The 72,089-nt window shown below is 45.7% G+C and overlaps 1 protein-coding gene and 1 pseudogene across 1 annotated transcript; both read left to right on the forward strand.

Moving 5' to 3' along the window:
- Positions 1-26,446: 26,446 nt before the first annotated feature.
- On the forward strand, positions 26,447-50,726 carry LOC149337348 (uncharacterized; annotated as a pseudogene).
- Positions 31,527-48,334, forward strand: LOC149337349 (uncharacterized). The gene is made up of 6 exons (XM_089554867.1): positions 31,527-31,735; positions 32,641-32,719; positions 33,292-33,366; positions 37,596-37,726; positions 43,973-44,078; positions 48,262-48,334. The coding sequence occupies exons 1-6, from the start codon at positions 31,720-31,722 to the stop codon at positions 48,269-48,271; spliced, it is 417 nt and encodes a 138-aa protein (XP_089410993.1). The 5' UTR covers positions 31,527-31,719; the 3' UTR covers positions 48,272-48,334.
- Positions 50,727-72,089: the final 21,363 nt, after the last annotated feature.

Genomic DNA, 72,089 nt, shown 5'->3' on the forward strand with positions numbered 1-72,089 from the left:
CGTCTAAATGGGGAATGTTAGTATAAAGCGACGCAACATCAAGGGTTACAAGCAAAGCACCATGGGGGATGCTGATGTCGGCTATCTCGGCTAAGAAGTGTGTTGTGTCCTTTATGAAGGACTGAAATGTTGCAGGAATTTTGTTGATAAGGGTGTCAACGTAGCTTGACAGTCTTTCAGTCACGGTTCCTATTCCGGAAATGATCGGTCGGCCAGGGTTGTTCGGTTTGTGAATTTTGGGCAATAAGTAAAACCTGCCTGGTACAGGGCTTAGTGGAATTATTGAATTTACTGTACTTTTATCAAATTTGTTGCTGAGAATGAGATCGGACAAAGCTTTTTCCAAATCAGTTTTAAACTGAACAGTTGGATCGCTGTCTAGGAGACGGTAAAATGAAGTATCAGCAAGCTGCCTTTCGGCTTCAGCGACATAATCGGTTTTGTTCATCACCACGATGGCACCACCCTTGTCAGCCGGCTTGATAACAATGTCAGTTTGAGAAGCTAGTCTTTTTATTGCTGCGGTTTCTTTTCCGGAAAGGTTGCGACGGAAATTCTTTTTAGTGTTGTATGCCTCTAGCACATCCTTTTGAACTGCCTTAATGTAGATGTCAAGGCAGTTTTCTCTCTGAGTAGGGGGGTCCAGTGATTTTGCGACGGCAAATTTTCATCTCGTTTCGGATCTTGGGGACGGTCATGGAAGTATTCTTTAAGTCTCATATTGCGGGCAAAATTTTCTAAGTCTTTGAACAGTTGAAACTTATTAAACCCACCGGACGCGGGGCAGAAATTTAGACCATGTGACAGGGAACTCTCGTCATCAGGAGTCAAGATGAAGTTTGATAGTTTGATAACTGAGTTTTGCAAGAGATATGGCAGTGGCAGCAGAGGCTGGCACTGCGTGGAGGGAAATATTTTGTCGCGCGAAAGCTTTTTTGATTTGATGGCATTTATCTCGGCCCACTTCTTGTCTTTGTAGACTACAAGGCGGTTAGTTCTTCGGAAGACAGATTAGAGTGGTTGAGCAATTGCTTCTCTGTATTTGTTAGTGAATTTAGGGTTGAACGGTGGTGATCGAGAACAACACGCGTAAATCCCAAAGCAGCCGTTGCTGAAATGTTTTCCCACTTTGCAGCGTTGCTGACGGACAGTTTGGACGTTGCTGGATTGACATTTACGCGGAGACCACGCGGAGCAGTTGAGGATGCTACATAACTTTCTAAAGTGTTAACATGAAGTTGCGAACGAATACGTTTTTCAACAACTTTTCTAATGCGTAGGAATTTGTCTCAGTATAAGGGACAAAAACTGGCGTCAGGAAGCGAATTTCTTAGTCAACAGGCGGGTTTTCTCACGGTGTTTGGGCGTTTCTTTCGTAGGTTGTAGCTGTCCTCGGTCGAGGCATGGTCGGCTGGAGTTGGAACGGACGTAGCGTTGGTCCTGGAAGCTTTTGCTCTAGAAGTGGAGGCTCCAGAGCCCAGAGTGTTGCGATCCTGAGGGTTGGAACATGGCGTAGTTTTATCCCGAGGGCCACGATGTCGGGGTTTGGAAACACTGGCACCACAGTCCCGAGAGCCGGAGCTTTGGGCGTCGAAAACTCCAAGGTTTGAAGTATGAGGGTCACTAGCTGATATTCTGGGAGCAGTCTCCGCTTCCACCATGCGCCGACACTGCGCTGCGCCTGACGACGACGAAGTTATGCGCCGACACTACGCTGCGCCTGACGACGACGAAGTTCCCCCGCTCTCTTGGTGCTGGCTACGCCCGTCTACGCTGCCAGACCCTGCACAGCGGTTCGGTCTCTTGAGGACGCCTAATAAACGCACCCCTACAATATATATATATATATATACAGGGTGTCCCAGCTAAATGTAACCAAGCTTTTAAAAAACACGGGGTGTCCTAGCCGTGTGAACCCAAATGAGGGTTGTTTAGAGTCGCGTAACCTAGTCTGCAGTATTTTTTTCGTTCTTCAAGGTTGAATAATTAGTGAAGCTTAATTAACTAACTTTTTAATTATTGACTTGAAGAACAAAGTGTCAATCGAAAAGTTGTAGATCGCTTTGAGAAACAGCTTACTGAGACATTTGCAGCAATGTAATACTTACGTATACTAGTTTTTTTAAAGGCCTTTAACCATAACCCGCACAATAAGAAAATGCTTCCACATGACAACTGTGCCACTTCAACGTCCCAAGACGCGCCTTAAACAATAAAATCCATTTTTCTGAAGTCCTCTCCTCGATGAGACTTTGGGTGCACATCGGGGCAGAGAAGTGAGCGAGCAGCTGGTCACGTGACAACTTTCTTCTAAGGCCAATAAATGAAGCTACGTAAATCGTAACTTGACGGAAATAGCACTACTAGCGGTTTTTTGAGGTGATCTAAAACTTTTGCATTGACACTGTCTTCCTGAAGTGAATAATTAAAAAGTTAGCTAATTAAACTTAACTAATTAATTAACTTTGAACAGCGAAAAAAATACTCAAGACTAGGCCACGCGACTATGAACAACTCTGAGTTGGTTTTACTGGACTAGGACACTTCGTATGTTTTAAAAGTTTGGTTACATTTAGCTGGGACACCCTGTATATATATATATATATATATATATATATATATATATATATATATATATATATATATATATATATATATATATATGTGTGTATGTATATATATATGTATATGTGTGTGTGTGCGCGTGTGTGCTGAGTCAGCGGGACTAGAGGTGCTAGAAGCATGGTCGTCATCAGCATGAATGCCGGTTGCTGAAACATCAGGAGCAGGAGAGCACGAAGCAGGTGCGTCGGGAACGATGGTGTCGAGAGCGCAATCGTCAAGGGCAAGAGCAAAAGTTGTTGTTTTTCTGCCGTGTGTCAACCGAATTACGTTTATATATATATATATACACTATATATATAACTATATATATATATATATATATATATATATATATATATTGTAGTGTGCCAAGTGTGACAGGTTCCGCTACCACCATGCGCCGACACTGCGCTGCGCCTGACGACGGACGAAGTTATGCGCCGACACTACGCTGCGCCTGACGACGACGAAGTTCCCCCGCTCTGTTCTCTCTTCGTGCTGGCTACGCCCGTCTACGCTGCCAGACCCTGCACAGCGGTTCGCTCTCTTGAGGACGCCTAATAAACGCACCCCTACAATATATATATATATATATATATATATATATATATATATATATATATATATATATATATATGTATGTATATGTATGTGTGTGTGCGTGTGTGTGTGTGTGTACATACGAAAAAAAACTATTTACAGCGAACCTTGGTAGACGCTATGTGGCACAAGCATTTTCTGCCACGAAGGCTCCGGGTATTAGCATGACTAAAGGCACATCTAGTGAATGCATGGGCTTCATGAATTAAATAAAAGGAATAAAAATAAAAAAGAAATAGAAATACGAAATGAACAAAAATAAAAAAATATGAAAAATAAAAAAGAAAACAGTACGCCAGGGAAGGCTTTCTCCTTGCAGCACTTTAGAGAGGAAAGTTCCGGGCTGAATATTTCCACACATATCTTCGGGAGGGAGTATATTTTGTACATACGACACGTATTACAGCCCGAATCGCATTCATCCTTGCTCCACCATTATTCGTTCAGCATCTCTCTCCTCTGCCTGCAAGTGGAGAGGAGGGAAGGTCCAGGGAAGAGGGCGATGGCGGACAAGTGGCAGGTGCAGAGAGGACAATTCCCCTAAACCCCACCTGGCAGGTGTAGGTTGCACACGGACGCCGGCGGACAGATTTTCGCCTTCAGGCCTTTCTATGTTATTGCACTAAAAAACCTCTACGCAGTTAGGATTAGTGCCAGCGCGGCGACAGTCGGAAAATAGAGAGTTTTAGTATAGCGTCACCCTATCGCTTTGGGCCATAGGGGAATAGCGGGACGCTACTGCGCATGCGCAGAACGCTATTGGCCCTTGGGTCTTTGGGTGAGCGGGCGACGCTAAATCGGCTAAATAGCGTGCGCCCCAAAGCCGCTTTACGTTGGGTCAACATGGCGGCGCCTCTCGAAGCGTGCCCCTCTCGCTTCATCACCGATTCGTCGTTGCCGCTACTCTGTGGCTCACGCTCACAGCAAACTAAAGGCGCACGAGGCTTTCGCTTTGGCTGAAGTTGCCTGAACCACAAAATTTTAACGATAAAACACGCCAAATTTTCAGATTGCTTCCTTGTTTACAGAGCTGCTAGGCTTAGCGAGTACTCGACGACTGACGTCAGAGAGCGCGGGAGGTTCGAACTACTGATCTCCACAAACAGGTTTGCAATTTGGTCTTCCTGTGTGGATAGTCTTGGCTCAGATTGAGCATGTCCGCATTATAAAAAAATATTTGCATCATTTTTTCCATTTCCTAAGTGTAAATTGGTAATTGCAACAGTTTGCATGTCGTTTTATTTACACAATGAAAAAATACAGCCTATATATATACTTATTTGTTCTCGAAGCTTCTCTTTCCCGCCGTTATGGCGCTGCCTTCAAACAACGCAAAGCGACCATCCACGACCCTATTCTAGAAACAGAAAACGTGAACCCGTTCCCCTAACGCTAAGCGCATGCGGATAGGGTCACCCTATTCGCCACGACGCTATTCTAAAACTCTCTAATGTTCGCCTCACAATTGCAACCATTTGCTTAATCAGACCGCATGCTACGAAATTGTGGGCAAAGAGCAGATGTTCCAACAAAATGCAAAGAATTGGATTAGCAAAAAGGTGTCGTTAAAGCAGTGACCACGATTATGAACAATTGAGTCGACACCAACCTCCACAAGGTCACTTAGTGTCCGGTCCGAGCCGTAAAAATAGAAATAATTAGGAAGACCACTATGATCAGTCATAGTGGGCGTGGGAACAGCGTCATCATGAGGCTGCTTCACGGCATGCGTTTCTTCATGCAGATAACGGCAATCCTTCAACTCAGCGCGGGACCTACGGCACCGGCTGATGCCATTGCGGCTACGCCTGTGACTGTCGACATTCAAGTTGGCAGCGTGCTAAATGGAGAGCTCTGGCAACCCTACTACACTATGGCTCCATCGTACAAGTCCTGCGCATCGTCCACGACATCACCTTTCCACCTGGATAAAAACGGACTGCAGCGGCCTGCGCCTTTCAGTGGGCGTGGGAACAGCGTCATCATGAGGCTGCTTCACGGCATGTGTTTCTTCATGCAGGTTGGTAATAACTATTCCATGTTTGCTAAGAAATCGAACAACATGTGCCTGCTCCTGTTCCCACGCCCGGGAGTGCTGTTGATTTTGCTCGTCCAGTGCTTCGATGTTTCTAGTCAACTGCGGTGTTCCAGGAAACGTGGGGTGTTCCAGGAAAGAACCAACCCGAAAATGATAAAACTTGACCCAAAGGTGTTCAGGTGTATCACACACTTTACCACCGAGCCACAGGCGTTTTACGCTTCTTACACCCCTACACCCTTCAGGAAAAAAGCAAGCAATGGGTTCATAATTTGTCCCACTTATATTACTTTTCTTAAGCGTTCTTTAAATTTACCATTATAATGCCTAAGAAATGCAATATACCTGTATTACTGGAGCTCTTCAGAGCAGTAAACGGGCTGTGTGCCCCTAAGAAAAACGTTTATTGACAAACAAATTACAAAACTGCAGAAATGTGGAAAATTTTTATTAGAACAAAACATCCATAAAACAAGGCACAAGAAGCTTCTCCAATGAATTCCTTACTGCCATCCAAAGAACTAAAAATGTTAAGGTACAACAGCCCCATACCTGCTTTTATTGGGTTTATGGTGCTACATGAATAAGGTTCCATAGAACTTACTCTACCTCCCAATTTTTTCAGAGCAAACAGAATGAAAAATTCATGCTAGTGCAGCCGGGTGTTTCACCTAAGACTTTCTGCAATTTTTAAAAATAAGCTGTTTGAATTAGATGCGCGCTTTTTCTGGCATAGCATTGTCAGTGGTGAAGTTCATCATATTACAGCTAAGACGTGCTAACTATCAGGCTTGTTAACCAATATTTAATAGTTAACTTTTAAACTATTACCGTTGGGCTTCTTAATTATCGAGAGGCATGTAGCCCACCGTAAGTGATGTCCATATCCGTTTTTAGAATTTCGAGAACGGGATTATCCTCGGCGCTGTGGCCCAACAAATTTTGGCTATTTCGACGAGTTACGTGCACTGGAGAGGTTGCTTTGCCTGCAAGCTTCTCAAACCGCATGTATTTTGGAGCGATGTAGGCGAAATTTGTTGGGCCACAGCGCCGAGGATAATCGCGTTCTCGAAATTCTAAAAACGGATATGGACATTACTTACAGGTGGGCTGCATGCCTCTCAATAATTAAGGAGCCCAACGGTAATAGTTTAAAAGTTAACTATTAAATATTGGTTAACAAGCCTGCTAATTAGCACATCTTAGCTGCATTATGGTGTACTACGCCATTGACAATGCTATGCCAGAAAAAGCGCGCATCTAATTCAAATAGCTTATTTTTAAAAATTGCAGAAAGTCTTAGGTGAAACACCCTGTATACCTGCCTGAAGAAGGCTTGGACTGTGACGCTAACTCCCAGGAATAAGTAAAAAGCAAATTTAAGGCGACTTATGCTGAACACCCATATTCCTGACATTATGGCAGTTGTGGAGTGAGCCGCAGTGGTAAATAGTCATCCTTCCTCGACGAACAGGCTCTCAGCCACCTCAGGATTGTCTTCGGTGAACAGCATACATGGCGCGAGTCTGCATTTTAGACAAAAACAGTAAAATATTTCATACCAGTTTACACTGTTCAATGTTGCTTATAAATTCCAACATATTGCTCATTAACAATGTGTTTTATTATGCGTGCTGGCACTAACAGAAAGAAGAAAATCTGCCCATGTGGCGAGCAAGCGCCAGCTGTTATTTTTTCAAACATTCCAAAGAGGACACTGCGGTTTAGAAAAAATAGCTCTAAACGGCATTATACAAACAATGTTTTAGCTAAAAAGCTAGATGTTATGAAATGGAAGGAAGGTGGTCAGGTTATGTAATTAATTCTGCACGAACTTCTGCAAGCTAGTGCAAACCACTGGCCTGTCTGGCGGGTAAACTGACTATAAAAGGGACAAAACACCATGACAACAAAGACGAAAATAGCGCAATAAAATGCTTTACAATAAACCGAACAACAAGTAATGTGCAAAATTCACTGTAAAAACAGAAAGCACAGTATCTGATCAAAGTCAGCAGCACAACCCCTTCCATCAGAGTGGTCGGCTGCAACTAATGCAAAGCATGCATTCATTATTATATCAAGCAAGTGACATCTTGAAAGGCAGGCAACAGTGCTAAGTTAGCATATCTCCCATGTCTGCAGCCAGTAAACTCAAAAATCCATCAAGAAAAATTTGCACAAGGCCACTAAACTACTACAAGAAAAGGAGCTGGGCCAGTTGGTGCATGAATCTTTGCAAAACCACGCTGGATAACAGGACACAGACAAGACAGGTGCAGTGATAACTGAGGAATTTATTGTTTAGTTTGCAATGAATACAGGAAGCATCATCCAAATTACAAAGAAGGAAAGTCATGGAATCGTCATTTTGTCAAATCTGTCGTGATTATTTATCCAGGTAGTCAATTTTTTTTTTCGTTAGAATTAGTGATGATGTGCTTAAACAGATTGAACAATTCTTATGTACCATGGACATCTCTTACATTTCCTCAGAATTTTACATTGTCGAAAGTGTGATATACACTCACAGTCCGATATGCGTCTTGGTAGCTTGCTGCCATATCCATTCTCAGTATTGCCGACATGTTGCATTAGATAAATGTTAACACGCTGACCTTATTTCCCAACACAGGACTTTCCGTGTGGCGGAGGGATCTTGTAAACTAAGCCACTGTCGCATGCCGTGAATTTTTCTCTGTGTTTCTTCTTACGCTGGGCTGTTTTTGAAGCACCTTTGCTAGAAGCATTGCATACTACATTCAGCTACTTTCTGTGAAAAAGCAAATGAAGCCACTGCAAAGAACTTCCACAAGCTGCAAAAGAAGGTCAAGCCAACAACTTGACCGAACTAGGGCCTGTTGTGAAGAAGAGTGAGGGCCTATGCCTGAATGCCTTCTTAATGGCAAAAACACGGAACGATAACTGGCCTTTCAGAGTAATTGTCTCTGAACAAGGATCGTCTCAGCAACCCTTATGGCAGTATCTGCAAGAATTGCTCTCCTTGTTCACCAGGGAAGACCTTTTCCTGGTAAAGAAGCCAGAAGTGTCCGCATTCCTCTTGAACAGCCGTCCAGAAGGAGTGTCTTCTCATTGTCATCAAGGACTAACATTACACGCTGCCACATACCACCTTGTTTGAGACGGTAAGAGAAGGTATTGATTCAATGGGAGCAGCATGATTCCAGAGCCAATGCAGAATTAATGCTGATAGATTCCTCGAGTTGCTAACCATCACTTATTTTAGTTTAATGATCTGCACATATAGTGGCAAGGAGTACGCACCAGTTCCTGAGTTGCACTAATTCTCATTGTCCTGCTAGCCTGTCAAGATAGCGAACTATTAAAAAGCTTTCCATGCCACCAATTTGATAATGACCTCCTGATTTTTGGACGACTTCCTAGTAATCCACAAGCTTCATAAACAAGGGCAACAGAACGGCATTGTTCACATATTCAAGACCTTCTCCGAAGTCCTTGCTGGAGGTACAGCTTCTCGATTTATGGCTGCACATCAGAGAGGCCCATATGGGCTGGTGTTATGTCCCATAGTCGAAAAAAAGACTTTCTACTGGCACACTAAAAAATGTCTCAAACAGATTGTGTATTGACTGTCAGCAGGAAAGCGTTCAGGCCCAACTAACATAGTGACCTGAAGCTGGTTTCCCGGATGACTTCGTCTGCAGCCTTGGCTTGAACGTGATGAAAGAAATTTGCTGATCCACCCCAACGACGCTCCAGAAAAAAGAATGGAAGTTAGCTGTGACGGCATATGTGCATGGTATCAGCCACGCGCAAGAGAAAGTGGTCAGGCGAGCTGGTGTGAACTTAGTAAACAAAGTGCCTAAGTCACTGTCGCATGCTGTGGATTTCACAGCCTTCTTTTATACCAGGCTATCTTTGAAGCACCCTAGCTGGGCGTGTTGCATACTAAGTTTACACCAGCCTGCCTGACTACTTTCTTTAGTGCGTGGCTGATACCATCCACCTATGACCTTAATCACCGTGTTGCCCACTACCCTCCCGGCTTCCACGTACTCCTCTGGCTCCCTGCGCACCATGTGGGCCTGGGTGAGAAGCTGCTGCCTCGTTGCGTGGGTCCTTACCGCGTCTTCTCTTCAGGCAACTGAGCAATGTGACCTATGAAATCACGTCCCTGCACTCCTGTATTCCTCCCGCGGCCCCCTCCACAAAGCTCGTGCACGTCACCTGTCTTAAGCCCTACCATTTACACCACCAGGGCGCCCAGGGGCTGTGCTTCCTTCCGCGAGGCGGAGGGGGTAGTGCTACAGTGCAAGTTGCAAGGCGAAGAGGACGTTGTTTTGACACTGGGCAGTTGACGACAACAGGGACGCTGCAGCTAGCGCTCGGGGTGACTTGGTTTGGGGTGCCTTCTGAGTGCAACCTGTCGCGCCTGCTGCTGAGCTAAACTCCATAATAATAAGCTATGACAGGTACGTTCCGTTCTTTCTGAAGCCTTTTAGAGGTAGATAGGCAAATTTCTTTATCCTGAAGCCAAGGGTGCAGATGAGGTCATCTGGGAAATCAGCTTCAGGTAGCCATGTCAGATGGGCCTCAAGGCATTCTTGCTGATGGTCAATACACGAGCTATTTAGGATATTTTTCAGTTTGCCAGTAGCAACAGCCTTTTTTTCGACCTTGGGAAGTAACGCCAGCACATATGGGTCTCTACAAAGTACAGCCATAGATCGGGAAGCTGTACCTCCAGTGGCATTTCTTTGGTCAGCTCAAAGTTAGCAAGAACCTCAGAGAAGGTCTTGAAGATGTCAACAATGACTTTGTGTTACCCTTGGTAATGAAGCTTGTGTATTACTAAGAAGTCGCCCACAAATCGGAAGGTCGTTATCAAACTGGTGCCATGCACAGCTTTTTAATAGTTGCCTATTTTGACAGGCTAGCAGCACAATGAGAATTAGTGCAACGCTGGAACTGGTGCATACTGCCTGCCACTGCATGCACACATCATTAAACTTTACATAGGTAGAACGGAAGTAGATGGTTAGCAACTCGAGGAATCTATCCGCATTAATTCTGCACAGGTTCTGGAATTGTACTGCTCCCATTGAATTAATGCCTTCTCTTATCGTCTCAAACAAGGCAGCATTTAGCAGCGTGCAATGTAAGTCCTTGATCAGAATGAGATGACAATTCTTTTGTACAGCTGATCGAGAGGAATGCGGACACTTCTGGCTTCTTTACCAGGAAGAGGTCTCCCACGGTGAACAAGGAGAGCAATTCTTGCAGATACTGCCCTAAGGGTTGCTGCCTTGATCCTTGTTCAGTGACAATTACTCTGAAAGGAACAGTTATTGTTGAGTGTTTTCGCAATAGCGAAGGCATTCAGGCAAGGGAATCACTTTTCTTCATAGCCAGCACTAATTTGGACAAGTTGTTGGCCTGACAAAAGTTTTTAGGTTTCGTTCTTCACTGTTGGGCGCTTGACCTTCTTTTGCAGCTTGCGGAAGTTCTTTGCGATGGATTCATTTGCTTTTTTGCAGAAAGTAGCTGAACGTAGTATGCAACGCGCCCAGCAAAGGTGCTTCAAGAACAGCCCAACACAAGATGAAGCACCGAAACAAATTCACAGCATGCGACTGTGGCTTAGTTTACGAGATCCCTCTCTCATGCGGAGAGTCGTATGTTGGAAAATAAGGTCAGCGTGTCAACATTTGCCTAATAGAACAAGGCGGCAATACTGAGACAGGATATAGTAGCAAACTAGCAAGACATGTGTCGAACTTTGAGTGCACCGCACATTTTCGACGATGTAAAATTCTTAGGAAATATAATTAACAGCTCATGCCAAGATATAAGTGACGTGCATGACACATAAGAATTGTTGAACCTATGGAAGCACATCATCACTTAACGCCAACGAAAACAGAAATTGACTATCTGGATAAATAATCCCGACAGATGTGACCAAATGATGATTCCATGACTTTCCTTCTTTTGTAATTTTGATGATAATTCCTGTGTTTATAGTGAGCAAAGGAATAAATTCCGCAATTTTTAGTCAGCGCAGTACCTGTGTCTTCCTGTCAGTGCCCTGTTACCCTGCACGCTGCTTTGCCTAGACTAATATACATTCACACATTAAGAGATGAAGTCTACATCTGAAAAAAGACCACAAGGGGTTCCGAGCTGTTTCCTTTCTGGTTCGCGTTCCCTTTCTAGAGGCATACATGCACCATGTAGTGAACAAAAGTACAATGTAGATAAATAGAATGCATCATCTTGCAAATATCACTACTGTAAAATGGTGTTAACAAATGGCCATATTCATCCTTAGGACAGATCTGCATTTCATCTGTCATTACATATGAAACATGAAACTACCAAGCAGCGAGGTGAATAAATACATTTTTCCCAGAAATTTACCAAAGGTACACACAGTGATACCATTCCAGTGGATCAGTTGAGTATGCTGCTCAGGAGCAGCAATATCCATATGGGGTGAATGCTAGCAGCAAAAAATATTGGCAATTCAATACAAGTTTGCATACAAGATGCGAAATAAACGGCATGATATGGAACCATTCCAATTATGCAAGCAGAAAAAATTGCATTCAACCTACACTGCAATATTAATCAAGCTACAAAAATATTAGAAAGGCTTCTTCAAATCAGTGCACAGTTGGCATTTATATGACATTGGGTCATTCCATGCCAACTGTTCCAGGCTTATCACTGAATCTTCGATTTCTTTAAAAAAATTCATGGCTTATTGCATTACTTAGGAAAACATTATCCCAGCTTGTTTTAGGCGGAGTAATTTTTTCCCGTCGTGGCCGCCATCTCATGTTTGAAAGTGATAGCCAAACCTAACCTTGCAAAAAAAATTTGTAAAAAGAAACATTCTTATGCAGAACTATGAAGTTCCTGTTATATAAATTAAAGGTATTTCATATCCAATGCAGTAAATTGAACTTATTTTGTTTTAAATAAAACATGTAATAAGTACAAAATATAAAGATTTGAAATCTTTTATCAAATTTTATGTTCTCACAGTAGTTATTCTATTTTCTAAGCTGTCAAGAAGGCAAAGGCGATAAAAATGTTTCAGAGAGCAAAACACGTAAGGCAAGTCAGCGAAAGGATTCTAATGTCGAGAAAATTTGCTTTTTGTGATATATTCAGTAGTCTACTACATAATGAGGTGATCTTAACTAAATTATGAAAGATAGAGAGTTAAACAGTACCATTTAATGGCATTTATTTTTAGTTTATTTGGAGCTCTTTTTTTGTTTTAAGCGAGAAAACAATCTTACAAGTTGAGTCCCTGCGTTCAACATCGATACTACTCAGTGGTTCCTTTTCACTCCAGCACACTTTGCCACCAGCTGTAAATTACACAAAACCAGCACTCCGCTGCAGGAGTACAACGGTGTGCTGGTCTTCGATACCACCAGCTTTGGCAATAAAGAAATCTGTCGAAGGATGGATATACAAAAAGTAAAAATGAAGTGGCCACATGGAAGAACGCTCTCGTTACTCGACACAGGGAAGCACTGTTTGCGGTCTCACCAATCAGAGTTAAAACCTCTACTACCATGAAAATTACTTAAACTTTTCAGTGGATTGTACTTTTTCACCCCATCACATGGGAGCAGTGCTTGTGATGGCATTGGTGGAAGTGTGAGGCCCTCTTCAGCAACAGAAAGCATTCAGAGGCCATAGAAAGGTCAAATACTGATCCTCTATAAGCTGTTTACACGGGCGGAGAAAACCATTAAGAGTGTCGTAGCCCTCTGGGTGCTCCAACAAATAATTCAAGAAAACAAAGGTGAACTCACTAGGCGGTTTACAAGAGTGCTACCATTAAAAGGAATACGCATTTTTCACCACATCAAGCCTTTTTTATCTCTCTCAATGGTGCACGCTGGACTTAAGTCATGCTCGAGTTTAAACTGACAAAATGTGAGCGAACATGCCAGCAGACATGTCAAAACCAAAATTTGAGAGCATCCACATGGAGCACCGTGCAGCGAAGCTTTGTGTTTCCTAGAGCCGGCTCTAGGGTGCACCGCAGTGCCGAGCAAGCAGCCAGCAATGCTGGGGTTTAAGGTAGAGACTCAAATTGTGAAATTATTTCCTCGCCTAAAACGAAAATTGCTCCAATTAAAACTTTAGAAATGTCACAGCCATTAGAAAATAAACGAGGCCAGCCTCACTGTGCCACTGGTGGCTGAATATGCCACAAAAATATTTTTTTTTAGCTGACTGAAACACTTTTATCACATTCTTTGCCTTTTGAGTAACCCAGAAAAATAGTTGAAATGACTGTTATGAGAACATAAATTGAATAAAAAATATCAATTTCCAAACTTTTTGTACCTTCTTTCATGATTTATACACGATTCCAATTTATTGCCTTCCAATTTATTGCCAATTTATCCAGTTTCCACACCCGGCGCCCTCTGTTATGACGTACAGCGAGGCACTACGAAGTCCTTGGCCAGCGATGCAAGCCTTTTCCCCCGTCGTTCCCATGCCAGTGCCATCTCTGCAGTACCCGAGCGCAGCAGTATCACCTGTGCCGCAGGAGTACAGGCCCCGCATGAGCAAAGCGCACGTGTGGCGTACGCCAAACAATCGGCCGCTCTTTTACCACTGCGGGGAGCCCGGCCACATCCTCCGCCACTGCCCCTACCGCAGAATGGGTTTAAGAGGGTTTTCACCTGACGCACCTCGACCGCGCTACGGTGAAAGACCACGGGACATCGAGCTGTACCTGGCTGATAACGTGCAGTCCTCGACCACGCAGCGGCGCCAGTCCAGATCGCCATCCCCAAAGCGGTTCTCTTCGCCCGGCCGCCCATCGACCTCTGGCCAGTTCAGAGGTGCGTCCCCTCGTCGGGAAAACTGAAGACGGCGTCCTCCGGGGGTAGGGCCGCCGCTACTGGACCGTGTCAAGAGCCTCCATTCGAAGATTCGCCGCGACGCTCCGACCGACGACGACCTGACCCGACGACCTCAACGACGCGCTGCGACCGACTGGTTTCTGCCGAAATTCCGGTATCCGCTGACAACCATGACGTTACTGCACTGGTGGATACCGGCGCCGATTTTTCTGTAATGAGCAGTCGGTTAGCCACGGCCCTGAGGAAGGTACTGACCCCTTGGTCTGGGTCGCAGATCCGGACAGCTGGTGGCCACGTCGTAACTCCGATCGGTGTCTGCACTTCGCGAATCCAGATCCGCGGAGTTACTTTCCCTGGTTGCTTTGCTGTGTTACCCGAGTAGTCCAAGGACCTCATACTCGGTTTGGATTTTCTTCAAGAGTACGGTGCCGTTATCAATCTACAGGAGCTCATCGTGTCGTTTTCCACCCAAGGCCCTGTCGACGACGATACCGAGCCATGCAGGGCTAAGCTATGCGTCTGTGCCGACCAGGTAGTAATCCCGTCAAGAGCCAGCATGTTTGTTACCGTAGAGTCCAATAAAAGCCCCAGCACTCGTGGCATCGCTGAAACCAACATCTCGCTGCTCCTTGGTCGGCACGTCTGTGTTGCTCGCGGTATTATTGAATTCAACAGTGGGCGAACCGAACTTCTGGTGACCAATTTTGGTTCTGAACCTCAGTGTTTGCTTGGCAAAAGAGCTATTGCGTATTTCGAAGAACTTTGTGAATTCGCGGGACAGCACGCGTTGTCCGAAATCACGGCATCAGTGGAGACACCGACCACTCCTATAAAGATCGACGTCAACCCGAACCTCCCGTCTCATCAGAAACGCTGCCTGGAGAGCATTGTCGACTCTTTCCGCGACTGTTTTGCCTCGACCTCTAAAGTTAGGCAGACTCCGCTCACAAAGCATCGCATTATTGTTGACGCAAACCAGCGACCGTTATACCAGCCGCCTTATCGGGTCTCTTCGAAGGAACGTGACGCTATTCGCCGACAAGTTCAAGAAATGCTCCAGGACGACGTGATACAGCCGTCGACGAGCCCGTGGGCATCGCCTGTTGTTCTTGTGGCGAAGAAGGATGGCACGCTACGGTTCTGTGTTGATTACAGGCGTCTAAACAAAGTCAACAAAAAGGACGTTTATCCTCTGCCGCAGATTGATGACTCCCTGGACAGGCTACGCCACGCCACGTATTTCTCGTCACTAGATTTACGTAGTGGCTATTGGCAGATCGAGGTGGACGAGCGCGACCGGGAAAAGACTGCCTTTATTACAACGGACGGTCTGTACGAATTTCGGGTGCTCCCTTTCGGACTGTGCTCGGCTCCTGCCACCTTCCAGAGAATGATGGACACCGTGCTTGCCGACCTAAAATGGCAGTCCTGCCTCGTCTACCTGGATGACGTTGTCATCTTCTCCGCTACGTTCGAAGAGCACCTGAGGCGCCTGCGCGCCGTGTTCGCCGCAATTCGTTCGGCCGGTCTTTCCCTCAAGCCCGAAAAGTGTCACTTCGCTTTCCAGGAGTTGAAGTTTCTGGGCCACATCGTGAGAGCTAAGCGAGTAAGCCCTGATCCCGATAAGACAGCCGCCGTCCCTGCTTTTCCCATGCCAACCGATAAGCGAAGTGTGCGCCGCTTTCTGGGCCTCTGCGCCTATTATCGGCGTTTTGTGCGGAACTTCTCCCAGATTGCTGAGCCCCTCATCCGCCTCACGAAAGATGCCGAACCGTTCTTCTGGGGCCAGGAGCAACAACAGGCCTTCGAAGACCTCCGCAGTCGTCTGCAAAGTACGCCCATCCTTGGCCACTTCGACGAGTCAGCCGACACTGAACTGCACACAGACGCCAGCAACATCGGCCTCGGTGCGGTCCTTGTGCAGTGGCAGGATGGTCTCGAACGCGTAATCGCATACGCAAGCCGCACCTTGTCACGCTCGGAGGCGAACTATTCCACTACTGAAAAAGAATGCCTGGCAATTGTGTGCGCAGTGACCAAATTTCGCCCATATTTATACGGCCGCCCGTTTCGAGTTGTCAGTGATCACCATTCGCTGTGTTGGCTAGCGAACCTGAAAGATCCCTCGGGGCGGCTTGCACGCTGGAGCCTTCGTCTTCAAGAGTTCGATGTCACCATCGTTTATAAGTCCGGTAGGAAGCACAGTGATGCCGACTGTCTGTCTCGTGCCCCTGTTGAGGACAACCGAGCTGATCCCGACGACGATTCTGTGTTTCTCGGCGCCATCTCCACGTCCGTCCTCACTCAACACCAAAGAGACGACAGTGAACTCCGGCCTCTCATTGAGTATCTTGAAGGAAGCGCAGAGTCGCCCCCGCGACTCTTCTCACGTGGTCTGTCGTCATTCTGTTTGCGCGATGGCGTTCTGTATAACAAAAACTACCGCCCGACGGAAGCTGTCTATCTGCTCGTCGTACCTGCGGCTTTGGGCGAAGAAGTCCTGCAGGCGTGCCATGATGACCCATCTTCTGGTCACCTCGGTTTTTCTCGCACTTTGGCGCGGATACGCCAAAAGTACTACTGGCCCAGGGTTGCGGCAGTTGTACAGCGTTACGTCCGAACTTGCCGCGAGTGCCAACTTCGCAAGACGCCACCGACTAAGCCAGCCGGACTACTACAGCCCATTGGTCCGCCACAAGTCCCCTTCCACCAAGTCGGCATGGACTTACTCGGCCCCTTTCCGCAGTCCTCGCTGGGTAACCGCTACATTGTGGTGGCCACCGACTACCTCAGCCGGTACTGTGAAACTAAAGCTCTTCCACGTGGTACCGCTGACGAAATTGCGAACTTTTTCGTTCAAAACATTGTGCTTCGTCATGGTGCCCCTCGCCGTTATAACTGACAGGGGAACGGCGTTAACCTCGGCCCTCACACAGGAGGTTATGCGCCTTAGCGGCACGAGTCACCGAAAAACAACCGCTTACCACCCTCAAACGAACGGACTCACCGAACGGCTCAACAAGACGATCGCCGACATGATCTCCATGTATGTTGACGCAGACCACCGGAACTTGGATGCCATACTCCCTTACGTCACTTTCGCCTATAACACGGCACTACAAGAAACTACGCGTTTCACTCCATTTCGTTTAGTGCATGGTCGCGAAGCCACCACCATGCTGGACGCAATGTTGCTTCCAACTAGTGCTACCTCAACTGTTGTGGGTGCTGACCACTTCGTTCGTCACGCCGAGGCCGCCCGCCAAGTCGCTCGACTGCGCATCCGGCACCAGCAAACCAACGACGCTCGCCGCTATAACCTCCGCCACAGAGATGTTAGTTACCAGCCAGGCGAACAAGTCTGGGTTTGGAGCCCAGTCCGCATGCGTGGACGCTCCTAAATGCTTCTGCGCCGATATTTCGGCCCCTACGAGGTACTCCACCAAGTAAGTGAAGTGAACTATGAAGTCCTTCCCCAAGGAACAGTTCGCTCCTCCAGACGGCCGACCTCCGAAGTTGTCCATGTCGCACGGATGAAGCCATACCACGCCCGCTAGCGCTTCAGGCATGTCTACACCTGCCGCCGGACACATGCAGCGTCCCTTCTCTTCGTGCTGCCCATTGCTGCGGCACCGAGTCGGTGCCCTTCAGAGAGGGGGAGCAATGCCACCGTCCGACCAATCAGTGGCGCCGTACCGCGGCCCAACTGTTTAAGCAGGGACTTGCCAAGCCTTGGGCATTCAAGGTGATCGAAGATCGTCTTCTTCCTCGCTCGAGCTGCCTGCTGGCTGGCACGCCCACCTCGTCTAATTAGAACCTGGGCTATTTCTTCACCCGTTTGTCGGTGATAATATAAAAGCACGTCCGTTATTTATATGAAAAAGTTTCAGCCATGCATAAAGGAGTTTATTTTTAACAAGTTTTTTGTAAGACTTAGCTTTGCTATTGCTTGTAAACATATGACTGTGGCCACGACACGAAACTTCTTTTTTTCTGCCAAGAACATGCTTTAAAAATCTTTGTCATGGTAATAAAATAAGCCATGATTTTTTTATGTTTCTGTAGGAAATCAAGTGCAGTCGAGTGCAAAAGTCTGGATAACGTGGCGTGGAATCACCTTATTCAGTATTGCACCGCAACAAAATACACAGCCTACTTATCATCAGGCATATAGCAGCTTCCATATAGGTCGACATATTGGCTGCACTGTAAGAGGCTTCTGTAACAATACAAAAATTACAATTACAAGTTACAAAGAAGACACCAACCTGAATCTTTACATTGCACAGATGTATAACCGTGACACTGAGAACTCCCACTCCCCTACGCACTTGGATGGTGGCATTGTTCCTGCCACTCTACCAAATATAGTCCCCGCAATATCATAATGAGTCGAGTATTTAGCCCTCTGTAGACGTGAGCAGCAAAGGAGACTTAATGCTGGTAATAACAAACATAAGCATCCTAAGAGTTTGGTAAGCTTGCAAAATTTAAGTTGTTCGGTTCCAAAAATATGCAATAGCAACCTGAATGGTAATTCATTCAAACCATACGAATGCAATGGGTAAAATGGCTCCACAATGTAAGAGGTTACATTCTTGAGCTAGTCGGTACATGTTTGTCAGCATGAAGGGCAAAGCATGACTATAATAGGATGAAAGAACTGGACAGACTCGGCGCTGACTCAAGACTGACGATCTTAATTGCTACCACACAATAAATAGGTGAAAAAAGAGCACAACAAACACTTTTTTTCGTGACAGTTTGCCTGCTTGCAAAACATGTGGCACTGCATTAAAGATTGACTGCGAAAGGCAAAAATGCTGGCGAATAAAAGCAAAAAAATGTTTAAAGATGTAGAAAAAACTATTACCCTGCCTTCTAGGCTGCTGGGGTAGCCTACTTCTTTGCATGTGAGTACAACAGAATGTTTGCTGATGCATTTGTCTTGCTCCTGACGGATAAAACACATCAACAACAATCTCCCGCGTGTGCTGGTCCTTATGCGTGTACTATCGCGCTCAATATGAGTTGCAACGCGCGGTCATCGACCGGGGCTCGTTCCGTGGTGTGCCCCCTCCAAACAGTCGCTCGGAATTCTGGGAGAAACTGCTGTTCCAGGAAACAACATCACCCCCGCTCAGGAAAAAGTTTCTCCCAGAATTCCGAGCGACTGTTTGGAGGAGGCACACCACGGAACGAGCCCCGGTCGATGACCGCGCGTTGCAACTCATATTGAGCGCGATAGTACAGTATGGTTGTACGGCTGAAAGCACAGGTGCAGTTTTCAGACGACAGCCAATATATGACCATATTGCTTTCAGGAGGTGGTTTTAAGGGACTCTTGTGTTCGCTCAGACAGTCGTTTAGGCATGTCCTGTTTGACTGATAGAGCACGTTCCGCGGGATAGCTCACTTCTGTGCGCCACATTTTGGGGGCACTTGTACATAAGAGAATTCTCGGTTCTTTTCGCATTCTGCAGGTGGCAACCCTTCACGGTTGACACTCTTGCAGAGACGTTGCAATTTCCTTGGAGCAGAGAATACAACTCGCACACCAGCCCTAGCTCATATTCTTTCAAGTTGTGAGACACTCGTGGAAAGGACGCGTTCACAAGCCGGAGCAGTACACAGGACTGTGTACTTCTCCTGCTTGTGAACACATCCTTTCCGAGAGGAGGAGATTAAGACATTATGCGGTAGCGCACTTTTTCTCACCAAATGCTAGTACCAAGTTCGCAGGGATATGGTAGCCGCAGCTGGCAAAAGACTGCCTTTACCCTGCAGTGGGTGTAATCAGGATGATGATGATGACGAGAAAACTACGTTTAACGACACTCCAACTGGTTTGCAATAACCCCATGCTGACAACGAACTAGCAAGGATGTGCAAATAAATGAGGGCATGGTTAGGCCATGTACCCTGTTTCATGAAGCAGCCTGATGAAGGAAAAAAGGGAAAATGGCCCAAAAAAACCTAGCATACAACATAAAAAGAAGCTTGCAGCAAGAACTAAAACACACCTTTGCTTCCATACTGCTCGTGAATATTTCCCAGTGGCAACAAGGTGCAAACTGTGGCTGTGAACTCCCATGTGGATGTAGATGTTTCCCCTGCAGACATCCATTTAATACCATCACGATTACAGACCGCCAAAATTCAGATATTAGGTCACTATGGCCAAACAATGTAGCTTTTAAAAACTTGAAAAAGCAAGCTAAATATACCTATAATATATATATATATATATTGCCGCAACGCATTACTGGCGCCGCCTAGTAGTCGCGCTCAGGAGGCTGGCGCGCGCTCTTCTTCGCCCGTGAGCTCGCTCGCTAGTCGGTTAGCCGGCCGGGCCGTTTCCGCTGGCGCTTGGACGTTGTGGCAAATACAAACCTGCCTACCTGCTTCTGTGACATTTTGGTGGAGGTACTGGGTATCGATCCCAGTACCTCAAAATGTCACAGAAGCGAGTGAACCAATATTGTTCTCGCCGCTGTATGTATGTTCTCGGGTGCGAAAGATGTAAACCATGCCTCAAAGTGCAATCCTCAAAAGCGCATACTATAGCCCCCGTCAGAGCGTTTGTACTGCCTTCAAAATTGGTTAAGTTGGGATCGCCATGTGGAATGTTGGCTTAACAATCGCGTCGATGCATAAGTGAAACGTGGATAAAATGCCAAAAACGCGTGTTACTGCTTCACACGTGCACGTGTTGTTGTCACAGGAACCACGCCAACATATTTTGTCCCGTAAAACACACGAGCTACAGCTATATTTTGTTTTTTTTTACGTTTCCCTTCCCCAATTAGTCCGGCATGCATAACTGAGGTGAAGCCAGCTTTACATTTTTTAAAGGAACACCCTTGCCTGCACTGGCGGGTATTTTGACCACATGCACCCGCCCCTAGAATGCTAGGTTGCAGGACGGGTGCAGGACGGGTGCAGGACGGGTGCACGAGTAACAGAAACTCCTATTTTGTCGGGTGCGAGGGTGTGTTAGTAAGTGTGTTCCCTTTAAAGGTGTGAAATTTTTTACAGTGTACCGATGAAGGCGAAACGCACAAGGCGCCCGTCTGCTGTGCTATGTCAGTGCGCGTTAAAAATCCCCAGATGGTCGAAATTGTGCCGAAGCTCTCCACTACGTCACCTCTTCCTTCCATTCTGTCAATCTCTCCTTTATCCCTTCGCTCACGGCGCGGTTCAGGTGTCCGCCGAAGACAGATACTACGCAATTTCTTTTCCACAAAAACCATTCTTTTTATAATCTGCGGCCCTCATGTTATAATGTCCTAACCAAAGTGCTACTGAATAACATTCAACTGCTTAGAAGTGAATAACGTGCCTTTCCATTCCTGTTGAACTCGGTCGGGACTCTTTCCGTTGGTGTTGGTCGGTTGGAGGCGCGCGGAGCTGCCCTCCTCGCCTTTGGTGCCATCGTTCTTCGCAGTACTGTCTAGTGCGCCCTCTTCAGAGTCTCCGTAACGCAGCGACGAGCACTTTCGATATAGGCGCCATAGCATAAAGTGTTTCCGGATTCCGAGGTCTCGGCGGCTCTTCTGCATCTTTTCAAATTTCGCCTCTGCGGCTGACAAAATGTGGTCCACATTAACCTCCATGGCGAAATGGACCAGAATACGCTCCGCAATGTCACAATAAACGGCACAGACTGTAGCAACTGCGACCAAACTCGTTCCGCTACGACACATCAAGTGACACTTACTTTCAAGTCTTGAAGCTCTTCCCGCGTGTCGGAAGGAATCGCTGGTGACGAGAATAAATTGTGTCGCCACCAATCAGCGTTAGCTTCAGCGATGGTATGGGGAGTGGCATATGGGAACGGTAACGAGGCACATATATGCTACTTTCCTAGCGACGTTTCGAAGAAAAAACCAGAGGGATTAAGGCGTGCCGGTTCTCTTATCTCTTTGCGGAAGCAGCAGGAGTAATCTGTTTGTCGTCTGCTTGGGGTTTGAAAGCTATTATCGTAGATGAAGTGATGTCACCTTACAGCCTCGATCAAAAGCTGGCAGCTGAAACCTGATTTCATGGCAGTTTTCATGGCCATGAAACGCTATATAGGTGACTAGAAAAACAGTAAAGTAAGTTGAAAATGAGGGCAGCACAGGAGGCAAGTGGGCATGGCAGGATTTACCTTCATCTACGTGCATTAAATGTGGTTTCTTTTGTATGGTTGTAAATTGTGGCATTTATTGTCCCGGAGAAACTCATTGGCTTTGATAGACGATGTAGCAGTGGCTCCGGATACATTTAGACCCCCTGGGATTAATTACGTGCGCAGACATCGCTCAAGAAACAGGCGCTTTTTTACGTCACCTCCATCGATGTACGGTCGATGCATCCTGGATGGAAATCGTGATCTGTCAGCAGCAGAACGCCAAACCCACTCGAGCACTATCGAGCTCCACTTCTCAGGCGTTCCGTGAGTTTATTTATCGGGTCCTTGGCAATAAGGCTCCTCACCACAGCCACCATTAGCGTGAAAGAACGATTGTATTAACGCAAGATGTATTAATATTTTCTTGTGGCCTAGTCGGTAATTCACCCAGAAGCAGTAAGCAACCCTAAAAAAGAGCGATGAAAAAACAGATGATAGGAGCAGTGCTGACAATGATGTCTGGCTTATTGGAGCAAACAGACCGGAAACTATACAAGGTAAGAACATCACGTGACCAGACGCGGGTACGCAAAACGCGGCCGCGCATCCTCCAACAGCATGAAAAATGGCGTCGTCAAAGGAAACCACGTGATACGTACGCGCATATGCCACAATAGCAGACGCACATGAAGCCGATACCAAGCCGCCACAGTCGGGATGTATTTTGCTCAAGATAGAGATCGTATCAAAAGCAGAGTCAAACGCACGTAGCAAAAGCACGGTCAGAACTGAAACGTAACATTAAAAACAAAACACAAAAATTTTTAAAGCATAACAGGAAAAACCAGCATCAGGCGGAAAAAAGATGCTGTCACATTGGTTAGAATAACGAAATAAAGAGGCTCAATTTATAAAAGCATATAAAAAAGGCTATTTCCTTCTCTGATAGCGTAATTCATGGCGAGCTGATACCCCGGTAACCGGTCTTTGAAGCGATAACGATGCAAAACGCTCAGCGGGCAACCTGTGCGCAGCGACTTCGCTCTGCATTTCGCAGAACCAAAAGCAACAAGAGCATATGCTGCAGTCATCCCCCCATAGTCCGCGGAAACCCGCACATTGACTCACAGCCGTAGGCTGTCCGTCGACAAGCTTCCTTTCCTCCCAACCGAGCATTTCAACTTAGGCTGCAAACCAAACTGCCCTCTGTCAGCCATGAAGAAGCAGCGGAGCCAGGATCGAACTAGGGGATAGTGCACGCGCGACCTTCAAGCATGGCCTCGCAACCGCCCGCCAAGCGATTCAAGTGTCAGCATTGGAACGAAGATGAGAAAATGGACTTTGTACATATTATAAAGGAAAAATCGAAGGCATTACTCAGCAAGTTCAATTCGTCTGTGACAAGGAAAAAGCGAGATCAAGCCTGTGCAGAAGTTGTCATAAAACTAAATCCACACCACACTAGGAGGAGAGAAGTGAAAGAAATAAAAAAGCAATGGCAAAACTTAAAGCAGCAGCTGAAGGCGGCCATTCAGCGCGTACGCCAGCACGAAAGACAAACCGGTAAGTGATCTACTACCCCTTCTCTTTGTAGTAAAACTTTCCCTGTGGCACTGATCGCTACGGTTCAATTTGTATAACTGAAACGTCTTACGAGTCTTTGGCGATGTTTATCATTTTTCTGATCCTCTCAAGGGCAATCATGAAAGGAAGATAAAAAAATGGCACCACCGTGGCAATCTCAAGTTCGATTCCGTGAACCCCGAGGAGGCATGTTCTGCTGTTATCGGTAATTAATTAGATATCATCATCATGTAGAAGTGCAATTATGTTGTCCTGTTATAATAATAAAACAATAGGAGTGGGAATATATTGTGAAAAAAAACGCAAGAACAACATCAGCAATAAATAATTCTGGCTAGTTGCTTGATCGTGAACAACACATCAGGTAGAATAAGGAATATAGAAAACTAAAGCGTAACATATTAAACGATGGCCGCCCCAATAAGGAAAAGAAAATTAAATAACAAAGAATTATCGGACAGTATGTTTAATACAAGTTCAAAGTGGGAGGGAATACACGTGATTGAGACAAAGGGGGACAAGGACGATGAATTGCGAAACTTCATACATGGCCTTCTTAGTGGAAATACCTCCCAGCATCCTCATTCAACAAAGGGAGGCAATAAAACAGGAAAATTAAAACAACTAGTTATTCGAATTAACTGAAAAGTAGATAAAGGGCGTACTATAGGAACAGAACTTTTGAGTTGTGTTTTCCAGACGGAGACAGCAAGAGAGTCAAGAACTGAATGGGTAACCAGGCACCATAAAGCAAGACAAGCAAAGAAGAAAAAGGATGGAGAGGATGGCACAAGTGAAGACCCGACATGAAGAAATGTGTACCACTAACACAGCAAAATATACCATTGTACGTCAAGAAAAGAAAATGTCATGTGAGTCAAGACAACTATATAACAAAATATAATAAACGCCTCTGAACCTGCCCGGCCCGGCCCCTTGGCGGCGGTTTCGCTCATGGTGCACCCCCTTTTCTTTTCATTTTTTTGTGTGTGGCAAGATGGTTCGGGCAGGGCTACGTTTTTCTTATTTATTTTTCCTTAAGCCCACTCTAAACCTTGTCGCGGAGGGAACTTGTGCAGGCGTACTCTATGCGACCGCAGCCGACCGGAATATAGCCCGCTCCTATCAGTCGAGCGTGATACTACGGACACCGCCTTCCAGAGGAGCGCGAGAAAGCGACGCTGCCTAAGAAAGCTCAGAAAGGTTGACTCATGCACGTGTGACAGTTATGAATAACAGTTTAGTTTAGTTTATGGGGTTTAACGTCCCAAAGCGACTGAGGCTATGAGAGACACCGTAGTGAAGGGCTCCGGAAATTTCGACCACCTGGGGTTCTTTAACGTGCACTGACATCGCACAGTACACGGGCCTCTAGAATTTCTCCTCCAAAGAAATTCCAGCCGCCGCGGCCGGGATCGAACCCGCGTCTTTCGGGTCAGCAGCCGAGCACCATAGCCACTGAGCCACCGCGGCGGCAGTTATGAATAACAGTGGCTGCCGCGGTGGCTCAGTGCTTGTGGCGCTCGCCTGCCGGCCCGAAAACGCCGGTTCGGTCCCGGCCTCGGCGGTCGAATTTCGATGGAGGCGTACCCCAGGTGGTCGTAATTTCCGGAGCTCTTCACTAAGGCATCCCGCATAACCTGAGTGGCTTTGGGACGTTAAACCCCCCACAGCAAACCAGTTTAGGAACCGCAGCTCGACGAAGGCTGGAAAAGCCACATTCTCCCTGTTTAATTTCAGGTCATGGATTTCGGCAAGTACAATTTATGTTTGGGCATGCAGCGTCCAGTGCGGAATTTTCTTTTTTATTCGTTCAGTAGAATTTTACTGCGACCAACAATGAAACCTGACAATTAGGCACCTATCACTACCGTTTATTGTAACTAGCTGCGAGTAATACCCCTGCTACACGGCAAATTTAATGTCATTCCCATCGAATGTCATTCGTTCGACCCAATGTCATTAGTTTTTGCATGCTGCTACACGGCCAAAACTTATGTCAATTTCAAGTGATGGCAGTTGCGATGGTCAAACACTGACGCCGAGAAAATATTTCAGTATATGTTTCATTATGTTGCGAATGTTCAGTAACAAACAGGTTTAATATCCTTCCTTCGCTTTTCAACGCCTTTTTATGCACATTTGCACTTGCACTGACTTGTCAATCACGGCTAACCATCACGCGTTTCATCCAAGCCAAAACAAGGCAACCACTCGGACATGCAAATGGCGGACCACATGATGAACAGCGCACCTGCTGAGGAAGTTGATTTGTGACGGCAAAAGCAGATAGTTATTGCTGCTCTTCTGTGCTTGCGAGGACAGCGCCGCGCCAGGCTAGCATAGCTAAGGTCGGCCATACGCTCCCAAGAGGCTCCTACAAGCGACTTCGAGCAGCAACTCCGTGCCAAAACCGCCGCGATTTGTGCTGCGATTGCCGCAAGCTTGCCAGTTGTGCAAAGAGAGCGATGGGCCTTCCAGCGCAACGAAAGGTGGTTTGAGGAGACGTTACCGAGCCTGGGCGAGTTTCATTTTCGCCAGTCGTTCCGCCTCACCCCTGCCACATTCCGCTACGTTGTCGACGCGCTGCGTTGTGTGCTTGAACGTACGACCACGAACATGCGGGGGGCCATTGCGGTGGAAAAACGAGTGGCGATTGGCCTTTACCGGCTGCGGTCGAGCGCCGAGGACCAAACAATCGCTTATCTGTTCTGTGTGGGGCGTTCCACTGTGAACATCATTAGCAAGCAGTTTTTTGCTGCTGTTATTGGAATAGTAGAGGCACGGTGGATCCGCACGGTTAGTGGTGAAGAAATGGCAGATCATATCCGCGAGTTTTACGCCATAAGCGGCTTCCCGCAGGCAATCGGTGCCTTGGATGGATGCCGCTTCCCAATCTCGCCGCCACAAGAACATGCTGCTGACTATTACAACTATAAAGGATGGTAAGTGTCTTCCGGCTGTTGTTAATTTCAAAATTCATCTAAACGGGAAATATCCAGCCCGCCGCTGTGGCTCAGTGGTTATGGCGCTCGGCTGCTGACCAGAAAGACTCGGGTTCGATCCCGGCCGCGGTGGTCGAGTATCTATGGAGACGAAATTCTAGAGGCCTACGTACTGTGCGATTTTAGTGCACGTTAAAGAACCCCAGGTGGTCGAAATTTCCGGAGCCCTTCACTACGGCGTCTCTCGTAGCCCGAGTTACTTTGGGACGTTAAACCCTCATATACCATGAACAGTTTTCCTGAGCCCTGCTGACATCCTGATTTTTCAATTTGCAATGTACAAAGTTTTTCAGTGCTCAAATGGACATGTAGAGATCACCTTGTTTCATTGAAGTGTAAATAACTTTGGGGATTGCCGCTGTCTAAGCATTGAAATAATTACCGTTGGATAGTGTTTCCCTTTTTTTTGACATGCATGCCCGATCAAAACGCACGACAGAATTTTTTGTCGCGTATCTGTCGCGCGACAAAATTTTGTGTCGCGCGACAAGCTCTCTTGTAGTGCATTGTGTCGTGCGACAGGGGCTCGTGTCGTGGGTTCTTTCTCGCGACAAAAGTGTTTGTAGTGGGTTCTGTCGCACGACAGTCATCATTCCTGTATTTTGTAGTGTGCAGAAGGTGCCTGTCGCAGGATTTGTCGCGCGACAGGTTTCTGTCGCAGGTGCTGTCGTGCGACAGGGAGAGTCGTGCCGCGCGACAGGGCCTGCGTGCCTCGACAGAGTTGCCTGTCGCGGGTTCAGTCGCGCGACACTACAGCCTGCCGAGGTATCTGTCTTGCGACAGATACCTGTCGTGGGTCTGTCTTGCGACAGATACCTGTCGTGGGTTCTGTCTTGGGACAAATATCTGTCGAGACAAGTGTCGTCTTAGAGGTTGCAGTCGATGGTAATTGTGGTTTTCTACAGAAATCTCGAATTTCTGTAGCGCCATCGTGGGATAGTGATAGGCGGACATTCACCAATTTCGTGTTAAATCGCTTGCACTTTGGCGAGCCACGAAGACGATGCGAGTTGCTTTCATCGATTGGCGACGATCATCGAGGGAATTAAATGAAGTGTTAATTCACAAACGCGACTCGAGTTTGCAACTCGCTTCCCTAGACCTAGCTACCGGCCGCACGAAAATTGGCGGGGATGAGAGGCGCGCCGCTCGCAATCAGTCTTCCATTCAGTTCGCACATGACAGTGTGAGCGAAAGAAGACCATGCTCAAGAGAAAGCATATGCACCAGCGAGAATGCTAGCGGTGCCTGTGAATGAGGCAGTGCTTGCGGTAGTGGCATGCTGCGAGCCACGCGAGCGTCTTCATTCCATCCGGCGCGAGCATGACGAATGGCGCTACCGAAGGTCAGTGTACTCGCGGCTGCTGTGACCTGTGCGTCTCGCAACATACTGTACCCACTACCACATGCGAAGAAAAGGCTAAGGTCACATATACGCGTCGCTTAACGACACGTAATGAGAGTAACCTGATGGCGAAAAAGCTGGAAGATTACTCGCAGTAATCGTCCTGCTATCACAAAGGCAGCATGTATGTTACGCACGCATGACCTGTTGCCTGTATAAATGATCAAGGCGACTCCCATATCAAGTTTCCACGTTTCAGTTTTTAGCCGCGCATGCTGCAAGATCATCATAAAATATGAAAAAAATATTTACGACTTCGTTCATTGCTTCCATTGAAAATTTCATTAAAACTTCCTGTTGGGCGAGTTGGTAGTTCATATTGAATTAGAAATATTATAGCGCAAACAAAGACACGGACAAAAAAGAGAGGAAACACACACACAAGCGCTAACTGTCAACTGAATTTATTCGGTGAAAGCCACACCTTTTATGGGCCGAAGGATCGTGAGAAAAAAATTACAAAAAAACAAAACAAAGGTTGAGTCAGAGCCATCAAATCGCAAGCGCATGCGCGGGTAGACAAGGGCATCACACTTAGATGGAAGATAAACCGAAGTGTGATGCCCTTGTCTACCCGCGCATGCGCTTGCGATTTGATGACTCTGACTCAACCTTTGTTTTGTTTTTTGTCATTTTTTCTCACGATCCTTCGGCCTATAAAAGGTGTGGCTTTCACCGAATAAATTCAGTTGACAGTTAGCGCTTGTGTGTGTGTTTCCTCTCTTTTTTGTCCGTGTCTTTGTTTGCGCTATAATATTTCTAATTCAAAAGTGACACAACCATCTCGCTAAATATAGAGAACAGCGTACGAAGCCTAAGGCCCAGTACAGCCTTGAGCGTGTTTGAACACGGACGCCTAGAAAGGGCGCGCGCGTGGACCGTTGCGTCGCGCCTTCGCTGTAATTTCCCGGAGGAGCAAGAACCCGAATATTTGTCAGTCGACGTGGCGTTACCCCGCGACGCCAAGGATTGGGTGGCGAGTTCTGCGACATGAAGTCGCGCCGCAAGAATTCGGTCAGTGAGTGACCTCCCCATGAGGATGTATTTGTTCGGGGCTCCCCCTCCGTGACCAAGGGGCTTAATTAACTCGCGCGAACTCTGTGACTCCCTACTGTAAACGTGCGTTTAATGTCCATTCACACTCGCAATAGCAAAGGCCATGCGGCCAGCAGTCGCTTGCGATCGGGCAGCAGCTCCACGACACTTCCTCACACCTACAAGAGTGACCTGCAGCTCGCCTGCTCGTTTGATTCTCACGTGAAATGAGAAGTCTTGGGACTGACGTCAGTCGATCGCGCGCTTTGGTTCAGTCTCCTGCGCCCTCGCGCCTCGTCCTCTAGAGTGTTCTGGTCCCTCACGCTCGGTCCACTAAAGTGTTCTGGTCCCTCGCTATTAACAGTGTGCTACGACAACCTGAGCGAAGAGTAGAATGTCGGGGCGGTTTTGACGTGCGCCACTGCCATGCAAGCGTAAGGGCGCTCTTCTCGGGACCGGCCTGCCAGCCTGGAAGCCGGCGTCAGAAAAATTCACTGGTATTGTTTGTTCACGTCCATTTACTAAGCTCTGGGATAGAGTATCGTTAGCCAATATCGAGTTGTTGGTAGAAGCGATAACAGCAAAACAAATTTTCTCCCACAGCCGCTTCTGCTGCCCATTGCAGCTCGCCTGGCTTCTGCTAGCTCTGCTCCTGAAGGGGTCGCGGAAACCGAGCTTATTTCACTATGGCGCGGGGCTCACAGTAAAACGGTGGCGAGGGTAGCACCTCAGTGCTAGCCAGTTCCGAATCGCACTCAGCTTAGGCGTCGATGTGCAATCGGCTAAGCTTAGCGACGACAAGGGTAGCTAGAGAGCAGCGCGCAGTTCGTCGGCCGGCGCGCCCGCGGGCGGCGTCGTTGCCGAAGGCTCGGCTCGCTCAATGATTGGCTCAGTAGCTCGCGAACTGAGCAGGCAAGGCTGGAAAATCGAGCAGCGAGCGTCTGTCCTGCGACTGAGCGAGACTTTATTCTCACGTTTGCATGCAGCATAGGTGAACAAATTTAGCACACATATATGCATCGAATATTTGCTGCCTTACGGCGTTTATTAAGCTCGTCCTCGACGTCACCGTTAGCGCGGAAACCGCGCATATCTTTATTTCACTACGAGACATGGTTCACAGTACAACGTACAGTGAAGAGGGTAGCACCTCAGCGCTAGCCAGTTCGAAAGCACTCTCAGCTCTGGCATCGATATGAAACCTGCCGGGCTTAGCGACGAATACGACATCCAGGGAGCAGTGCAAACTTGTCGCTCGGCGCGCTCGCGGGCAGTGTCATTTCTGAAAGCTCGGCTCCCTCAATGCTCAGCAGCTAGCGACTTGGGCTCGCAAGGCTGGAAAACTGAGCAGCTAGCGGCTGGACTGCGACTGAGCCCACGTTTGCAGCACAGGTAAACAACTTTTAGCGCACATATACGCTTGGGATACCGGCTTCGTTGCGGCCACCTTAAGGTGATTCTTACGCTCGTCATCGAAGCCATCGTCACCGCTCGTGACGCACTAGCTGAGAACTACAATTCGAGTGCGTGCTAAAACAAGCTGCTCGCATTTCGCGGAACAATCTGAACACGAAAACACAGTTGCTTCTATCGGCTTCCATGTGGGCTCTTGCTCAATTGTGAAAGTACACGCGAACAAGATGCGGCGAGTGCGAGCCGCTGTTGCATATCAGCTAAAGTGTGACGCAACTATCGGCGTAGTTTCGCAAAGCAGTTGATATCAAAGTTATCCGCTTGTACGGGTCACAGTTAAGCTCTCAGTTTCGTGTAAATCTCCGTCGAGCATGCCCGCGTCAGTCAAAGTAATGCATCGCAGCTGCTCTCAGTCCTACCGCTCACGTCCAACATATCCTTGATATGCACCAGCTTGAGGTACGGTGCATTTCTTTGCCCGTTTTGTCGCAATTAAGAGATTTTAGCTGGCAGCAAACGAAATTTCATCCCGTCAACAGCGTCGTCTGCGCCGTCGTCTGCTCCGTCGTCTGCTAGAACATCCGGGGCACCCTGGGTGATGGGTTCACAGGATCGCAGCTTCTACAAAAGTATTTAAAAACGCTTTAGTGTTCGCACTTAATAAAAAAATAAATTAAAAAAAACTGAGATATTTTTCTTCTGAACTTAATTTAAATATTAGTAGTAAAAAAGCGCATTTGAGTTGCAGTTTTTCAACGACGCAAAAACAAGGGCAACGCCGCTGCCGCCGGCGCCATGTCAGTGCGTGCGTTGCCTCACGTTTTGTGTTATTTGGCTTTTCATGGCATTGTTTGAGTGCTTGTGCGTCGGACATGTGTGAAGAACAGAAGTGTGTTTTGGAAGCCAACGACGAGTATTACGCCCAGTCAACATCGGTGAGTTTGGACGGGCAAAGCCATGAAGAAAGGCAGCGCTACGACGTCTTGTCATCTGGAAAGGCAATGAAGACGACGGCGCGGTTTTACTGAGCCTGGATGAGCTGCATGATTGGTGAGTCCCGTCACCGCTTCTCTATTACTGATCTGTATTCACACGCGTTATTAGTGTGCGGCTATATAGGGATGGCAGTGGAGGCAGTCTGCGTGCGGTTGCCTCAGCTATAATGCGTTGCCTGAAAAGAACGGACGTATAGCCTGCGTGACAAGTCTTGCTTCATAGTCTATTTCTGCGTTAAGTACTCAGGTGCCGTGGTAAATAAAAATGTCACCAGAGATCACAACAGAGCTATGCGGTCGCTTGCTAGCGCTGCGAAAAACTACAGGCAATGTTTACTACATTCAAATGGCATGGATTTGTACTGCGTAGAAGACGACGATCAGTGCCGCGGGTGAGAGCGCTTTTGCGTGGACAGCTGAGAACAGGCAAGGGAACTGACAACGGGTGATTTTGCTCGCGGCTGGTACCCATCGGATGGATTTGTGCTATTTAGAAGATTATTGTGAGCGGCAGTGCTGCGCGATGAAGCACTCGCGCTAGGCGAACTGCGAACAGACGACGGATGATTTTGCTCGGTGTTGGTGCTCATCGGATCAGTGCTTACTTCTTAATATTCGTCATGCAAATTTTTTTGAAGACAGTGATCGCATGTGGAAGGCTGGCGCATATGTGCTAGTCATTTGTAAACTTCTTATCTGTGCTTCCCCATTGGAACAGAATTTGGCAATATTATGTCAGTTAGGTCGTTCTTGTGTCTTCCCTGAACTGTAGGCGTTCATGCTTCCTCTCCTTCAGGGGACTGAACTGTTGGGGATGCAACTGCACACTTATTTGGAATTTCAAGCTTTTTGCTGTATGCCTCGCTTATGCGGCCCGCTTTCAGGTCGTTCGCATTTGGTGATGGTTTGTTATTCATTTTCACTTTCTCTTATTTATTCTTGGTTGACTGCCGGCAGCAGTTCTCCGCGCTCGGAACTGTTCCCAGGCACGGAACCCTACCCACAGACCTCCCTGCACCTCACTCACCAGTGTTCTTCGGTATTTTTTTTTTTGCTCTTGCCCCTACTTGCATTACCACTCGACAAATGTTTTGCTGTTTTTATTTGTGTGCAATTTGTTAAATGCACTACTAATTTTTGTATCATGCTCAGTTGTGACGTGAGATATCGGGCTCCTTGGTATTGAATGCATGTCTTTTGCATTCTCTCTTCTCATTTATGCAAGGTAAACTGGTCGACTGGGTGCTACGTTCAATTTAAGAATACATTAGACGCTGGTGCAAGGCACCCTAATAGTAATTAACTAAAGCCTGCGCATGCTATATTCGAATAGTTGGGCTCTTTTCATCATGCATAAAAATAAAGCGGTATTCCAGCCAGCTCATCTTTCAGTGTGGTTATGACAGCCATGTAAATGTGCTCAAAGAATGTGTATGGGTGTTTCACATGCAATCTCCTTATTTATTTTGTCATGGGCCACCTCATTGCTTTTTGTGTTCGTATATTAATACCTTATTTTAGTTTCTGAAGCAGTCGACAGTTTGTTTTGTCGTCATTCATGACATTGTCACTGGCACTGACAGCTGTTGGTCGGGACGTATTTATCTGCAGTTGCCAGCTGCCAGCATCTGCTGGGCCATGCGTGCTTCCTGCCTTCAGCTGTGCCATCCCTCCAAGCCATTCATGGTAATTATCTTTTTCAGTTACGCATACCTTACCTGCCTGTTTTGAAAAATATTTTCAACATAGGCTCACTGCTGTGTTTAAAAATGCATGCAGAACTCTACATGCACCTTACAGCAGTACCTGAGCTTATTACATGAACTGCAAATTTGTACGAAATATAGCCGCTCATGTAGCTCTTGACACTGCGCTGTTATTATAAAGTTGAGCCTGCTTCAGGTGCAGTGACTATTCCACACCTGTTGCCTTTTATGCATGTGTGTCCTCTAAAAGGGTCAAAATGTTCGTTTATCTTTTAAAAACGTTGTGCTGTACAATAATACTCTAATGTTATTTCTTGCTTGTACACTGAAATGTCAGTCAGTAAAGTAACATTGTATGATGACACCAAATCTTGCGTGGCATAGCATCCTTGCAGCGTACTCGGCAAGCTCCTGTCAGCGCAGATGTATTGCTGGTTTATTGCTGTGGCATGTGGTTATACTGTACAGTTTGTACCTCTACATTCTTGAAAGTATCCTTGAAAAATTTTAAATTGGTTTTTGAGGCAAGGAAGTGACAGAGTAACTCTCTCGCATCTTGATAAGCACCTGAACCATGATGGAGTTAAAGAAGAAAAGAGGTGCCGTAGCAGAGGGCTGCAGAATAATTCCGGCCACCTAGGGATCTTTATCCTGCACTGACATCAAACAGCATGCAGTTTAGCCTGTGTTCACTTGGGCCCGCATAAAAAAAAAAACGAGCAGACCTTCTTAGAACTAACATTTCATTGCACCAGCTACTTTGTAGTTTTGACTGCAGTGACCTGAAATCAACGGTTGTTTACTTTGCACAACCCACATACCCTGAACAACATGTGATGATGCTAGACGAGGTGACCCTCTCTGCATAGCAGCGGGTTGGTTCAGGAAATGCGAAGACTCATGGAGAACCGCTCAGTTATATTTGATTTCATGTTATTGTAGTAGTAGTGGTGAGTTGTAGTATAAGTGATGAATTCTTGCAAATGATTGAGGACATCAATACTCAGTGTGGAAATGAGAGCTAAATCAATACTTAATAATCAGGAAAGAGGCCATTTTATGAAATGCAGTAAAGTACTGGAAGTCGAAACAGAATACACCTCGGCCAGGTCATGCACAGATATAGAACATTTGAAAGAAATGGTTGGGAGAATAAGAAAGGGGTTTATTGCCTTAGGCATGCACTCAGAAGTTACGAGCAGCACCTTGCAGTATGCTCAAAAAGAAATTTTAAGCTGCATTGCCTTTGCTAAGCTGTCGGGAAAAGTGGGGTACTTTATAAAAGGCTTAAAATTGAGAACAGTGCGGTGAACCACTCAGGAAAATCATAGGGTTAATGATAAGAGATTGGGAGAGAACTGAGTTGGTTGGAAATAAATGCGAATTAAAATTTGAGCGGGAATCATAAATGGACATAGGCAGGACATACATTTTTTAAAGAAGCTGGCTATCCTTTTGGATAGTGGAGTGGTTTCTCACAGCAGGAAATTGTGCTCTTCTTGCTTTCATTTTATGGACATATGCTTTGTGTCTTGCATCTCTTGGCCTGCCATAGGCAGCATATGCTCATAATAAATTTTTACCTGTCTAATTATGTGGCATAGGGAGAATTGAACTATATAACCTCATCAATGCACACCCTTTCTGAAGTGAACTTTGTCAGCCCCGTCAGTCACCACATTGATGCATGTCACCCCAAATGGGAGCCGTCATGGTGGCTGAGTGGTTATTGTGCTTGGCTGCTGACCCGGAAGAGGCAGGTTCGATTCCAGCCAGTTTTGATTCCAGCTGTACTAGTCTCATTTCAATGGAGACGAAATGCTAGAGGCCCAGGTACCGTGTGATGTCAGCACACCTAAGAATTTTCCAGTCCTCTACAATAGTGCCCTGTATAGCCTGCGCCGCTTTGTGGCATTAAACCCTTTAAAACCAAGTAAAGTAATGGATACATCATTTCCAAAAATTGTTTAAATTTATTATTTTCTAAACGTCAACAATTTTCTGCACCTGTTTTCCTTCGTCTTTCCTTCTTATTTCCTTCCTCATGCTGAGTAACAGGTCAGTGATTTTAAGTGCCAGCTAAATATTTTGTTCATTTCATTAGCAAAGGTTCTCTGTCTCTCTCTATTGCTTTGCATTTTGTATCTGCAGTATAGTATTATGCAGAAATATGTCAAGATTAGATCCAAGAGATATGGCCTAGATTTTAAGTTCTATAGTCAACCACACATTACTTATTACGCTATCGAGGCTTTTTTTGGCATGTGCTACCTGGTACAGAACTGATGTGGCCTACAGCGGTAAATATCGTTTGAATGTGCATAAATTGAATAGGAAGGCAAATTTCCCATTTGACTATGTAAATAGATTGGGCAATCATCATGTGCTCACAAAGCTCATAAACTTTTCTGTTTCGAAAACTTTCTGTAAAAGGCACTGACTCACTGAAATACACTACAGTTACTTTTGCCTAATCCTGATATTATTTACTGAAGATTGGTTTGAGGGAAAGTCCACTGAGCTCGAATGAGTGCACGGCAGCTTGTCTTTGTCCAAAGTATTTGGAGAATAATGAATTTTGTTACCTGGCAGAGATAAAGCAAGGATGGCAGTGTTTTGTAATGTCCACAGGGCATTCTTCCAAAGCCCAGTATGCATGTAATTCCTTCATTTTGTGCAACATAAAATGTCTTCCCTTTACACTCATGGTTGAAACAAAATGCTGAATACTTCACCACTCAAAAAATGAAGGCCATTGTGCTGCTCTACAAAATATCAGGCTGCAGCGGTTGTTGTGAGGCAAATTCACCAGGTTGTCATCATCATCAGTCTAACACCCAATGCAGGGCAGAGGCCTCTCCCATGTCTCTCCAATTAACCCTGTGCTTCGCCAGTTGTGGCCACCGTATCCCCACAAACTTCTTAATCTCATCCGCCCGCCTAACTTTCTGCTGCCCCCTGCTACGATTGCCTTCTCTTGGAATCCACTCTATCACTCTTAAGGACCACTGGTTATCTTGCCTTTGCATTACATCTCCTGCCCAAGCCCATTTCTTCCAAATAACCCACGTTTTTTTCACACCTATTTGTCAGGCTCCGCGTTTTTTTCTCACCTATTCGTCAAGCTGCAAGCCACTTGCACGCTCTACAAACCTATTTAAAGTACATTATCCAGCATTGTTGGCATGGAGTGTGTAGTGCTAAAACAAAAAATAATACAAAAGCTGATGATCTGCTAGAGCAACAGAATTCCAAGAGTTTGAGAAGGGCAGTGGGAGAACTAGCAAGGCGGGATAGCGAAATTCGACAAGCAGCGGACAGGGATCCTGCAACTTGTAGAGGACAGGCAAATTGGAGACTTGTGGGCTGTAGTCTTAAGTGCGCCTAGCTGGCCTTGTGATGCAGTGTATAGGGCCCTTTGTTTTTGAGTAAAACTGGTTTCTCCTGATTGTTGCATTCCAGAAAGATTCATCAAGATTGGGTTAAACCCAAGTTTCGCGTGCAAATGTGCCTGTAAGAAAGTGTAGATTGATAATGCATGAAGCTAAAGAACCACTGGAGAGTAGTGGATACGTCTCGTATTTCTTCGTAACTATATTGTTTAAACAGTGCTGGCTATTTTAATTCCTTTTTAATGCTTATTGCTCGTCGAGTTGCATAAAATTTTAGGATAAATTGAAAACTGCAGGTAGGTTTAATTACAATAATTATACCCGTATTTATGAAGCTCTGTTCGAAGAGAGGTCCACATTTTGTGTGCATGCTTTGAATTTGATTATTTGCACACTGCAAAATGGAGGACAGGTCTGCTGTGAGAGTTTTTTTGCAATGAAGCGAGAGCAAGTGGTGCGGAATGCTTGTTACTGTGTCGCCCTGCCAATATTTCTAGAACCCCTGGGACCACTGAGCTTGTGAGTATCTATGACTCAAAAGCTCGGAGCTGATTGCCCGTTCCGAGGTTGTCTGTATTAACCGGTGCAAGGCCAAGGGCTCATAGCTAACAAGCATATGACACCATAGAACTAGATGCAGTCAGGCTGGGACTGTGCAGTATGTCAGTGTTAACGAGGTCGTGATAAACGAGGTTTACTCTGCGAAGCTAGTGTGAAATAATAATTGTTCTTATGGAAAATATCGTTTTTTCTTAGTCATTGCAGCAATGCAGGCATATCAAATCTGATATCTCTCACTCATCCCTCTATGTTTCAGTTTCAAGGGACCAAGAGTTGCGTGGAAGTCGGGCAAGCCACAAAGTTGCGTGCGGCTTGAGCCAGCAATCAGGAGCAGGCTGGGAATTTGCGAATTGCCAGTGGTATTCGCTCAGTCAAGCAGGCTTTACTGTAAGTACAGTGTTTTCGCCATAGCATTTCTTTGAAAAGTACGCATTGAGCTTGAATAGGACAAGCTGTCGGTCTAGTTGGTGCTGATCCTTTGTGGCTGACAGAGCTTAGAAACAGAGACTGGGGTCAGAAAGAAAAAATATGAGGGCACAGGTGCTGACTACAGATTTATTCCAGAATCACCGAAACACTGCATATATAACCAAAACACAGGCGCCAACAGGTGGCAATTTTATGCACTCGTGGCAACAATAAGTGATATGGCCAATAGTGGGAAAACAACACAAACTAGAAACAGAAACCAAGACTATAGAGCAGGGAAGGATGAAACCATAACAAGGTTAAAGGAATAGTTTTAAGCAAGTCATTTTTAAGACCACCAGCACGTGAAACAGTGGAACGGTTTGACCAAAATTTTTAAGTACTGGTCTGATAACACGGAACTAAAACACTACACGCAAACACAGATCAAGGGCAGTGAAATAAAAGTAAAATGGCAAGAAAAAACATGCCGTGAAAAGAAAATGGTGATTGGGCAAGCAAACAAGAATTGGTCTACAAAGGTGAAGTGAGCTAAAAAACTGAAAGAATAAAAGGGGAATAAATGCACATGAGCAACAAAGGTGAAGCCAAGAATTAACATGGCTAAAGGAGGAAGATGAGCTACTGTAAAAACGAGAGAGATAAAATATCAAAATATGAAATTCAATTAGTATTAAAGATAAAAGCAAACAAACACGCGAAAATAGAGGAGTTGGCAGAAAAGTCAAGGCATGCAAGATGTTTTTAAAACCAGGGCTAGGTCAAACAGATCCTGAAGAAAGGCAATCTTTTTTTCCGAGGGTGTTCTTGCCCATTAATCCTCGAGCCTCAAAATCCCGGCAGCTCCCACCAGTTCGTCATGTCGGCTTATTCTGGTGCTTTTTTAACACAATGGCACTTTTTCGAACATGGGTGGCATGGCTTTTTTCGGTCACAGTTTTGGCAATGGACTTGCAGATTTAGAAGGACGTGCTTGTAGGCCAGTTGGTTGGAAATCGTTAGAAAAACCGCAAAACAGGATGGGACAAAGGCAGGCGAAACACAAGGCGGTACGACAGCTGAACATTTATTGAAGAAATGAGTGCTCATATGGGTCAGTTGCGCATGTAATCTGCAAACAATCATTGCAAAAACAACGTAGGGAGGGAAACAAATTCTAATTCTTTCTGAAAAATGGACACAGAAGGCATGTTAACCCACCTATCTGGCTTCGACCTCAGGATGGCAACAGCCTTGAGAATTTCTTTCCAACTGGCCCTTTATTCATCCAATAATAATGTGCAGTTCAGTTTAGGTTAACAGTCTTTACAACTGGGACAGTGGACAGGCAGGCAAGGTCGTCCGGGCCTACCCAAGGAATGCTAATACTCTTGCAAGGGAGTGTTTCACCATCTACCAATTTGGCCGGTATAAAATCGACCACAGCTGAGAGGAATCGTGTACACCACCCCCGTTGCACATGGCATGAGGCATTCAAAAAGTACCGCCAACGGGCATGTTGTACGAGATTCCCCTCAGCTGTGGCCAGTTTTATATCGTCCAAAGTGATAGATGTTTACACATTTGTTTGCAAGAGTATGCGTGTTCCTTGAGTAGACCTGGAGGCATTTGCTGTCCCACTCACTGTCTCATTGTAGACTGCTATCCCAAACTGAACTGCACACAGATTATTGGATGAAGAAAGGAGCAGTTGGAAAGAGAAATTGTCAAGGCTGTTGCCATCTTGAGGTCGGAGCCAGATAAGTGTGTCAGCACGCCTACTGTGTTCATTTTTCAGGAAAATTACCGTTTCTGTCTGTGTTTCCCCCGGTTGTTTTTGTTTCGTTTTTGAGCAGGTGATTGTCATATTTGCTCAGCTCTATGGTTGCCATTGAATTGTTTTGCCTCTTTACGATTGTTTGCAGATTACACACGTGACTTGTCTATATAAGCACTGCTGTTCAATAAATTTTCAGTTGTCAGTACGGCCTTGTGTTGTCACCTGCCTCTGTGCGATAGTTTTGCGGTTTTGCTTTTTCCGACTGGCAGATTCCCGAGAAATGTACCCGATAAATCAATCTTATGCTCCCTTATCCTTTCATTGATGCCAGTGTATACCTTGCCGCAAGACAAAGGGATTGATTAAATGCCCTCCGCGCATGGCGCTAAGGGTTTTCTGTGCTGCGTGGTGCAGCGTCTTTTTTTTTCATTTAGGATTCCGCAACTGCAATAGGTGCTAGGGGGTCAGAAAAGGCAATGTCTACTCCTGCTTTCTCTCCGATTTTCTTAAGGTTCTGTGAAATTTACCTTTAGAAAATTCGAGAGATAGAGTAGATGCTTTTTTTGCTGCCGCCCCCCCCCCCCCCCAATCACCTATCACACCTCTCTAGGATCGTCAATGAAAAAGAAAAAAGAAACAGGCTGCACCGCATTGCACAGAAACCCTTAGTGGCATGCACAAGAAGTGCTTTCTCAATCCCTTTTTCTTGCTGCAAGGTATACATTGGCATCAATGGAAGGCTAAGAGAGCATTACACTGATTTCTTCAGACATGGCAGTTGCGCGAAACACACACACACAAGACAGGTTACGGGACGAGCGCACATGGCAGAATGCGCCGTCGGAGTTGTCTACGAAATACCACTGACTTGTGGAAAAACGTACGTAGGCCAGACTGGACGCTGCTTGAACGATCGCGCACGGGAACATGGGTTATCGTTAACAACGGGGGAGGGATCAAATTTGGCAAAGCATTGCCTGTCCTGCAGTCACTGTCGGCCACGGCTTAATGAGATCAGAGTTCTGGGCAAAAGTCGAGATTCAGTTGCACGGGAAGTGATGGAAGCGTATTTCATAAAGAAAAGAGGACAAGCATGTATCAGTGATTCTTCGGTTGCACTGTACAATAGTGAGGTAGCCTTTCTGGATAAGACGATGTAAGTTCAGACCTTGGTATGCTTCTGATTGCTACATCATGTATAATCTCGATGCGCATGCTCAAAGTGCATTCTATTTTTCTTCCTTTAAATATGTGCCTTGTATTTTGAATAAAATCAGTTGTAAGTAGCGCTCGTCCCGTAACCTGTCTTGTGTGTGTGTGTTTCGCGCAACTGCCATGTCTGAAGTATTCAACCAACTAGCCCGACAACACGTTCTACTTAATTACACTGATTTATCGGGTACATCTCTTAGGTACCTGCAAGTCCACTGCTGATAATGGGACGCAAAAAAGCCATGCTGCCCAAAGTTCGAGAAAGCCACTGTGTTAATAGAGCCCCGTAATAAGCTGACGCAATGCAATGGTGGAAGCCGCAGAGATTTTCAGGCTCCGGGGTGAATGTAAAGAACACGCTTGGTTTCACTCGGAGGATTGCCTTTCTTTGTGGACGTACTTGATCTAGCCCTGGTTCTACATGTGTGTTACATGCCTTGCCTCTTCCGCCAACTTCCCTCTTTTGGTGTTTTTCCTTGATTTTTGCCTTCATACTGATTATTGAATTTCACTTTTTTATATTTTATCTCGGCTTCACTGTACGTCATCTTCCACTTCTAACCATCTTAACTGTTGGCTTCACCTTTGTGGCTCATGCGCATTTTTATTCCCTTTTTATCCTTTTAATTTTTAGCACACTTCACCTTCGCTTGTTGCTCAATTCTCGTTTGCTGCTCAATTCTCGTTTGCTTACCCAATCACCATTTTGCTTCGATTGCGTGTTTTTCTTGCCATTTCTCCTTCATTTTTTTTTCACTGCGCTTGGTCTGTGTTTGTGTATAAGGTTTTTTAGTTCCATTTTATCAGACCAGTTCTTAAATATTCTTTGGGTCAAACCTATCCACTGTTGGCAGTCTTTTAAAAATGACCTGCTTATAAATTTTTCTCTCACCTTGTTCTGGTTTTATCCTGTGCTGTGTCCTCTGGTTTTTGCTTCTAGCTTTTGTTGTTTTTCCACTACTTCTCATACCACTTCTTGTTACCACGAGTGCATAAATCGCTGCGTGTTGGTGCCTGTGGTGAGGGTATTTATGCAGTATGTTGGCAGTTCTGGAAAAAGTTTTAAGTTCAGTGCCTGTGCCATCATCTTTTTTGTTTCTGTCCCTTGTCTGTATGTCTGAGTGCTGTCAACCACAATCGGTGCATTGAGCTGACTGCTCTGCAGCTACCCATGTGTATGCAATGAAGTGGCTTCAAGAATAATGTACACAAAAAAATTGATTGCTTAAAATTTCTGGCATGTTTTTTAGGAAAACATTTGGCATTTAAAGGGCTAAGAGTGGTCTGAAAATCTAAAAATTATGTGCTTCTTGGGGCCTTTCCTCAAATTTCACATCACCTTGTAGCGTGATGCAAGACATTCAAGTTGTTACCCACAGTTTACTTTTTTGTTGCCCACTTATTGGCTGCCACCTTCTTTGGGAGGCAGTGTCATGGGGTTTGGGAGACAATCTGATTCCTGTGCGTTGGCCTGAAGTGCAAGCTTTTGGATGTGGGGAGCAAGTTCACGGTGCCAACTTTTGGCTGTAACTACAGTTTGGCCATGACTGTTAGTCCTTTTCTGTGATGCAGTGTCATTTATGTAATGCATAATTTGATGATGAAGCAGTCTCAGGGGTTGCGGTGCTCAGCTGTTGACTTCAAAGACACAGGATTGATCCTGGCCGCGGCAGTCGCATTCTGATGGAGACAAAATGCTGGAAGCCTGTGCACTGTGCGATGTCAGTGCACGTGAAAGAACCCCATGTGGATGAAATTATCAGAGCCCTTCACTATGGCATCCTCATAGCCTGAGTCACTTGGGACATTAAACCCCATAAATCCAAACCCATTTTGGTACTTCTCAGCTTCGCCGCTGGCCTCTGCAGGCCAGCGAAACCTCCCACAAGTTGACGAACGGCAGTTTTTACACCATTCGTTAATGCCTACATAGACGCTACATCATTGGTGGCAAAGGTTGCCAGATGTGCAAGTGTTTCCGGTAGTTTTTCTCTGTTGCTTTCGTCAGGCAGCTTGCAAAAGATGTTTTACTAGGCTAATAAACGGTGAGGTTCTTTGTGTTCTTAAGGTGGTGCAGCGTGATAAAAACACACACTTAATAGCCATGCCATGCTTTTTTGTAGCCAAAGGCAATTTTTCGCCTTATTCTCATCATCATTTGCCGTTCATGCTTCCTCGAGGGACGGCAGTTGGAAGGTCTCTAGAGCAGCTCCTTGTCTGAAGAAATGCCGAGTGGCATTCTTCAATCCTAACTGCCCATCAAATGGAAGAGCAGTTGTTTTCTCCACTCCACAGAGTGGAGACGGAGTATCGAGTTGAGGCGCACTTCTGAATTCGGCGGTTAGCCTTTCATAGGCAGCAGATATGCGCAATAAACTTTATTTCCTGTTAATCTTCCAGATAAATACTAAATCCTCCTCATTCCTCATCAGTGCACACACTGTGTAAGGAACTTTGTCACTCCATTTGTCACCACTTTGATGTATGCCATCCCTAATTCACGGGCTGTATAATTTTTGAAATTTTGTTGAAATTGCTTGAAAACCTTTGCAATTTCCTGCACCTCTTTTTTTCCCCCAAGTCCCAAACCTACGCAGAGTGCAAGTGGGTTTTTAAACTCCAGCTAAATTTTGTTATTCATCAAAGGGCTTTTCTCTCTACTGCTTTGCTGGGTGTATCTGAAGTATAATATTATGCACCAGTGTGTGAAGCTTTGCTCCCAGAGCTATTAGCCCGAGGTAGTAATTTTAGAGCATTGCGTTGCGTTCTCAGCCTGGTTGCGTTTTGAGCCTGAGTTGTGCTAATTCCACGGATAGAACCCAAGTTGGCAGCCTCCAGTGCAGAGTGTATCCCAGTAGTTGCCATGGGAGCCGAGGTGGTTAGATAATGGAATAAAATAATAGCAGGTGGCAGTGTGATGCTCGAGCACCACAGCTCGAAACTAAACTATATCGATCAGTATATGTATATCTGTCTGGCAGGCATTAAAGTCTGGCTGCTTAGTCACGACATTCCTGTAAAATTTGTGGGTGAACCGTTTGGCATGAATGTACCAGATGGTGTCATACGATTCAGCCTGTCGTGCAGCATAAACTTACTAGTTAAGTTAGAGCCTTTCTTGCAGCACGGATTCGAACTGACAACCTATGTTAGGTGTATTAATGCTCATTATTCGATCTGCTCATTTTTTATATTCAACCACACTAACATTACTTATTACCCCATCTGTGCAGATTCCTTCTGGCACTATTTGAAGCTGAAGGGTTGCTCGGCTGAGGATCTCCAAAAGCGCCACAAGAAGGTGACGCGCTACCTGGCAAAGAGTTGTGGCCTGCGGCGGTAAATATCTGTTCAAGCCAATAGTCTCTTGTTATATGCATGAATAGATTGGGTAAGCTCATGTGCTTACAAAACTCGTAACTTGACTGTATTTCCTAATGATAAAGTAACAGCGCAAGGAACGGGACGAAAACACGAAGGAAGAAGACACAGACACGGGCGCTGACTAACAACTGAAATTTTATTTCGAAGCAGGACACATATATAAAGTACAAAGAGGGGGGTGTGTCCAAGGCGATCCTGCACAAACACCGAAACAGTGTAGTCACGTCCAAGGGTAAAAACGATAAAAAGGTGAAAAAGCCGAAAGAAAGACAAAAAGCGATAAAACCACGGTGTAAGAGGCCGGGACGGAAGTAAAAGCGATGAAAACGGATATGCACATAGCCAAAAGGCAAAAAAAAAACAGCGTTAAACTAACGGTGAAAAACGGGACTAAAATCGCGGCGCAAGGTGATTAACAAAAAAGACAGAGAGGGGCATTTCAGAACAGGATTAAACATTTACCCTGCCCCTAAGAAAGTCCAATTCTTTTTGCGACAGGCACAGGGAGGGTGCACTCACACATTGTTCCTTTGCGTTGTGGATTTCCAATGCTTCTACGATTTCCCTGGATATCCTATCCCGTCCTCTGGCAAGAATTGTGCAGCGATTGAAATCTGGGTAACAGGTTTCGTCCGGATCATTACGTTTGCACTTTTTGCAGTGCTTGGCAAGGTGCCCAGAAATTGCAATATTGTCTACATTATTCCTATGCTCTTGAGGCCTAATGTTGAGGCACCTGCCTGTTTGGCCAATGTATCTCTTTCCACAGGATACGGGCAGAGAGTAGACGACGCCGGTTTTGCAGGGGACGAGTTGTTCCGAATGAGTCTGCCCACACCCACGGGCGATCAGAGGTTTGTTCACCTTCGGGCATAGGGCGGAAAGCTTGTTTGGCGCTGAAAAGACAACGTCAACCCCTGAACGTTTCGCGACCTTTTTGAGGCGGTGGCTGACCTCATGAATGTAGGGCATTACGACCACTCTTCTATTCTCCCTGTTGGACGCCGCCTGCGCGTCATGTCGTCCTTGTTTCTTGGCGACGGACCCGGCCACGGACACCAGAACGTTCAGGGGATATCCGGCGGTTGACAGGCGCTCGACCTGGTTGCTGAAACTATCCTGGAAATGATGTTCACAGGACTTCTGAAGCGCATTTTGAAAGCAAAGTCTTACTATCCCTCTCTTAACGAGTTTTGTATGGGCAGACATAAAAGGCAGAATAGGTGTTTTACCCCTGGGCTGATAGGACCAGCAGGTATGCTGATTAGAGAAATGCAGTCGCAAGTCCAGAAATCTGATTGAGCATTCATGCGGTGTTTCATGCGTGAAAGCCAGAGGAATACATTGGCCAAACATAGAAAGAATTTCGGATACCATAGGGTTAAATGCTTCGTGGCTGCAATTCAAAAGGACGAGATAGTCATCCACGTAACGAAAAATTTTTGCTACGCACGTATCAGCGATCCTGTCATTCAACATCCTATCGTATCTAGCAAGGAAGAGTTCGCTTAGGATAGGTGCTACGCAAGAGCCTATGCAGACACCTTGTTTTTGTATATATGCATGTTCACCTGACGTAACATAGGAAGAATTCAGATAAAATTTCACAAGTCGTAGAAAATCACCGATGGACAGGCCTACTTCGTTCTGAAACACCGCATGAATGCTCAATCAGATTTCTGGACTTGCGACTGCATTTCTCTAACCAGCATACCTGCTGGTCCTATCAGCCCAGGGGTAAAAAACCTATTCTGCCTTTTATGTCTGCCCATACAAAACACGTTAAGAGAGGGATAGTAAGACTTTGCTTTCAAAATGCGCTTCAGAAGTCCTGTGAACATCATTTCCAGGATAATTTCAGCAACCAGGTCGAGCGCCTGTCAACCGCCGGATATCCCCTGAACGTTCTGGTGTCCGTGGCCGGGTCCGTCGCCAAGAAACAAGGACGACATGACGCGCAGGAGGCGTCCAACAGGGAGAATAGAAGAGCGGTTGTAATGCCCTACATTCATGAGGTCAGCCACCGCCTCAAAAAGGTCGCGAAACGTTTAGGGGTTGACGTTGTCTTTTCAGCGCCAAACAAGCTTTCCGCCCTATGCCCGAAGGTGAACAAACCTCTGATCGCCCGTGGGTGTGGGCAGACTCATTCGGAACAACTCGTCCCCTGCAAAACCGGCGTCGTCTACTCTCTGCCCGTATCCTGTGGGAAGAGATACATTGGCCAAACAGGCAGGTGCCTCAACATTAGGCTTCAAGAGCACAGGAATAATGTAGACAATATTGCAATTTCTGGGCACCTTGCCAAGCACTGCAAAAAGTGCAAACGTAATGATCCGGACGAAACCTGTTACCCAGATTTCAATCGCTGCACAATTCTTGCCAGAGGACGGGATAGGATATCCAGGGAAATCGTAGAAGCATTGGAAATCCACAACGCAAAGGAACAATGTGTGAGTGCACCCTCTCTGTGCCTGTCGCAAAAAGAATTGGACTTTCTTAGGGGCAGGGTAAATGTTTAATCCTGTTCTGAAATGCCCCTCTCTGTCTTTTTTGTTAATCACCTTGCGCCGCGATTTTAGTCCTGTTTTTCACCGTTAGTTTAACGCTGTTTTTCTTGCCTTTTGGCTATGTGCATATCCGTTTTCATCGTTTTCATCGCTTTTACTTCCGTCCCGGCCTCTTACACCGTGGTTTTATCGCTTTTTGTCTTTCTTTCGGCTTTTTCACCTTTTTATCGTTTTTACCCTTGGACGTGACTACACTGTTTCGGTGCTTGTGCAGGATCGCCTTGGACACACCCCCCTCTTTGTACTTTATATATGTGTCCTGCTTCGAAATAAAATTTCAGTTGTTAGTCAGCGCCCGAGTCTGTGTCTTCTTCCTTCGTGTTTTCGTCCCGTTCCTTGCGCTGTTACTTCATCATGGATTACCAACTAGCCCGGCATCTTGCACTTCTGTATTTCCTAACTGTCTGTATGGTACACTTAGTCACTGGAATAACCTGCAAATCTCACTGGAATTTGCCTACTATAGTGAGATACTGCTTTACCCAAGTTCTGCTTAAGGGTAGTCTGCTACTCACATGACGCACAGAAGATTATATTTATGAACCAGACTGTTAACAGCACTTATGGACCACATTAGCAGACTGTTCTGAGACCGCACGCAGCCAGGCTTTTCAGCGTGGAAGAGGCGGCTTTAGACAAGGCAGGCGAGCGCTCTGTTCCTGCACGTTAAGTAGATGTCGGATGAATCTCGAAAAAATATGAACGACGCGCCAGGAATATGACTACTACAACCCTTCGGAGATGTGCAGCGCACAGTATACGACCATGCCAGCGACATGTCTTTCTGTTCAAACTTTCTCTAAAACCGCTGTCACTACGCAGAAGCAGGTAGCAGTATCTGTACTAAGAATTCGTATCTTAAAGGAAAAAAGAAAGCGCAATGTCCACCTTTGGCACGATTTCTGCAGTGATGTGCGTTCTGCCGGCTGACAGTACACCGCTTGCTTGGTGTTGTAGGCCTAACATGTGCTTTACTCAAGGTGTAGCGAGAAGCGCTTTTGAACTAGCCACCAGCGATCACAGAAATGTCTACTCTTTTTGCCGCCTCTACAATAACTTTATGGTGGTATGAACGTGCAGTTTATTCCCGCAACGTCTTCGTAAGTGAAGCGCGCGGAAAAACGGGCCGGGCGGACCGCCTCGCACTGATAGATGCGGGTTGCATGCACGGACTCATTCTGAGCCGTTGGCAGAACCGTCATTACAGGCCATGATGCACTTGGTCACACGTTGCATGCACGTCTGCATCTTGATTTCTATCTGGAAACAGCTTGGTTGATGTCACTTCTGTCAATAAAATGCTCTCCATGCCAATGTCTCTCCCAATCCGGACGGTTTCCGCCAGCCATCGTATGAAGCGGCGTGTGCATATTCTTCAGTTGTATAATTGAGGCTTTAATGCATTATTCCTATGGGTTTACGTCTGGCCCGTGCCAATTTGATGTTAAATGTGGATCGTTGCATGAAAGGGGAATGCATAATCAAGATTCCACTGTATGACTTTTGTAACATTTGCATGCATTTGTTGTGTATGCATACTATATATATCACTGTTCTTTTTCTTCACCTAGGACAGTCTGAACAAGAGGGACCTGCTGAAGAAAAATTCTGTATATATGTAAATAAATAGTCGATTTGCTCCAAGTGAGGTGTTTTTATACCTGGCTGTACTGCAGGAATGCATCGAATGTTCAGAGTCAGACTGTTGCTCTGTAGCTGCATATTAATTGACAAATAAAACGTACTTGGTAATGACTACAGGAATACAACACACTACACAAATGCACTACAGAAGGCAGACTACAGAGATACGACACTACAGAATTACGTCACTACAGAAGACAGACTACATAAATAGTACACTACAGAAAGACTACAGAAATACTACACTACAGAAGACAGACTACAGAAATACTACACTACAGAAGACAGACTACAGAAGTGCGACACTACAGACTACAGAGGACAGACTACAGAAATACTACATGCCCAAAATACGACAGACTACAGAAGTTTTCTGTCGTAAATTCCTGTAGTGCGTTTTGACTGGGCAGGCACAGCATCATACTCGCGGCCATCGAAGACCATCGATACCTCTTCCGGTATATGAACTTCGGAAGCCCGGGAAGATGTCACGGCGCCTTTGTGTATGGCCGGTCAAAACTGTGCAGACGCATCGAGAGCGACAGCTTCCAGTCACCGGTGACGGTGATCGAGAGAACAAAGGTGCCGCCGGTGGTTCTTTGTGACCAAGCATTCCCATTTTCGGCTTACTTGTTGAAGCCATATGCAAACGCATCGGGGCCCCATTAAGTGGCGTTCAACTATAACCTATCAAAAAGAAAGTAAAAAAAATTACCGACGATTACGTTACTTCCTAATGCGAAATTTGAGCGCAGCAAATAAGCTGTTTCACCTTTTCGATAGTGAGTCAACCCCAGCTGCGGAGTTGGTTTCAGGGACAACGCCGCCGATGCCGACACAAACAATATGATACCCTCGCTTCCGCAGCGCTAAGAACCAGGTCTAGCCGTGGGAAGGTGGTCACGTATTCGTCGACGTGCCGGGGCCTACGTGAAATAACCGGCGCGTCGGCAACTGAAGAGCACCCTATCCACCACACAAGAACAGGGGGGGGGGGGACCCTTTCCTCCTCTTTCTGCATGGCGGCGACGGTGTTCTATGCAGTCACGTTATCTTGACTCTCTAGCGGCGTCGGCGGCATCCAGCGGTATCAGTCGGTCGCTGCTAGCGCTGGGGGGATGAAAGGGGGGCGGAGCTGGTTACGAGGCCGACGACGACGCGAAACCCAGGAACGGACGCCAAAGAGCTGCGCTCTAAAACAAGGAGGATTGTGGAGAACGCATTCGGCCGACATAAAGCCCGCTTCAGATATACAATGAAGCGCATGGAATGCTAACTGCCAACAGCGAAGCGGGCTGTCAGAGCCGCATGTGTTCTCCACAACATTTACACGGCTCTGAATTACCCTGTGGTGCAGCAGTGGGTGCAAGAGGCACACCAGTTTGATGCGCTGTACGCACAGCCTGTGCATAGAACTGATGCAGCCAGTGGCCACGGACATGAATTGCCACCTATTTCACGAAGAGGAGCCAGTATGCTCAGTGAGGGTCGCACAAGCAGCAGAAGTGAAATATGTGCGGTGTTGCTTCTGCGCAAGAATACTGTGTACACTCATTAATAAAGAACTCTCCAGTTGTTAGAGTTGCTACCTTGGACGATGAACAGCTGGACGCCCCCACTCCAGCTGTACTCTGCTTCGTGTCGTGCACGTGTTGGTCCTGCGTCCTACCAGACCTTCACATGCGTGCGTCCTATATATATGCATTATGTTAATATATAGATAGATTTATTGCCCAGTGTACCTCTCCCCCTGTCTTTTCTACTAATCTCTCACCTCTCTCATTTCACTTCTAAACACTGGCTGCTATCCTTTATTTCCTCGGTCCCAGCTCAGGTGCTTTCAGCAGCGATAGCAGATGCCGGGGCTAGCAAAAATCTTTTCTCTTCCATATACAATATTCAATGAAACCCTTCTACTACTACTTGTGACTGTATATATGAAACCATCATGCAACATGAAAATAAACAAGGCATTGCACAGTTTGTTTTTTACATAGTTGAGCAAGCGCAGAAACGAGGCGTTCCTTCCTTTCAGCAGCTCTGTCCTCTCTTGCGTTGGCTGCTTCTTGAAAGTTAATTTCTCGCTCTCTGAGCTCAAACTCTTCCTGTTTGGATGTCTCGTATGCTATGCGCAACTTTCTTTGCTCCTCAATTAGTTGCCCAAGAAAAATATCTTGAGGCCTTGTTGGCCGTGCATTTCCAGGCCGGTGGCAACGTAGAGAGCGACTGCCCTGGTCACTCGGTGCGGGTGGCCGTGACAAGGAACTCGCCGTGTCAATTTCAGGAACAAGGCTCCCAGAGCCAGACATCTGCAGCTGTGATGGGCTGCTCGACTCTGGCTCGTCTTCCAAGGCTTCTTGGCGGCCGTGCACCATACTATGGAAAAGCTTGAACAATGACACAAGCATCAAACATAAGTATGCACAGTATAAAGTAGTATGTGCGAGCCGCGACGCACGATACTAAGTATGCATGCCACTCTTACTGTACACATCATGTGTGTGTTGTGTTGTGTTGGGTTTGATGACGCATAAGCGACTAAGGCTGTCATGCGCTAAGCTCAAGGTATAAAAATTGTTTTATATAGGTTGTTATACAAAAGTCTATAAGAACGGAGGTGTAAAGGGCCTAAGAAGTTAATTCGTGCAACCTAGTAAAAATATAAGACAAACATTTAAAAGAGACTTATGGTGAATGCTTTAAAAAGGGTTGGCAACCTCAGCAGCCATCCTTGGCTGTGCAAGAATCTCGAGGTCCCCAACCGATAGAATAGTGACCTCAGCCGTCTTCTCCCGACGAGAGGGTGGCTGAGGTGTGGTTCGAAAAAATTCGCAAGTTGTAAAAAACTGACCATTATTCAGAGTTTCGAGAGTACATTGGCTTCTCTTAAAAAGATAAAAACGCTTGACTTATCAATAAGAGCTCCTTCACCTAAAATCAATGACGGATGAAAAGTGATGGGCTGAACTTGTTTCTGAGTGTTTCAAGTTCTGTGCATGAGATTAAGATATGAGTTACTGTCAGTTCATCTCCGCATTTTTCACAGGTAGGTTTGTCTTGTTTTGTTAGTAGAAAGGTGTCTGTGTCCAAAACGTAAACGACATAAAATAACTTCAAAAAAGCGTTCCTGATGTATTCTTGAATTCCATTCTCCTAATATTGGTTTCATTAAGTGTAGCTTGTTATTTCTCTGACTATTCCACGTGCTCTGCCATTTGTTCCTCAGTCTGCTCTGAACGAGCTTCACGCAATCATTATGTGGCATGCTTATTTTCTGTATTTCCTTGTTGTGGGCTTGAGCAGCGCCTGCGTCCGCTCTCTCGTTACCATCAATTCCAACATGGCTTGGAACCCAACATAATTTTATGTTATGTCCTTGTGTTATGATCCTTGTTATGTTGTGTATGACAGTACCTAGTGATGGCATGACTGCATTTCTGGACTGTAGTGCTTTCAGTACACTGAGGGAGTCTGTGTAGATAATACTGTTTTCGATGTTCTTGCTTATTATTTTCTCCGTAGCAAGAAATACAGCATAACACTCGGTTGTAAAAACTGATGCACACTGAGGAAGCCTTGCTATTTTTTCCCAGTTCCCTTCCACTACTGCACTTCCAACATAACCTGTAGTTTTCGATCCGTCTGTGTAGAACTGGGTGTAGCTGTCATATTTTTCCTTCAGTGTAAGGAACTCTTGTATGATGTGTTCTGCTGGAGTTTGTCTCTTGTTGAACTGTGTAAGACTTATATCACAGACCGATGGAAAACTGTACCAAGCGGCAAATGCGTCGCTACGTTCTGCAACATTTGGTAATGTCTTTGATAAGTCAAGTTCTCGTCAGATCTCCTCAAACCGCATTAGCAAAGGCCTGGTTGCTTGGGGCTTATTTGTAAATATTATTCAAGAAGGGCATGTTGTGACGATTGAATAACACACGTGTTTTGTTCGCGACCTAATTCTAAGAATGTAAGAGCATGTAAGTGCTTTTCTTCTATCTTCTAGTGATGGCTCATTTGCTTCAACATGAAGGCTTATTACCGGAGACGTTCTGTATGCTCCACAAGAAAGGCGGATACCTAGATTATCAACTGGATCTAATATTTTTATGTATGAAGGCCCTGCTGAACCGTACACTACACTCCCATAATCACATCAGCGCACTAGAGAACGGTAGATATGAAGGAGGCATGCTCTGTCAGATTCCCAGCGTTTCCTTGAAAGTACTTTCTTTGCTGCTCAATTAGTTGGCCAAGAAAAATATCTTGAGGCCTTCTTGGCCGTGCATTTCCAGGCCGGTGGCAACGTAGAGAGCGACTGCCCTGGGCACTCGGTGCGGGTGGCCGTGACGAGGAACTCGCCGTGATAATTTCAGGAACAAGGCTCCCAGAGCCAGACAGCTGCAGCTGTGATGGGCTGCTCGACTCTGGCTCGTCTTCCAAGGCTTCTTGGCAGCCGTGCACCATACTATGGAAAAGCTTGAACAATAACACAAGCATCAAACATCAGTATGCGCAGTATAAAGTAGTATGTGCGAGCGAAGACGCACGATACTAAGTATGCATGCCACACTTGTACTGTACATATCATGTAAAAGACAGCATAACCGCTACAGTATGAGGGCAATCTTGCTTACCAGGCATACATCTAGTAACTTGTGTAACATATTGTGATGAACTATGTATAATTATGCATAACAATTATTTATTTATTTATTTATTTAGGACATACTGCAGGCCCAGTGAAGGGCCCTTGCAGGAGGGGCACAATAAACACAATACAAAAAAAGCACAAAACAAAAAGTACAAGGCAAGTAAAAAAAAAAATCAATGAACGGCCTGTTCAATGTTCAGTACAGTCTGCTTTCTACAATGAAAGCAGACTGTACTGATGTTTATTGGTCATCCCTGCTGGAAAAAAGTTCTACGATTAATAACCTCATAGAGGCTTCATCATAGAATATCATGCAATTTGTATGATATATCATACAATTTGTATGGTATTCTATGACATCTCTGTGATGCCTGTATGATTTTACAGAAAGGTATGACATTTGTATGATAATTTTCTATGATTTGTATGATAAGTCCGTGATATTTCTATGACAAACTTTGAGTTTATTACATCATAGAAGTTTTTTCAGTAGGGATGAAGTGTAATTAACTGTTTCATCTGCATTAAGTGATCGTAACTTAATGTGTGGCATCCTGAAATAAAAAGACAAGCTGAGAAAAGCACAGCTTCATAAGTATGCTCATCAAGGGAATAGACATTTAGCCGTCACCATCTTTCTTCGCAAAACAAAACTAAAATGTTGTCATCTGCAGCACCAGTCCCATCTCAATTGCGTGAACACATGGTAACAATTCACAATATTCCTTGTAAATGCAACGGCATTTTTCTTGCTTCTTCGGCAGTGGCCTCCTGATGACAGCCTGTTTCTACTGCCAGGCTGACGCCTTTAGCAAGCAGCGTTCCTAGGAACTTGGGTAAATCCCAGTAACATTTCCAGGCTATTCCGCCCTGCGCTGTCGTCTTCTTGCTCAGCTCCCAGGAAGAAAAGAAAGTTTTCAAGCTTTGTAAAACAGCCCTGCCTAAACGGTTACTATGCTCCGCATGCTGATTTCTTTTACGATGAAGTCGCTTGCAAACTGGCGTAGAATGGCATAATTTTCAAGGAAATAAGCAGTGCGCCTTAAAAGCATAAGCTGCTCTGACAAACGAAAAACATAAGTTGGCACACAGTCACTTGAGTAAACGCACGAAAAAGGCAATGTGACTGTGGTTACACAAGTTTAACATTTCGCATTTCAACTCGCCTGCCGACGCCTTACGGCGAAAACCTCTATTTGATATTTGCATTTTAACGTATCAAAGCAACATGGCCTATGAGGATCGCCGTAGTCATCCGGTTTATTTTTTGGCCTCCAGGTGTTCTTTAACAGGAACTGAAATCGCACAGCGGGTGACTTGCGTGTCGCCTACATCGAAACGTGGCTGCCCCAACCGGGATCAAACCAGAGTCCTCAGGCTGAGCAATCCAGCGCCCAAATCACTTAACCACCGCGGCGGGGCGGACAGGTGCAATAAAGGCGGCGCTGTCCGTTACGAAGACAAAAAAATGCTGGTTCAGTGCACGTCCACAACGAGATGATGCTATAAAAAGTTCGAGGCTTGCGCGGCAGTACCTGCCAAAATACCTCGACAAAGAGAGAATGCTTACCTGTGTTTGTTGCCCAGATTTTCTGTTTTAGTTTTGACGGCCTTCAGCGGCTTGTCGATTCCCTCAGCACAGAGGGCTTCTTGCATGGCCGCAAAAACTTTTGCATTGCGCTTTGTGCGGCGCAGGTCGCACAGGTGATCCTGCCACACTCTTATGAGTGCGAATGTCTCGGACTCGGTCCACTGGGCTCGATTCCTGACTTCGGCTTCGATCATCGCCCCAATTAAAACAACATAGACAAGTGCACGGACAGCTGCTGGGCACCGTTTTGATAAACTGTCGTTGAAGCAAGCATGCGCAAACGGCCACAGCGACTACAAAACAGCAAACATGGCCGCCCGACAACTTGGCTGGTTGTTAACGAGAGTAGTAGGATTATTTTTGCCAAGCTATTCAGAATATTTACACAAATAAATAAATAGCAACAAAGTTACGCGAGAAAAATATTATTAAGAAGCTTCAGAAATTTTGTAACTAATTTCGAGTCGATATCCTCCCCGAGTCTCTGGTTCGAGATAATACATTTGCTCGGAAGTCGCAGGCGAATGTGTTCCTTGAACTCATTCGATACCTAATGTCGTTTTCATCGAATGACTTTATATTTTCTCGTGTGGCAGCATACTAATGTCATTTTCAACGAATGTCATTCAAAAGGCCCTTAAGTACGCCTAGCTTCAGGTTATAGTTACTGCAAGGACTGCCACTCTGATAAATAGCTACAAGTGAAGCTAGAATCCATGCAAGAAAATTGGACACTAAATTGCTCTTTACGAAATCTCAGAAGACAAAGCCGACTGGATGTCTTTCCAGTGTATCAAGGAAAATGTGATTGTCTTTCAGCTTCTTGTTTTGTCTTTGTGCTGCTCTCTCACTTGAACCATCGACTTAATTAGGCTCAATGATGTTTCGTTTCTTGAACTTCCTATTCGTGCCGCAGTTAAAGTTCAAGATCAGCAGCTGCCAGTCCAGACACGCACTATAATTCTCTAGAGCGCATGTATCAGGATACGAGCCAGCGGCACTGCTACGAACGCACAAAAAAGCTTATTTTACACACATTCATGAAATATAAGCAGTGAATATTTATGCACAAATGTAACGAAAGAAGTGAAGTAAGAAAGTAGCATGCAACACTTGGCCGAACAGTGTTTGCTGGGCGCGACAGGTTTCGAAGAGACAATAGTCATTACCACAAGCTCTTGGGTAAAAAAATAAAGCATTAGCATAATGGCATGTCCTGCACAGAAATACAGTGTATATACAGAAATTTTGCTGGTAGGTATGACTGGTGAGTGCTGCATTATATTGTGAAGTACTACTAAACAATGCTTATGCAAATTCCTAATGCAATATTTGTTAATGTGTGCAGGTGCTGGTCGTAATGAGTATGAGCTGTCTGCCCTGCTGGAGGCTGTCAGAGACGTCGTCGGAGCGGACAACCCAATATTGGAGGGCTTATCTCAGGCTGTAAATCAAGATGAGTAAGTATAAAGAGTCCCCGAGTGCACTGAACAGCAGACACTCAGTTCATTTTGTCAGCCAATAGAAGAAATAGTTGTGGGGTGGAAATTGCGCAATATATGATGCTTAGTTGCTGATCAGTGAAGACAGGCTAAAATGGGGATACAGGAATTAGAGAATACGTGCATACGCACACACACCCTACAGTAACAAATCTCGATTTCTGCGTGTGCGTTGTGAAGCATCACTTTTAAGCAGCTATCTTGCATAATGGCAGGTATTTGCTTCAGAGAAATTCTTCAAGATTTTTACAGATTCAACATTATGTGCAGTCTGCCAAACATTATTGCTACAATGTAAGCCCATCTTGCAGAACTCTTGCAAAAATAAGTCTAACATCGAGAGACAGATCTAGTCTCTGTACACAGCAGCCTTATTGCTACAAACACAAATGCATTCCTGCCAGTGGGTTACCCATTCTGCCAATTCTCCTTTTGATATGTACAGGATCAATAGAAGTGCACATAATTCACACAAGCCCCTTGAAGAGGGCGGTAACCTGCCTTTGCCAGGCACTGCTGATGATCATGGGCAGCAACACCAGCGACATGAAAGCAGCCTGAATGGAACCTACACAGACTGCAGAGCACCATTGGATGCTGTCGACGAGACAATATTCTACTCATTTGATCCTGTGGAAGCAGATGAGGACATTTTCAACTCAAAAGCTGGCAACCAAGGAAGTCCACCACAACAAGATGACACCTGTCTAAACGACGACAATCTTGGAGAACCGGTGGTGGTGGAAGCAGTAGTAGTTGCCACCCCAGCGCAGGCATCAGCAGCAGGAGGGAGACATCCAGTTCCACGCCTCTCACGGCCAGCCCCGCAAAACGACAGCCACCAAGAGGCTATCCAGCTGAACAAAAGAAATGTTGAGCTGGAACACGATGTCCTGGAAGCGAAGAAAAAAAAAGAGCTGCTCGTATTGAATTGAGTACAGCAGATGCAACTGCAAAAGTGCCAGATGCGACAGATCCCTGGAAGGCAGTCAGCAATGCTCCTGTTGCTGTCATCACCAAATATGGAGCTGTTGCTGATGCGCTCTTAGCTGCAACACAAGCACAAATGAGGACAGAAGCCCGCAAATCTGAATTATATATGGAAATACTTCGTCTTGAAAAAGAGCGACGTAGGCTTGAGATAAAGAAGCTAAAGCTGGAACTGAATGAAGGCAAAGATTAGAAAGCAGAAAATGGTGAAAGAAGCTTAGTGGGTCCACATTTCTTTTAAAATTCACTCAGCTTTATAGCAAAGATTATCTGTCATTACATGTTCAGAGATCCTATCTTCCCGAATTCAAGGTCCATGTACTACGGGATCTCGGTGCATGTTAGAGAACTCCAGGTGGCAAAAATTATCCAGAGCCCACCGCTACAGCATCCCTCATAGCCGGAGTTGGTTCGCAACGTTACACTCCATAAAACCAAATGAAACCTAATGATGTTCTTAATGGGACGAAGATTGAGCATAACATATGTCAAAAGAATCCGCTAAGTTCGTGGACGCAGGTTTTTTTTTTTGATACAATGGTAAATTGGTTTGTAAGGAAAGGAAATGGCGCAGCATTTGTCTCACATATCTTGGCAGACACCTGAACCGCGCCGTAAGGGAAGGGAGGAAAGTAGGAGTGAAATAAAAAAAATGGCTGAGGCTTAACTTGGTTAAGCCTGGAGAATGCGAAGCATCATCGTGTCGCGTAATTTGGAGGCGCACAACCACAGCGACGGCGCGAGGTGGGTCCCCGTTTCTCCACTGTCGTGACGTCATCGTGTCACGTGGTGTGACGTCATGTCTCACGTTATTTGGAGGCGCACAACCACAGCGACGGCGCGAGGTGGGCCCCCGTTTATCCACTGCCGTGACGTCATTGTGTCACGTGGTGTGGCATCATCGTGTCACGTGATTTGAAGGCGCACAACCACAGCGACGGCGCGAGGTGGGCCCCCGTTTCTCCACTGTCGTGACGTCATCGTTTCACGTGGTGTGACGTCATGTATCACGTGATTTGGAGGCGCACAACCACAGCGACGGCGCGAGGTGGGCCCCGTTTCTCCACTGTCGTGACGTCATCGTGTCACGTGATGTGACGTCATGTATCACGTGATTTGGAGGCAGACAACCACAGCGACGGCGCGAGGTGGGCCCCCGTTTCTCTGCTGTCGTGACGTCATCGTGTCACGTGGTGTGACGTCATGTATCACGTGATTTGGAGCCGCATAACCACGGTGAAGGGCTGAGGTGGTAGCTAAAGTGGTATGCTTCGCATAAAAGAGGTGCCGCAGTGGAGGTCTCCGGATTAATTTCGACCACCTGGGGATCTTTAAGGTGCATTGACATCGCACAGCACACGGGCGCCACTTGCGCTTTGCCTCCACCGAAACGCGGCCGCCACGGTCGGGTTCGAACCCGGGTACTCCGGCGGTTATTTCTGGAGCCCTATTACATTTTGTGCCTTTTCTTTTTTTGAGGTGTGATTTGCTTTTGTGGGGTTTAACGACCCAAAGCAAGTCAGGCTATGAGAGACTCTGCAGTGGAGGGCACAGGTACTTTCGACCAGCTGTGGTTCTTCAACATCCACTGACATCGCACAGTACATGTGATTTGATTAGATAGTTTTCACACTGCTGGAAAAGCACATCTGTATGTAATGTGTGTCTTGTCATTCTTCAACAATTTTTTGAAGCAGTATGCGCTGCTCAAGTGAATAGAAGGTTACCTTGTTTGTGATGTGATTGGTGTGGCTGAATTCCTTATTTTAACTTGCACTTTTATGGCTACATGCGTCATTCTATCTTGTCTATACTAATTCAGTAGAATTATATTACATGCTAAGGAATAGCAAGCTTCCTGAATTATCATTACGTTTCTTTTTGTATTTATTTTCCTTGTTTACATTTAGAAATTTAGGTTTTCCTGTGTGCATTATAAAAAAGGCATCTATCCACTTTTTAGGTGTTTGTCACCAATCTTGACAAGAGCATCGCATAATCAAAAGGAAAATTGGCGTAGTTGCTGGCAAGATACATGCATGTCGGAGCATTAACCTCAGCGGTACCACCCATCCCGTGCATTTACTTTCAAAATGATATCGTTCATTGTTCTCTGAACTGCAACTTGGTTGCATGGTTTTCACATTAATGCAGTAGCGTATTTCTAGGTGATGTGTTGTCTATTTACGACCGTTTTCTGAAGTAGCATGCAATACTCAAATGTGTAGGCTTCCCTGAATACACATACTTTCATGTGTCATGATTCCTCATCTCATCTTGTTCAGTTCTGGCGACATGCAACTCTCGGAGAAAGAAGAGCAAGGTTCGAATATGCAATCATATTTTGTACCCAAGGTTAACATACATAAAATGCTAAGTTGCAGTAAATGTTCTGATATGTTGTTTGCTAATATGCGTGCGTTTTTGCATTTGTTCACCTTTTGAATTGTTACTTTTTCGTTGCGTGTACAAACAAAATAAAACATGTTCCTATTCACTGTCTGTCGGTCAAGAATTATGACAAAAGCATTGCAATTCAGCAAGGATATTCGTGTAGTCCAGGGCAAGATATGTTAGAACAATAACACAGGGGATAACATATTTCCCCTTTATTCGTTTCAGAAATTACACAAAATCTTTGATACAGTAAGGAAAGTGTTGCTGCACAAGTGCATTTCACACTGTGTTGCCATCATCAGCCATGGCATTGGGAGGAGCTGGCACATCCGCTGGCAGCATGCATTCTTCATTGTTACTGCATGTGTACTGCTTCGCAATCTTGTGCAGCACACAACAGGCGAAGATGATTGCTGGCCACCGGTGTGGTGCCATTCGGAGCTCCCCATGCAGGCAATGGAAGCGCCCCTTCAGCGGCCTGATCGTCCTGCAAAAGTGAATTGTCACCCGCAATTGCCGCAGTCGCCCTCGAACATGGCAGTAGCATGCAAATATTGATACACGTGCCTACTTCACGATATGTGTCTTGCAGGCTGCTATGTGTAAACTGTATACCATGCATTAACATTCTGAGAGTAATTACGTTTGTACTGACTTAAAAAAAATTATCGCTTGTTAGAATTCTTATTCCTCCGAAATTCGAAAAGTGCAGTGCACTAATGAGCACACCCGTTAGTGAAATTATTGCTGGTTGACATAAATTAAATACCATACCGTGCCCCAAATAAGGGTGGTGCAAATAACCAGAGTCCGTGAGCATAGCTTGTTTTAACGCCCTAGTGTCTGAACAGTACAATCAGAATATAAAAAAACACTGACGAATAATGCAAATTTTGCCACACATTTGCACAGTGACATGACCGAGTATTCACGTACTGCCATCAGAGCGCAGTCGCTTACATAAAGCTGTGTGCGTTCTTTGCGTGCGTTCCTCACGGCACCTGTGTTTGCTTTCCACCGGAGCATCAAGGCTCACCTCTCCACAATCGCCCTCGTTGTGTCGTGAGCAGCGTTGTAGCGTCTTTTCACGAGAGTGTGCGCACTCCGGAACAGCGTCATCAACCATGGCCTGCATGGATATCCGCTGTCTCTGAGTGGCACGCCGGCGTAAATACCATCGTCGAAGCGTTCGGCCACGCTGCTGTTCGCCAGGATCCGCGCGTCGTGAGTGCCGCCCGGCCACCGTGCAGCCACATCGATGATGCGGCAGTGGCTATCAACCACAAGCTGCACGTTGATCGAATGTTGAAAGTGGCGGTTGGTATAGGCTTCTTCATGCTCCTCGTGACCCTGTATTTGCACATGGGTGCCGTCGACTGCACCGACGACGCGCGGAAAACAGGCGACAGCGTAGAAGCCGCTTTGGGCTTCCCGCATCTGGCTAGGCGACCGCCAGCTGGAAAGAAAACGGGGGTGGTCATGTTTAGTTTCACGCCAATGTCTTGCGCGGCCTTGCATCCAGTCTCACGCGCACGTATTAAGGGGGGCACATTCATATAAAACATTAATCTCATGCTGACCCTCACACAAACCTGACACACGACGACTTGAAAGAATAAAATGAAGGTTTTGGTTTATTTGGTTCAACGTCCCAAAGCTTCTAAGGCTATGAGAGACGCCGTGGTGAAGTGCTCCGGAAATTTCGACCACCTGGGGTTCTTTAACGTGCACTGACATCGCACAGTACACCGGCCTCTAGAATTTCTCCTCCAAAGAAATTCCAGCCGCCGCGGCCGAGATCGAACCCGCGTCTTTTGGGTCAGCAGCCGAGCACCATAACCACTGAGCCACCGCAGCGGCCATAAAGTGAATGAAAGCGCGCTTGAGCACCGAAACATTCAGTGCGAGCGAGCAACGCACTAATTGCGATACTTTCGCGTGCAGTCCTGTAGGCGCAAATACAGGTGCACATTTGAGACACCGTACGCACGGCAGCTGATGTTCCAGCCGCGCAACTAGCCAAACTGCATGCGTGAACACCAAGAGCCAAAGAAAGCAAGTGGCAGTAATATCATGGGGATATTCGCTTTCCAAAGAATCGAAACAATTTCTTGACTTAACACTGGACTTCAACCTGCATCAAGCCATCACACACCCCACAAGAGGTGCTCACACTCTTGACCTGTTACTGACATCTTGCCCAGACAACATTCACAGAGTAACTCTGCTTCCGGGCCTCAGCGATCACATGTTTCTGCACATTTGCACGTCATTATATTCCAACAGGCGATCACCTACGAAAAAATTAATCACTGACAATAAGCGAGGTAACTTCGATTCCATAAATAAGGAACTTTCATTCTTTTTCACCGACTTCCTAGGTTCTTATCTAACCAACACAGTTCACGAAAACTGGGAAAGTTACAAGTCAACAATGCTCCGACTAAAAAATAAGTACATCCCAACCATTGTCGTCAAATCGGATTCCAACAATATTTGGTTTAACAAAAACTTGAAGCACCTTCTTAGTAGGAAAAAACGGCTTTATCGTTCCGCTAAACTAAGCTAAAAACAAGAAGCATGGGAAAGATACCACGCCTGTGCGAGTAAATATTTAAATGAATTGAATGCTGCGAAAGATAAATTTTTCTCTGTTGACTTGCTATCCATTCTCAGAACAAATCCCACCAAATTCTGGCGTATCCTCTCCCCTAAACATAAATCTAATTGGTTCGATCTTGTAGGACCTGATGGCGAACCAGCTGATACTAATCAATGCGCAAAACTTTTAAATGACTACTTCTCATCTGTGTTTTCGCCTGTCAGCAATTCTACACCCACAGTTTTGCAAACCAATAGTCAAAAAGAAATGCCGGAAATTCAAATTAGCCCCAAAGGAATCTCCAAATTAATCAGTTCACTCAAGCTCTCATCATCTGCAGGATGTGACCAAATAAACAGTAAACTACTTAAAAACACTCTATCATTATCAAGCCAGATACTACACCTAATATTTACCCAATCTTTAGACACCGGATTCATTCCTGACGATTGGAAGATAGCCCAAATTGTTCCCATTTTCAAAACAGGTGATCGCGCATGCCCAGCTAACTATCGTCCAATATCCCTTACTAGCATATCTTCTAAACTTTTAGAGCACATTATATCATCAAGCTTAATGTCCCACCTTGATTCAATTAATTTCTTTTATCCTCATCAACATGGCTTCAGGAAATCATTTTCATGCGAAACCCAGCTGGCAGAGTTCACCCAAGACATCCTTAAGGCCATAGACGATAACCTCCAAATAGATGCAATCTTCTTAGACTTATCGAAGGCATTTGATCGCGTACCTCACAACCATCTGCTTGCGAAACTTTCGTTCCTGGGAATTCCTGCTAATCTGATATGCTGGCTCGAACATTTTCTAAAAGGTCGCTCGCAGTTCACATCCGCCAATAACATCCAGTCACCCTTAACAGATGTAACATCTGGTGTCCCTCAAGGGGCCGGGTTATCACCATTACTCTTCTTAATATACATCAACGACCTGCCCTCTAATATTCAATGCAAATTGCGACTCTTTGCGAACGATTGTGTCATCTATAATGCAATAATTAGCCCAACCGATAACCTCACTTTGCAACAGGACCTTGACGTTATTGCATCATGGTGTGAAAAGTGGCAGATGCCTTTAAATCTTACTAAGTGCAAATCGTTGTCCTTCACTCACAAACACACCTTGACGAATCACACTTACAGCATATCATCAGCCCCTATAACCGTTGCAAAATCTTACAAATATATAGGTGTACATCTCACATCAACACTTTCTTGGGTCACCCACATTAGAACCATTTGCTCCGACACTTCACGCACACTTGGCTACCTGAGAAGGAATCTGAAATCTGCTGCCCCTAACATAAAACAACTCGCGTATGAAACATTTGTGCGGCCAAAATTACGCGAGTTGTTTTATGTTAGGGGCAGCAGATTTCAGATTCCTTCTCAGGTAGCCAAGTGTGCGTGAAGTGTCGGAGCAAATGGTTCTAATGTGGGTGACCCAAGAAAGTGTTGATGTGAGATGTACACCTAGATATTTGTAAGATTTTGCAACGGTTATAGGGGCTGATGAAATGCTGTAAGTGTGATTCGTCAAGGTGTGTTTGTGAGTGAAGGACAACGATTTGCACTTAGTAAGATTTAAAGGCATCTGCCACTTTTCACACCATGATGCAATAACGTCAAGGTCCTGTTGCAATGTGAGGTTATCGGTTGGGCTAATTATTGCATTATAGATGACACAATCGTTCGCAAAGAGTCGCAATTTGAATTGAATATTAGAGGGCAGGTCGTTGATGTATATTAAGAAGAGTAATGGTGATAACCCGGCCCCTTGAGGGACACCAGATGTTACATCTGTTAAGGGTGACTGGATGTTATTGGCGGATGTGAACTGCGAGCGACCTTTTAGAAAATGTTCGAGCCAGCATATCAGATTAGCAGGAATTCCCAGGAACGAAAGTTTCGCAAGCAGATGGTTGTGAGGTACGCGATCAAATGCCTTCGAGAAGTCTAAGAAGATTGCATCTATTTGGAGGTTATCGTCTATGGCCTTAAGGATGTCTTGGGTGAACTCTGCCAGCTGGGTTTCGCATGAAAATGATTTCCTGAAGCCATGTTAATGAGGATAAAAGAAATTAATTGAATCAAGGTGGGACATTAAGCTTGATGATATAATGTGCTCTAAAAGTTTAGAAGATATGCTAGTAAGGGATATTGGACGATAGTTAGCTGGGCATGCGCGATCACCTGTTTTGAAAATGGGAACAATTTGGGCTATCTTCCAATCGTCAGGAATGATTCCGGTGTCTAAAGATTGGGTAAATATTAGGTGTAGTATCTGGCTTGATAATGATAGAGTGTTTTTAAGTAGTTTACTGTTTATTTGGTCACATCCTGCAGATGATGAGAGCTTGAGTGAACTGATTAATTTGGAGATTCCTTTGGGGCTAATTTGAATTTCCGGCATTTCTTTTTGACTATTGGTTTGCAAAACTGTGGGTGTAGAATTGCTGACAGGCGAAAACACAGATGAGAAGTAGTCATTTAAAAGTTTTGCGCATTGATTAGTATCAGCTGGTTCGCCATCAGGTCCTACAAGATCGAACCGATTAGATTTATGTTTAGGGGAGAGGATACGCCAGAATTTGGTGGGATTTGTTCTGAGAATGGATAGCAAGTCAACAGAGAAAAATTTATCTTTCGCAGCATTCAATTCATTTAAATATTTACTCGCACAGGCGTGGTATCTTTCCCATGCTTCTTGTTTTTGGCTTAGTTTAGCGGAACGATAAAGCCGTTTTTTCCTACTGAGAAGGTGCTTCAAGTTTTTGTTAAACCAAATATTGTTGGAATCCGATTTGACGACAATGGTTGGGATGTACTTATTTTTTAGTCGCAGCATTGTTGACTTGTAACTTTCCCAGTTTTCGTGAACTGTGTTGGTTAGATAAGAACCTAGGAAGTCGGTGAAAAAGAATGAAAGTTCCTTATTTATGGAATCGAAGTTACCTCGCTTATTGTCAGTGATTAATTTTTTCGTAGGTGATCGCCTGTTGGAATATAATGACGTGCAAATGTGCAGAAACATGTGATCGCTGAGGCCCGGAAGCAGAGTTACTCTGTGAATGTTGTCTGGGCAAGATGTCAGTAACAGGTCAAGAGTGTGAGCACCTCTTGTGGGGTGTGTGATGGCTTGATGCAGGTTGAAGTCCAGTGTTAAGTCAAGAAATTGTTTCGATTCTTCGGAAAGCGAATATCCCCATGATATTACTGCCACTTGCTTTCTTTGGCTCTTGGTGTTCACGCATGCAGTTTGGCTAGTTGCGCGGCTGGAACATCAGCTGCCGTGCGTACGGTGTCTCAAATGTGCACCTGTATTTGCGCCTACAGGACTGCACGCGAAAGTATCGCAATTAGTGCGTTGCTCGCTCGCACTGAATGTTTCGGTGCTCAAGCGCGCTTTCATTCACTTTATGGCCGCTGCGGTGGCTCAGTGGTTATGGTGCTCGGCTGCTGACCCAAAAGACGCGGGTTCGATCCCGGCCGCGGCGGCTGGAATTTCTTTGGAGGAGAAATTCTAGAGGCCGGTGTACTGTGCGATGTCAGTGCACGTTAAAGAACCCCAGGTGGTCGAAATTTCCGGAGCACTTCACTACGGCGTCTCTCATAGCCTTAGAAGCTTTGGGACGTTGAACCAAATAAACCAAAACCTTCATTTTATTCTTTCAAGTCGTCGTGTGCGAGGTTTGTGTGAGGGTCAGCATGAGATTAATGTTTTATATGAATGTGCCCCCCTTAATACGTGCGCGTGAGACTGGATGCAAGGCCGCGCAAGACATTGGCGTGAAACTAAACATGACCACCCCCGTTTTCTTTCCAGCTGAAGGTCGCCTAGCCAGATGCGGGAAGCCCAAAGCGGCTTCTACGCTGTCGCCTGTTTTCCGCGCGTCGTCGGTGCAGTCGACGGCACCCATGTGCAAATACAGGGTCACGAGGAGCATGAAGAAGCCTATACCAACCGCCACTTTCAACATTCGATCAACGTGCAGCTTGTGGTTGATAGCCACTGCCGCATCATCGATGTGGCTGCACGGTGGCCGGGCGGCACTCACGACTCGCGGATCCTGGCGAACAGCAGCGTGGCCGAACGCTTCGACGATGGTATTTACGCCGGCGTGCCACTCAGAGACAGCGGATATCCATGCAGGCCATGGTTGATGACGCTGTTCCGGAGTGCGCACACTCTCGTGAAAAGACGCTACAACGCTGCTCACGACACAACGAGGGCGATTGTGGAGAGGTGAGCCTTGATGCTCCGGTGGAAAGCAAACACAGGTGCCGTGAGGAACGCACGCAAAGAACGCACACAGCTTTATGTAAGCGACTGCGCTCTGATGGCAGTACGTGAATACTCGGTCATGTCACTGTGCAAATGTGTGGCAAAATTTGCATTATTCGTCAGTGTTTTTTTATATTCTGATTGTACTGTTCAGACACTAGGGCGTTAAAACAAGCTATGCTCACGGACTCTGGTTATTTGCACCACCCTTATTTGGGGCACGGTATGGTATTTAATTTATGTCAACCAGCAATAATTTCACTAACGGGTGTGCTCATTAGTGCACTGCACTTTTCGAATTTCGGAGGAATAAGAATTCTAACAAGCGATAATTTTTTTTAAGTCAGTACAAACGTAATTACTCTCAGAATGTTAATGCATGGTATACAGTTTACACATAGCAGCCTGCAAGACACATATCGTGAAGTAGGCACGTGTATCAATATTTGCATGCTACTGCCATGTTCGAGGGCGACTGCGGCAATTGCGGGTGACAATTCACTTTTGCAGGACGATCAGGCCGCTGAAGGGGCGCTTCCATTGCCTGCATGGGGAGCTCCGAATGGCACCACACCGGTGGCCAGCAATCATCTTCGCCTGTTGTGTGCTGCACAAGATTGCGAAGCAGTACACATGCAGTAACAATGAAGAATGTATGCTGCCAGCGGATGTGCCAGCTCCTCCCAATGCCATGGCTGATGTTGGCAACACAGTGTGAAATGCACTTGTGCAGCAACACTTTCCTTACTGTATCAAAGATTTTGTGTAATTTCTGAAACGAATAAAGGGGAAATATGTTATCCCCTGTGTTATTGTTCTAACATATCTTGCCCTGGACTACACGAATATCCTTGCTGAATTGCAATGCTTTTGTCATAATTCTTGACCGACAGACAGTGAATAGGAACATGTTTTATTTTGTTTGTACACGCAACGAAAAAGTAACAATTCAAAAGGTGAACAAATGCAAAAACGCACGCATATTAGCAAACAACATATCAGAACATTTACTGCAACTTAGCATTTTATGTATGTTAACCTTGGGTACAAAATATGATTGCATATTCGAACCTTGCTCTTCTTTCTCCGAGAGTTGCATGTCGCCAGAACTGAACAAGATGAGATGAGGAATCATGACACATGAAAGTATGTGTATTCAGGGAAGCCTACACATTTGAGTATTGCATGCTACTTCAGAAAACGGTCGTAAATAGACAACACATCACCTAGAAATACGCTACTGCATTAATGTGAAAACCATGCAACCAAGTTGCAGTTCAGAGAACAATTAACGATATCATTTTGAAAGTAAATGCACGGGATGGGTGGTACCGCTGAGGTTAATGCTCCGACATGCATGTATCTTGCCAGCAACTACGCCAATTTTCCTTTTGATTATGCGATGCTCTTGTCAAGATTGGTGACAAACACCTAAAAAGTGGATAGATGCCTTTTTTATAATGCACACAGGAAAACCTAAATTTCTAAATGTAAACAAGGAAAATAAATACAAAAAGAAACGTAATGATAATTCAGGAAGCTTGCTATTCCTTAGCATGTAATATAATTCTACTGAATTAGTATAGACAAGATAGAATGACGCATGTAGCCATAAAAGTGCAAGTTAAAATAAGGAATTCAGCCACACCAATCACATCACAAACAAAGTAACCTCCTATTCACTTGAGCAGCGCATACTGCTTCAAAAAATTGTTGAAGAATGACAAGACACACATTACATACAGATGTGCTTTTCCAGCAGTGTGAAAACTATCTAATCAAATCACATGTACTGTGCGATGTCAGTGGATGTTGAAGAACTACAGCTGGTCGAAAGTACCTGTGCCCTCCACTGCAGAGTCTCTCATAGCCTGACTTGCTTTGGGTCGTTAAACCCCACAAAAGCAAATCACACCTCAAAAAAAGAAAAGGCACAAAATGTAATAGGGCTACAGAAATAACCGCCGGAGTACCCGGGTTCGAACCCGACCGTGGCGGCCGCGTTTCGGTGGAGGCAAAGCGCAAGTGGCGCCCGTGTGCTGTGCGATGTCAATGCACCTTAAAGATCCCCAGGTGGTCGAAATTAATCCGGAGACCTCCACTGCGGCACCTCTTTTATGCGAAGCATACCACTTTAGCTACCACCTCAGCCCTTCACCGTGGTTATGCGGCTCCAAATCACGTGATACATGACGTCACACCACGTGACACGATGACGTCACGACAGCAGAGAAACGGGGGCCCACCTCGCGCCGTCGCTGTGGTTGTCTGCCTCCAAATCACGTGATACATGACGTCACATCACGTGACACGATGACGTCACGACAGTGGAGAAACGGGGGCCCACCTCGCGCCGTCGCTGTGGTTGTGCGCCTTCAAATCACGTGACACGATGATGCCACACCACGTGACACAATGACGTCACGGCAGTGGAGAAACGGGGGCCCACCTCGCGCCGTCGCTGTGGTTGTGCGCCTCCAAATGACGTGATACATGACGTCACACCACGTGACACGATGACGTCACCACAGTGGAGAAACGGGGGCCCACCTCGCGCCGTCGCTGTGGTTGTGCGCCTCCAAATCACCTGATACATGGCGTCACACCACGTGACACGATGACGTCACGACAGTGGAGAAACGGGGACCCACCTCGCGCCGTCGCTGTGGTTGTGCGCCTCCAAATTACGCGACACGATGATGCTTCGCATTCTCCAGGCTTAACCAAGTTAAGCCTCAGCCATTTTTTTTATTTCACTCCTACTTTCCTCCCTTCCCTTACGGCGCGGTTCAGGTGTCTGCCAAGATATGTGAGACAAATGCTGCGCCATTTCCTTTCCTTACAAACCAATTTACCATTGTATCAAAAAAAAAAAAACCTGCGTTCACGAACTTAGCGGATTCTTTGACATATGTTATGCTCAATCTTCGTCTCATTAAGAACATCATTAGGTTTCATTTGGTTTTATGGAGTGTAACGTTGCGAACCAACTCCGGCTATGAGGGATGCTGTAGCGGTGGGCTCTGGATAATTTTTGCCACCTGGAGTTCTCTAACATGCACCGAGATCCCGTAGTACATGGACCTTGAATTCGGGAAGATAGGATCTCTGAACATGTAATGACAGATAATCTTTGCTATAAAGCTTAGTGAACTTTAAAAGAAATGTGGACCCACTAAGCTTCTTTCACCATTTTCTGCTTTCTAATCTTTGCCTTCATTCAGTTCCAGCTTTAGCTTCTTTATCTCAAGCCTACGTCGCTCTTTTTCAAGACGAAGTATTTCCATATCTAATTCAGATTTGCGGGCTTCTGTCCTCATTTGTGCTTGTGTTGCAGCTAAGAGCGCATCAGCAACAGCTCCATATTTGGTGATGACAGCAACAGGAGCATTGCTGACTGCCTTCCAGGGATCTGTCGCATCTGGCACTTTTGCAGTTGCATCTGCTGTACTCAATTCAATACGAGCAGCTCTTTTTTTTTCTTCGCTTCCAGGACATCGTGTTCCAGCTCAACATTTCTTTTGTTCAGCTGGATAGCCTCTTGGTGGCTGTCGTTTTGCGGGGCTGGCCGTGAGAGGCGTGGAACTGGATGTCTCCCTCCTGCTGCTGATGCCTGCGCTGGGGTGGCAACTACTACTGCTTCCACCACCACCGGTTCTCCAAGATTGTCGTCGTTTAGACAGGTGTCATCTTGTTGTGGTGGACTTCCTTGGTTGCCAGCTTTTGAGTTGAAAATGTCCTCATCTGCTTCCACAGGATCAAATGAGTAGAATATTGTCTCGTCGACAGCATCCAATGGTGCTCTGCAGTCTGTGTAGGTTCCATTCAGGCTGCTTTCATGTCGCTGGTGTTGCTGCCCATGATCATCAGCAGTGCCTGGCAAAGGCAGGTTACCGCCCTCTTCAAGGGGCCTGTGTGAATTATGTGCACTTCTATTGATCCTGTACATATCAAAAGGAGAATTGGCAGAATGGGTAACCCACTGGCAGGAATGCATTTGTGTTTGTAGCAATAAGGCTGCTGTGTACAGAGACTAGATCTGTCTCTCGATGTTAGACTTATTTTTGCAAGAGTTCTGCAAGATGGGCTTACATTGTAGCAATAATGTTTGGCAGACTGCACATAATGTTGAATCTGTAAAAATCTTGAAGAATTTCTCTGAAGCAAATACCTGCCATTATGCAAGATAGCTGCTTAAAAGTGATGCTTCACAACGCACACGCAGAAATCGAGATTTGTTACTGTAGGGTGTGTGTGCGTATGCACGTATTCTCTAATTCCTGTATCCCCATTTTAGCCTGTCTTCACTGATCAGCAACTAAGCATCATATATTGCGCAATTTCCACCCCACAACTATTTCTTCTATTGGCTGACAAAATGAACTGAGTGTCTGCTGTTCAGTGCACTCGGGGACTCTTTATACTTACTCATCTTGATTTACAGCCTGAGATAAGCCCTCCAATATTGGGTTGTCCGCTCCGACGACGTCTCTGACAGCCTCCAGCAGGGCAGACAGCTCATACTCATTACGACCAGCACCTGCACACATTAACAAATATTGCATTAGGAATTTGCATAAGCATTGTTTAGTAGTACTTCACAATATAATGCAGCACTCACCAGTCATACCTACCAGCAAAATTTCTGTACTATACACTGTATTTCTGTGCAGGACATGCCATTATGCTAATGCTTTATTTTTTTACCCAAGAGCTTGTGGTAATGACTGTTGTCTCTTCGAAACCTGTCGCGCCCAGCAAACACTGTTCGGCCAAGTGTTGCATGCTACTTTCTTACTTCACTTCTTTCGTTACATTTGTGCATAAATATTCACTGCTTATATTTCATGAATGTGTGTAAAATAAGCTTTTTTGTGCGTTCGTAGCAGTGCCGCTGGCTCGTATCCTGACACATGCGCTCTAGAGAATTATAGTGCGTGTCTGGACTGGCAGCTGCTGATCTTGAACTTTAACTGCGGCACGAATAGGAAGTTCAAGAAACGAAACATCATTGAGCCTAATTAAGTCGATGGTTCAAGTGAGAGAGCAGCACAAAGACAAAACAAGAAGCTGAAAGACAATCACATTTTCCTTGATACACTGGAAAGACATCCAGTCGGCTTTGTCTTCTGAGATTTTGTAAAGAGCAATTTAGTGTCCAATTTTCTTGCATGGGTTCTAGCTTCACTTGTAGCTATTTATCAGAGTGGCAGTCCTTGCAGTAACTATAACCTGAAGCTAGGCGTACTTAACGGCCTTTTGAATGACATTCGTTTTGAATGACATTCGAAGCTGATTTTTCTCCTCCGTCAACAGCTTCGGCACGAATTTCGCCGGAACTCTCTCCATGGCCAAATCTTCGGTGATAATGGAATGTGCAGAAATATTGCTGATGTCCACCTCTTCCGCAATTTCTCGGATAGTCACACAACAGTCCCGCATCACCACAGCGTACACTTCGGCAATTACCTGGTCATTTCGGCATGTCGATGGCCGACCGGAGAGTGGCTCTCTCTCCACAGATGTGCGGCCGTCTTTAAACCAGTTGCACCACTGCTTTATCTGTGTGCTGCTCATAGCATCATTGAAGAAAGCCGTGTGAACATTTCGAATGGTTTCCACTTAGCCATCGCCAAGTTTCTGGCAAAATTTGAGGTAGTAGCGCTACTCCTCTCGCTCCGCCATTTTCCTTGCAACAAAAAACCGACGAGAGCACTGCG

This window comes from Amblyomma mixtum, chromosome 7 (genome assembly GCF_055824585.1).
Source record: "Amblyomma mixtum isolate Tamu chromosome 7, ASM5582458v1, whole genome shotgun sequence".
NCBI lineage: Eukaryota > Metazoa > Arthropoda > Arachnida > Ixodida > Ixodidae > Amblyomma > Amblyomma mixtum.

Excerpts from the sequence above, each read along its gene's own strand:
- LOC149337349 (XM_089554867.1), top strand. Across the intron at positions 32,720-33,291 it reads TCACTCACCAGTGTTCTTCG|TTGCCAGCTGCCAGCATCTG; the intron begins GTATTTTTTTTT and ends ATTTATCTGCAG. Across the intron at positions 37,727-43,972 it reads TCAGTCAAGCAGGCTTTACT|ATTCCTTCTGGCACTATTTG; the intron begins GTAAGTACAGTG and ends CCATCTGTGCAG.